Below are 72,089 nucleotides of genomic sequence, written 5' to 3' on the forward strand. Positions count from 1 at the left end.
CAACTTTACCCTTTGTATGAATCAATAACAATTTACCTTGCAGTATTATTCTAGCACAAATGTTTAATACATGGATTATGTCCTTTGACTTGCACCTTGCTGTAATAAAAATGGGTTTGGAACAGATGAAGATCAGGTTGGATAGTGCTAGTACTCTGGCACACTAGCTTATATCTATTTATAAAATGAGAAATAATGATAAAGCAAAACCTCTTCCAATAAATGTTAATTTAAATTAATACATCTGCAGATATGAAGATACAGAAACTAGAAATTCTGATTAGCTAACAAGAAGAAATGGAGTTCTCCGTTCCTTTCTTATATGCATTAATTTAAAATTAAAAATTAATTTTACTAGGAATTCTGACAACTCTAAATGTTTCACCTATAGGACTCACTAGCAAATGGAATGGTAAAGTCAAATCCATTTTACCACATATCTGTGATAGCTGTCCAAAAGCTCAGAATTTTATCCAGTGTTTGATACCACTTTGGGGACTTTTTCCTGGTCCTCCAAAAAGCTATAAACAGTTATGAATACCTAAGCTTTGCTCTTGTTTTGGAAAATGTAAATTTATGGTTTGCAAAGACAAAACAAATAGTGATATTTTAAAGAACAAGTAATAAAATAATTAACAGATGTAGATGTGAATATTTTTCTTCAAAATCACCTTCTCTATATAAAAAAATATGAATCTTTGAAAACCTGTGCATCTTCTCAATGATGAATCTCAGTCCTGTTGATTCATTTACAGTAAGGTGACAGCGTGAGACATCACAGTGCTCTTAAGTGGAACAATTTTTTTGTTTTCCATTGTTTGATAACACTTAGAAAAGATTGAATTTCTTATTGACAAACTAGAGCTTTCATTTATTCTTTTTGTCAGATTTTTTTTTCATTTTTTTTTCTTTTTAAATGAAACTGGAGATACCAGCATGTTAATTTCAGGATTCTAATCTGGAATATCCTCTTTCTCTTACAAAATTTGTTCAATTTCCCAAGTCTTGTGTAATACAAAAAAAAATACTGCTGCTTTAAAAGAACTCCTGTTGAAAAATGGCAGATTTCCTTAACATCTGGGATATGTTTGCTGTAGCAAACGTAAGGTGAGCAAAATGTTATTTTTTAAAGTAGTTAGCTAACATTTTTATTGTAGTTTGAAGGAGGAAAAGGTACATAGAGGCTTACCGTTACTTAATTTGAAATTCCTGTTGCTTTCAATGTACTAGTAGGACTCTCACCACATACAGTGTTGTGACTTTTTTTTTACTTGTGACTCATTTCATAAGAGGATAAAAAAGACCAGAAAAAACATCTGTGAACAATCTATGTCAAAGCACTGTGACCCAAACTTTTCCAAACATTGTTATTACTGCTATGAGAAGAAAACCAAATTGGAAAAACTCAAGCAAGTAAAACTCACAAAAAAACATCCAAACCAACAGCTAGAAAAGAAAGCAAAACATAAGATAGGGAGAGTGAAATGCTTTTTAAACTCTTTTGGCAATTTTTACATTTCACTTTTTTAATTTCATATTTAACCCAATGTTACTGATGTATTAGAATCCTGAAGTACCACTCAGGTCAAGCACAAATTTCTGCTGGAACAGTATTATGGCTCACATCCTCATTAGCTCACCTGCCCTGGGAAACAATAAATCTCACTTTGTCACATGCATAATGAATTCTGTATCTCTTTTTTCTGGCTTGGACCAAGACAGAGTTAACTCAGTCAACTTTGGAAGGCTTTGGTTTGAAGGCAGAATAGTTAGGCAGTAAAAGGAACAATATATATTGCACAGGCAAAGCTGACATTGTAAAAGACAGTGTAAAGGTTTTAAACGTATTATAGTGGCATCCTGTAACAAAGAATAGCAAAGAATTCTTCTATTTATCTTCTGCATTATTCCTTATCTTCTCCACCTCAACTGCATCATAATTAGGAGAGGAAAAAAATCTGTGACTATTGAAAAATATATTTTTCATATGACCTCTATTGTTTTCTCCTAATTCTAAAATTTAAATTATATTTTGGCAATAGTAAAATTTTCTGGACCATGAAGAATCCACTAGAAGTTCAGTTCTGAGAGATTTTTAAACAGTGATTGCAATCACAGAATCACACAGAATATGCTGAGTTTGAAGGGATCTACAAGGATTATCCAGTCCAACAGCTGGTCCTGCACAGGACAACCCAAGAATCACATCATGGGCCTCAGAGTGTTGTTCAAATGTTTCTTGAGCTCTGTCAGGCTGGTGCTGTGACCATTGCCCTGGGGAGCCTGTTCAGTGCCCAAACATCCTCTGGGGGAAAAACCTTTTCCTGATGTCCAACCCAAACCTCCCCCAAATGTTTTGTGTCATCTCCTTCAGTCCTGTCAATGGTCATGAGAATGAAGAGATCAGTACTTTAATAAAATATAGTCTTGTCCAATTTTATCAATAGAAATGAAAAAAGATGGGAAATAGTCTTCAGAAAGAATATTATAAAATAACACCTAATTATAATATGGGAAACAGAGTATAGGTCCTAAAACCTTTGTAGAGTAGATGACAGAATGTTTTACAGCTTCTTAAATTAAGAAATATATGTTTTTCGTGGTCTACTGCAGAGATAGAGGAGGGATATAACCCTTTGTTTAAAAGCAGATGTGAAAGAAAGCACTATCAATATCAGTCTTAAATCTGAAGTACTGACAGTGGAAACTCTGTAGGCATGTAATATAACTACTTTATTTAACACACAGAATATGTTGCAATAAAGACACTGTTAAATTGGATAAGGTTATAGAAACTAAAACTCCAAAGGTGATAAGATTAGCAAACCAGAAAACTGAAACTGAAAGAAGTAAACCCTATAAAAAGGTAAGCGCTAATAAAACAAAAAATTCCTCTTGTAATTTTGCACTTATCTTTACATTAGATACAAGTTTTCTAGTTTTCATTTATGAAAGGTAATAATTTACAATTTGTATGAAAATAAATGTTTTGGAAAAGTAGAATGTCCATCACGTGAGGAAAGACCACAATAAGTTTGTGCCAAATTTTATAAGAAAAACACATTCTTGCCACTGCATCCTATTTTGATGGTGTATAGAGGCTGTTAACAATATGCAAGTGTTTTATATCTTCAGAATAAAATGAGTGAAATGAAAGGAACACATGATAAAAGTCAGTCAAGGCAAAAGAGCTATTGATTTGTTACAGTGTCTTTGCTGGGTGGGTTGGGATGCATGCTGCCTTGAATACTTCATTCAATTTCCTGAAATCATCAATGTCTTGTATAACAACATGCTGGAAGGTAAAAAACTTATTCTATAACCTGTTCTTTAACTTATAAATGCATGCAGGGTACAAGATATCTGAAAAGACAGCAGGTACAAGAACTGTCTAGGGGACATTTAAGAGGTTTAATAATTTCTTATATGTATCTCATAGAATTATACTGATTTAGAAAAAAAATACAAAAAAATCAAATTTCAAACTTCCTGCAGGAACAATAGGATAGACAATAAGATCACCAATATTCAGCAGAAGAATATTACCCACACCCATCTTTCCAAATGTGAAATGTTCAGGTATTCCTAAAGAAACTAAAATTAAAGTAAGTGCAGAACATTACAATATTATTCTTATCACTAGAATTTATTTAAAAAAAGAAAATTACTAATGTAAATTAGTAGTAGTCCTAGTAAAGGACTGGGGACAAACATTGAAAATCGCAATTTAGGAGTTTCTACCCAACCTGCCACTGAAGCTTTAATGGTGCTTATGCTGCATCACTGTTCAGTGTCTTTGAAACTGGACTGGCATTTCTGCACCTGCCCACTTGCCATGGTTTAGGTAATTAAGTTCCTAGCCTGTCAGAGTTTGGGTTTCTTATCATGTGAAAGCTGAGGATCTATTTATTTCTGTTCTTGGTGTATAAGAGAAAGTGATGTTGCTGTTGCATTCTCTGTTTCATTTTGTTCCAACACAAATAAAAGAAAATTTTAAAACACAGGAAATGTAAAAACTGACTTGATAAAACATGCTGAAGACCTAATATGCTCACAGTTTGGAAAATACATATCTAGATCACTTTATTCAGAAGTAGGTCTTGGCCTATGGACAGAAACAGAAATCTGAACATTTACGTTATTTGAGGAAAGATGTAGAATGTCCATTCAACTGTAGATGCCTCTTGTGTTTACAGATTTTCAAAATTATTTTTCTGTAAGAATCTATTAAGTCAAATCACAGTATAATTCTAATATTTTTGTAATTCCACAAGACCTCCCTATAGCTAGAGATAAATAAATTGTAAATTGTAATTGTTTTACTACAAAAACTGCTTAAGCCTTCCTTAGATGAATTTTGCTTTTTAGCAGTCTCTGGTAACAAATAAATAAATCTTTTATTTTTCTTTTTAATCACAGTAAGAATAAGTGGTTTCAAGACAAACATTAAGCAGCTGGTGAACCCCAGTATTATTCACTATTCCATGACATATCTAATCATTAAAACATCATGCTACAGAATTATTCTTTTACTGCTTTTTATTCTCAAAAGGGATATAACTTCTTTATCTGTGTTTTCATTACATGAATTCAGTGTAGACTCTGCCACAAATAATTTTTTAAAACTTTCCGCTGCAAACACTTTCTTTTAATGTGGACAAATAAATTAAGAACCAGTCTTCCAGTAGCCCAACACTGTCAGAATAAAGTAGAAGAATAATTTCCCTCAAAACCTAAATTAATGTAGACAACCAGCATTCCTTTTGTGGCTAAAGGATTTGGAAAAAGTAGAAAGGCTTAGAGAGTGTGAGAAAACATAAATGTTTCTATAGTGCAGTATATGCATAGGAGTGAAAAACAACCAAGTCCTCCAAATTTTAGAAATTTTCAATAGTGAAATTAGAATAAGAGGGTTAAACATCCTCATGTAACTGGGAGCAAAGCCAGGGGAATGCTGTGATACAATAGAACTATAAATTAGGTGTTTGTTATAAACTTATTCTAGCACAGAAAAGGGTATATTCTGAACACTAAGTACTTACAAACTACTGCTGACTAAGATGGTTGGAAAATGTGTCAAGAAAAAAAATACAACTAGTAAGTTATATTTTCAGTTTATGTCAGATGTCCTTGATAAAGGCACATGAATCCTCTCAAGTGAGGGGCTTACTTCCCACACACATACAGAGAGAGAGAGAAAAGAGCAAAACAAAATCTCTTCATTCAAGGCAAGAAGCTGTCTCCAAAGGATAGTTACAAGAATGCAGACATGCATAAGAAAGAACCATAAATTAGCAGGTGGAAAGAATAGCACATAAAAGGGCTATTAAATGATTTTGTGATAGCTAACTTCTCAATAGAGTTGACTGAAACCAAAAGCCCTGTGGAAGCATTCATGCATGGAGAAGATGTATATTTGAGAGAGTTTTAGGCTGGGGGTGAGAGGTGAAGGGGGCATTAATTAGAGACTGTTGCCAGGCAAAGTATATGAGGTAAATTCCCTTCTGATGTGGTGTTTAAATGTAGAGACAAAAAGTCCACTCACCTCAAAGACATTGCTATAGTCCCTTCATTACTGTATAAACATGGATTAGTCATGCCACTGAAGCTGTTATATATCCTGCAGGTTTTAACAGGAGGAAAAGAAATCATTACAGAAGCAAGGAGAAAGAAGGTGAAAAAGAGATGGAAATACATTAAGATGCCAAAATGTAAATAATTTCCTCTCTCCTGAGTCTCTTACACATATATCTAAAGTAAATGTAGTTGCTCAGTGAAGCCAGTGATCTTATCTCTTGTTTTCAGCAGCCCAATGCAGCCCCAGAGGCACACAAAAAAATTAGTGCTCATTGCTGTTATCTTTTCTTACCTAAAGAAAATGCAGCATTGATGAATAAGAAGAAAAACATTGTGCCTGTCTGATAAGACAGCATGCCTTCCAGCAGTCTGTGTCTGTAAAGTGCAAATGAACACATTGGAAAAGAAAGAATTGAAAGTCTTAGTTTTGGGGTAAATTCTTTGAAATTATGAATATGAGGAATTTAAGGTAGATCAGTAAAAGCCTAAAGCTACAATCCTTTGGAAAATCATATCTAGGACATCCCAAAGATGAAGAGTCCTAAATCAGCAGTACATTCTGAAAATCTTTAGTTTGTTCATTCAATATTCACAAAGCAAAGGTAAAGACAAAGACACAGTGGGCCAGCTATTGGTTTGGAACCAGCATTTGTGTTTACTGAGAAGAGCTATATGATCTACCCCTTCAAACTGAACCTCTGCCATAAAGGATTACAGAATAGTAGCAAGAATGATTTACAAAGATGTAGCTGCATATGTTGACATGCTGTGACTCATTACAGTCAGTTACATTACTCTTATTTTTTTGTTTCCTGTACATGTAAGCTTTCATGGAGTTCAAAAGAAAATACAATCTGAAGAAGATTTTTTTTTAAAGAAAGCGGAAAAAAAAATAGTCTTGCTGAAGAAAAAGAGACACCTTTCTTTTTCTGCTTTCACTTCATCTGTATTCACATTTATTTCTCAATGAATAGGTTGCTGAAATCCTTAAATTGATCAGACATGAAGAATTGTTGTCTTATGAACCATCTAATTTTAGGTGACCATCTAAATACATCCTTTTCTTAGCCACATATAAAGTAGCTAAAAAGTCTAAATTTATATGAATGTTGAATTTTAAAAATACTCTCAAAACTCACAAAAGGCCCAATAACAACTTGATATTCTGAAGCACTGAAGGGATCAAAACACTTGTTTAAATTCTCCATGCTATTTACTTTAGATGAAGGTGGCACAGTAGGTGACTTTGCTGTCATTGTAGTTTGTGATGAGTTAGTGAAATGAATTCAGTGACCCATAAGGTCATGCTGAACTCTCAAAGCACCAGCAAAATGATTATTACACTGCACATTCTATACTGGTATGTTAGAATAAAAAAAACACTACAGCTCTGTAACCTGCATATTTACCTGCAGAAAATCAATATAATAAAATTATGCCTAGCTCTATAGAAAGGCTTTTTAAGTTCAGTTTTTAAAACTTCTTAACCAATGAACAATGAAAAAAACATTTGTGTGTTAGTTTAGACATGCACTGGAATGCCAACACCTATAATGGAAGATGATGGGAGATAACTTTTGATACATATAAACTCTGTATGTATATATATATATATATATTGGCATATATACTAAACTTTGTGTGGATATAATATAAGAATACAAGATTGCCATGATCTGGATTTTAGACCAGCTGTAGTTTAAGCCTTTTGCTTGGCACTGCAACTCAGTTATTCTTATTTACTTATACATTATGTATGTATGTATGTATGTATGTATTTAGTTATAGGGATTTTGCTGCATTAAGCACCTGAGTATTGCATTGTTCAACACTGACTCATTACTTTGCTGCCAGTGCAATGCACAACATTCTAAGGACATTAAAATTGTTCCTGAAGTGCCTTTAACAGCTGGTTCAAGAACAGAAGTAAACAATTAAATTAGATCATCCTATACACATGGAATCTGTCATGGTCTATTACTATGAACACAGGAAATTATAGTGTACCTGAGTCTGTGCAGAAAAATTAAATAGAAAATCAGGAAAGTTTCTACTGATACAAGATTCTTTGTCTTCAACTTGATCAGCTTTAATCACACTGGATCTGGAACATTATGTTATACAGAAATATACCTTTTCTCTCCTGGTGGCTACTATTGAAATAAATACTTGACAACTTAATCTTATAATAATAATAATAAAAACATCAGTAAAAATTATATTTTTCTTTCCAGTCTTTGTTCCAGAATAAGTTAGCAGAATGGACACAAAATTTTTCAAAAGCCAGTTCAGCATCTCATCTTACCACATGTATTTCTGCAAATATATAGCTGCTAGCAGAAGATCAAATAAGGCAAAAATATAGAACTGTACATTTATTTCCTTTGATCTTTAGGGGTTAGCAGGTTTAGGTACTATCCAGAATTTATCTTGATTTTTTTTATCTTGTCCACAAAGAATGGTGAAAATATTTTCTACTTCACTTCTGAATTATGGAACTTGAGATGTAACTTACAAAGAGCAGTGTTACAGAGACTCCTAATTTTAAACTTACCTATAATGCTTTTAGCTATTGCAATTATAATTTTTTACAGTGGCAAATTTATGTTCCTTTAATTTTATTTTTGGTTTTGCCAAACTCAGCTTACATTCACACATGTTCCAGTGACTGTGCTTTAAACTGCCTTCATGCATGAATGTCTCATTACTAGCCAAGATCCAGGCTGCAGCTTGGCATCTTTTAGGACAGATCAGTCAGCTTTCCAGAGCCCTCGAGACTTCTCAAAGCTGTGGAAAAGCCAGATATTGAGATGACCAAGCAACAGGTTGTTCTGTTTGAGAGTAAAAACCAAGTACTCAATGTTTGGAAATAGAAACTCTAGGTAGCTGCTCTAACATCTCTGAAAATCTGGTGCTTGCCACCCAGGTAGAAAGAATTATAGATCAGGTGGAATGTAATGTGTTCTATGATCGTGAAGTGCCATGCCCTAAACCATTAAGAGGAAAAAGGAGAGATCCATAAAGCTGGGCATGATATTCAGAGAAGCACATTTATATATTTGCATGTTTACACTGTTTTTTAATCTATCTGCATGCAATATTTTCTAGCAATGTGTTTTTACCTGTGTATAACAGGTAAAATGTGCTGATGCTTTATTTCTGCTTTTTATACAGCTATATTCCATCACAAAAGGATTGGCTAAATCTAGCACTGTAAATGTAGATAGTAACAATTTTAATGAAGAAGCAGAGATAACTAAATTCTTTGTTCCCCTCAAAAGAACATGAAATGGGAAAGTTAGATTTTATCAGACCCAAAGGACACTCCATGTCAATAGAACAACCATATCATAGAAATCTGGTTGAAGCTCTGAGAACCTCCAGTATAAAGGGTTCTCCTCCATAATACTGAGTGCTGACATCATTCCCAGGATGGCTCCTACAAACCTGAAAGAAAATTGCAGTGTACAGAGATTAAACTTGCAGAGAAAAGCCAAGTTTCAAATCAAGTCTTTGAGTTCTTTCACTGAAACCTCACAGCCAGAAATTCAATGTCTTACTAGTCAAAAATTAGAACTTCTAGCATGACAGTAAAACATTCACATTTTTGGTGTTATCCAGAATGTTTGCACTAAAAAAGAGTTATTTTTCCTTCGTGTTTCTATGGCTAAGTCTTCCCTCTTTTCCTCCTTGTTCCTTTGTAAAGATCTGAAAATAAACACTCAGAGCAATGGATTCTAGATAGAAAAACTTGCTCTGCAAATATAGTGATACAGTACCACATCAATGCTTGTTTGCAGCTCCCAGAGGGGATACTCACATTTAAAGGAAAATAAACCAAAACATGTGTATGTTCTGTGTTGCTGCTGCAACGTTTTTCATTGATAAAATACACTTCTAGAATAGCATCTCAATTTGTAATCAATGTGATGCTAATAGGGTCGAATAAAGAGCCAAAGTATTCAAGCAGATAAATGGAATGCAAACCTAAGTTTTACCATCTAAATATCACCTAGGATTCTGTCAGACACTGATTTGTTTAGGCCGTTCTGAGGACCTCTGATAAATTTTTTTGAGGTATTTTGGTGATCGAGACAGGATTATATTATCAGAAGTGATTTATACACTTAGAAACAGATTTATAAGGGTATTTTGAGCAGTTGGGTTTACAAAAATAAATGTAAACTAGAATTCAAAAAAAGTATTTATGCTTATAAAAAATGGAAATATATATCTGAGCTGAAGAAAACAACTTAAAGAAATTAAATGAAGTACATATATTTCATGTAAAGTTACTTAGGAAAATGAGTGTCCCAAGGACAACTTTAAGTCCTGAACCTGGGCAGGAGCAACTCCGGGCACCAATACATGTGGGAAGCTGACCAGCCAAAAACCAGGGGAAGAATATTTGGGAATTTCACAAGACTTATCAAATATTTAGGGGAGGAAACACCAAGGAAAAGGATGGATTCAGGTGATTTTAGAGGAAATAGGATTAAGAAAATATAAGTAAACATTGTATAAATAGTTGTCTGACTGGTACAACTATCTGGCATGAGGTTAAAATATTCTCTAACTCTTTCTTGCATGAGGAAAGAGCTGTTCTCTCTACTGTCTGTCTCTACAGGGTCCTGGGTGCCAGCAAGTGCAGTACTAGCCTAGAGAATACATAAGAAAATCCATGGGTGTTTCATTTATGAGAACAGCGTTTTAGATTCTGGAGAGTACAAGGACCAAATTATACACCGCGGATTTGGTTTATTTGCCTTCATAGAAATATTTGAAACTGATTCCCCCATCCAGCAGCTTTTGTGTTTGCCATTAATGTACAGAATGTAGAACTCCAGCTGCAAGGCAGAACACTGATAGTTGTTCTTTAAACTGTACATAGATTTTTTGGATCACTGTTAAGCAGAGAGAAACAGGCTGAAAATCAGGAGCATTTCACTGAAATTCACTGAAACATTCTGGAAAAGGGTGGACAGCCAGGAGGAAAATGCTGAGTGAAGTCTTTGATCATAAAGCCTTTCTGGTGCCAGACAATTATTTTTATAGTATTTTGGCCATGAAGAAACAAAGCATTAAGAACAACACAACACCCAACAGTAATTCAATATTAACTTTTGTTTTCTCCTCAGGTAACACACCTCACAAGGTGATCCACAGAAGCTCAGTGCATGATGACTAGAAAAGAGCTCTGCTGACACCACTGTACTACCTTCTGGCTGTTTCAGCCTTGGAAACCTAGTGTTTTCTTTTTACTTTGAGTCTTTCAGGAATCCCTTACTGACCATGGTCTGTCACTACCTTGAATTTGATGTTCTTGAACAAACCACCAGAGCAAAAAGCTCACATACTTTGCCAAAAGTGCTCACAGCCGCACACACTACCTGTGGGAGGAGAATGAAAAACTTTGTGAATTTCAAGGGAACAAGTGTTTGAAGCACAACATGAGGAGAAGGTTAGTACTTCCTTAGCAGAAATTTGTCTACCAGACTGCCCTTATTTTATGGCCATTCTGTGCTCACAGCTGTGTCAGGCTGTCCGGAAATGCCTTGGAGTATTCTGTGTTGCTTTTTTTTGGGTCTGGACACAAATTTGAATGATACAGAGCTTGCTTACTGTCATCATGAGCTGTTCTTGCTCTTCCAAATAACACAGAAAATGTTGAAGGCAAAGATATTTTCAATATTCTTAGAAGAAAGAACGAACAGAAGAGTCCTAATTCAAACAGTAACATATGTTCTCTCTTCCCTGACAAGGACTTCCCTGTGATACCACTAACCTAAATAGGCTGAAGACAGATTGTTAAGCGCAGAGAATGACAGTCACTTAATTCAATAACTCGGTCTGACAGCAGAATCTGATCCTTATATTTCAAAGTGACTGGAAAAATCACAGATTCAGGATATAGGTTCTATCAAAAGACATTATAGAAACATAAGCTTTCACAATTGTAGACATGATCTTGAAAAAATTTAAACCGCTTTCCAGAAATTGTAGTCAACTGCTCAAAGAACTTCATCAGCAATACCAATCATATTTAATTTCTGTGGTAAGTGGATAGTGATGCAGAACTTGGTATAAAGCTCATGAAAATTGTACTATAAACCAGAGGTGTAAGAGCCAAAAATGAAATGGGCTGAAGCAAACTTAAGTTTGCTTCAGTAAGACATATTATAGTTTAATATACACATTATTATGTAGACATTTTAGAGGTAATACTTTTTCTAAAGGTCTCAAAATCATAAAACCCTAAACATTTTTATTTCAAGACACAAAGACTATAAGTAGGAAGTCAAAAAGCACCAGTACCTTGTCTTCAACAAGTTGAATTTTTTGTTCAAGGAAATTTGTTTCAATTTCATAAAATTATATTGCAATAACCATTTGTTACAACAGTGAAGGACTGAAATGCTCCCTTTAATAGATACCACAGCAGTTCAAATGAAAGAGTTTAACTTTTTGAATGATTTTATATAACTATTTTTCAAGGGCAATTATCAACAACAAAAGTCCAATCTTTTATGAAAATATTGCTTTATTCAATCTATAAATCAGATGAAAACTTGCACTCATCTGTGAAAAAAGTCCACTTACGATTCTGAAAGTTTAAGACAGATAAAATCTTAGAGCCTAAAAAAGGTTAATAATGCAAATAAGGGCAGGGGATAACACCAATTCAAGCCATTTGAGTTAAATAAAGTAATAAATTTTGTAAATCCATTACAAAATCACTGATTTTTCAATGCCCAATATTCAATCCAGATCTTGCAAGAAAGACCGTGATTTGATTGAATATTTTGAGAAACATCCAAAGCCCCACCAAATAGAAGTAAAATATGTGTCCATGACATGTTTTTGTCTATAGTTCCAATTTCAGCTACAATCAACTGATTATTTGACTTCATCTGCTTCAGGCTTTCATATTACAGAAAGAGCACTGCATTCCATTCAGAAAAATCTCTATTTATTCATCCAAACTGAATGTTAGTTCTTTTTTTGAAGTGGTGAAGTTGACAGAAATTATTTTAGAGATACTGGCAGCACTATGTGAGAGATATTTCAATGCTATCTGCCATATTGAATCATGACTCTGATCCATAGTGAGATAATCCTGACTCATATGGTCTGTAATTTTATTCCTACGAAGTACTGCACTACTCTAGTCAGTAGAGATGTTGTAGAAAGGTTCACTTTTAAGCAAAAAGAAGTGAAAATTCATGTTTGGAACTTTATTGGGAGTTGTAAGACTTTTTTTTGCGTTTAAGAATCATAGTCTCACTGTACCTTGTGGGTGTTAGTTTGGCTTAGTTTCGTAATGCAACTACATTTCAAAGTGAAATAAGCAATTTTTCACCCCAGAATTTAAGGGTTTATTTTATTAGTTCTGCTGCTGCTCTGGGGTGGGAGAAGTGGAAATGATGGAAGATTGCAGGAGAAAAAAAGTAAAGGAAAAGTCTTTTGAGACTGCAGTCATCTCACTTTGAAAATTACATTTTGTGTCCTCAAAATACACTGGTCCCTGGTGGAATCTGTGTACTTTAATTAGCAATTTCTTCTCATCAATCCAACCTAAATCTGCACTGACCTGAATTAAAGGGGTACATCTCACACAATACCTCTGGGAGAATAGATGACAAATATCATTGCAAGCTCTATTTTCCTAAACATTTGCAATAACTGCATTAAAAAAATCTACCAAAAAAACCCCAAAAAACCAAAAACAAAAAAACCCCACAGAGAACCAACAAAAAATACTGTAGAGAAAACAAGTTTTTCTACTTATTTGCATATTAGTCTCAAGACCAGGCAGAGAAACCTGGAAAAAAAAACCAGTATACAGTACAAGCTGTAGTAATAAGCTATAGGGCAGTGTTACCTGCAGGAAAAAAAGAGGGGGAAAAAGAAAAAAATAAAAGGCAAGGTAGAAGCAATTCCAGTGCTGAGAGAGTTCCCCTATTATTCTTTACTTTCTGCTCCCAAATCGTGATCTTTCACATTCTGCTGCTGAAAATACATGACAGCAAACCCAGACCTATCCAACAAGCAATCCATAGTTAGAGGGAATTCTGTTTCCAAGGGCACAGCCTTACAGGAGCTGCAGAGCAAGGTGCTGGCTTTCCCACGGGCTGCAAAGGTGGCACTGCTCACCTGAGATGTGGGAAAAATCACCAGTTACAGCCTCTGTGGGGAAATGAAGATTATCAGAACTGCGGAGAGGCTGCTGAGCAAGAAGGGACTGAAACTTTGGTTCTCTTCAGTTTTGGAAATATAAAATGATTAATAAATAAATAATAAATAAAAGAGTGCATATGACAGAGGTCTGTGGAATCACAAAAAGTCATAGATAAAATGAATAGGAATAATTATTCTCTATTTCACATAGTGTAAAACCAATGAAATACTGAACTTTAATATATTATTATTGACACATAGTGTTATAGTGTTCAAAGGGGAATATAATGGGGACAATATTAATTTTACAAGAAAAAAAAATTTAAATAATGAAGATTTTTTTTTTCCAGATAAAGATTTGGATTGCCTTTCATTTCGTATTAAGAAGCTTTCAAAATGTTCTGTCATCTTTTAGATATTTAGATTTAATAGAACATTACATACACAAAGCATTTTTTCTGTAGCTGTGACATTTTTCTCTGTGTAGGTATTGACTCTGCTGTGGAAGTCTTAGACACTCATATCAAGCCCACATGCAAACAGAAAAATAATTATGCAATTCAGTCAATTCACCTGCATCAAGGAGCACACTGAGGGCGTGACACTTAGATTGAAATTCACAGTGTTCAGTCCCCTACAAGACGAGAGTATTTGGTGTCAGTTTTTATCTGTTTATGTAGGTGAAAGTCTGTTTACACAACAGAATTACAAACAGTGTGAGACTGTTTACATCTAAGGCTGTGTTTTGGAATAATTTCTACTCAAGAGCTGAATAAAGCAGAAGAGCAATATATTATGAATCTTTGGTAAGCAGTTAATGCAGCTGCTTATTTTATAATGAGAAAGAAAACTGCCAGATAAGCTGTATTTCAAGTTTTTAACTTGGGGAGGTCAATAACTGATTCTGTACTTTCAGAGAGTGATGATCTGATAAAATTTCAGCAATCTTGGCATAAATTATATTACACAAGATTCACATAAATTACTATTAATATATTTGCTGAGTTACTTGCAATTTGTCAAGCTATTTCCACTTATACTTTAAATACTCTGCAAAAGCAATATTATGAAAATAGTCATTTAGTCTCTATATGAGTGAGTAAATTTCAATTACCTTTTCTTTCTATTGGTGCATAATCAGAGACATTGCTGGTAAAAGAATGTTTCCTTTGCAGCCTCTCCTTACCTTATATGAAGAAAACTAATTTTTTTCATTCTTCATAGAATAAAGTGAACTCTTATGCATTATTTTTATGAATTTTATTATGTTAAAAATAGGATTTATTTTAAAATATAGGCTTCATCTGAAAGTTCTTTAATTGAATAATAAATTATGCAATAATTGTGCAAGCAGGAAGGAAAATTTACATCTGTAATTGAGTTATGATAAGCACATGAGAAACAGAGCTATTAAAGGTAGTAGATACATAGAGGAGAAGAATGATACAGGTAAGAAAAGGAATATAAAAGTAGAAAAGAAGAAATTATACTAGAAATACTTATACATATTTTATAGAAAAGAATAAGATATGCTTTTCAGTAATTCCAGAGATGCATTTGAGATGTTACAGGACAGAATTAATCAACCTGGCTTCCATGAATACAGAAGAGCTGTGTAGTAGGTCTTAGGAAAAGGTTTAATACTGCTCTTATACTGGTTTATATAAAGATGCAAGAATATTAATGTTCTCTAGCTACATGTTCTTACTATTGGACTAGGTCTGCCAGTCTGAATAATAGTGGCTAGAAATCAAAATCTGTTAAACCAGTGCCATTAGCTCCACCAGCCTCAGTATCTCAGGGCACCTGAGTTTCAGCAAATATGCCAGGACACAAAATACACTGCTACAGCACTGGAAACAAAGTCTCTAGATACCAGGATTTTTCATTACCTTTTGAAGAAGGGTCAGGGACAAACTAGTATGTAAATTTGTAAGATTAGATACAAAATATTGCACTTTTCCCTTAAATGTATGTATGTTATAGCTGATGTGTAGGAATATTCTATCTCTATAATCCTGCACATGACCTCTGAATTAAGTGATGAATATCATGCTATGTTCAAAACTATTTTTGTCTTTTTCTGTTCTGTATAGTGGAAGTAGAAAGGTGAGATGCACATGATTTCATTCTGAAACGCACTACTCTCACAGTGGTTTATGCTACTTCTTGTTCTTTTTCCTTATCTAATATAAACAAGAATATTGGCTCCATTAAATGGAGGATTTTATTATCTCTTTTGACCAATATTGGCCATCATCATTATGCATAAAATCTAATTAGTTTGTTGATTTCATTCACTATTTTTGGAAAGAATGTTGCATTGCTATGCTAATAGAAATAGCTCTTGTTTCCACACTGTCCTGATAGACTGTAATACGAAGACACTAAAAGTCTAATTCCTTCCAAATTTATAGCCTGTGCCATAAAATGCTGGCTAAAGGCTAAAAAGCTGCATTATCCAAGTCTCTGAACTACAGAATCTGCCTATTGGTGGTTCTGTAGTGGTTTAAAACTCAGTTCTCTACACTAGCATAAAACAGTATATCATGTAAAAAACTCATTTTTATTCATTAGATTCCGGAAAATAAATTATGCTTTGAAACAATATATTATAGGTGACTGGTAAATAAAGAATGTGTTTTTTAAATCTCAACAATTTCTAAGAATTAGTGCAGATGAGTCAGTACAATTTGCATAAAATCGTGCCATTGTTTCATTTAGACTGTATCTTACATCAAAAAGTGTCTAAATGGACAAACATAACACCTGAGAATTATTTGGTGTGGTTCCAGGAAAGCAAAATACCATTTGTCTTTCATACACAGGGTAAAAAAGTGCGGTGAAAAAGATCCATGAGCTGGTGTATGCAGATTTCATAGTCATGCACATTACAATGCCAACAGCTAAAGGCACAGCCTCTACTTGATTTTGCCATCTCACTGCTGTGAGCCCTTCAGCAATAATCTTTCCACCTAACAAAACTTGTTTTTCTTCAGTTATCATCAACCAACCCAGCCATCATCCATAACCTTTCTGTTAATCTATGCTGCTTTAATACCCTAGGATTCGATTTTTAATGGTTGAAAAGTTGCTGGTTGAAATTCAGACCATACAACCAGTAAATAGATCTGTGTTACTGAGTGAAATTAAAAACTTAGTAACCTGAAGTTCAAATATCTTTCTGATATAGCTTGATTAACAAAAAAAAAATAAATACTTTTAGGCATGTTTGAAGTATGATTATTCAGCGCTGTTCAAGAAACAAACAATACAAACTCAGCACACTTAACTGCATTCATCACAATCCTGTGATCAACTCATTGTTATGTTTAAGCTGAGCTATTTCATTTCCTGAGGCCTTCTCCCCAGGGATCCTCCTTCCCAAGCCATTTTCTCAGAGCTATGCATGTATTTTGAAAAGAAATCTGCTGGGATAAGAGCTGAGAAGATTAAATACAAGGCAGGGGATCAGAAAGTGTGAGTACGCAGAAGAAAATAAAAGACAGGAGCAAAAGGGGATAAATAAAACTGTTGGATGAAAGAAAACAAGAAAGCACATGGCTACAGGCTAAAAGAGAAATTTCTTCGTTAACTCAAAACCCTGAGGCTTATTGCTACAGGATACAAATATATTTCTCTTGGAATGGAAAAGATAATTTATTAAAATATTCCAATACATCATTTATTTCATTCTTTATTACTTAAACTTTCATACCATGTGCAAGTGGAATTTTCACCTGTTAGTTTCATCTAAGATGAGCATCATTTTATTTCTTCTGAAAAGACAGATGTTATTTTTTGAAGTTATAGAAAGGAAATGCACTTAAACCAGATGTTCATCGATACACTTAAACTTGCTGGTTTTGAGAGCCTCGATGACAATGAATTATATCTCTTTCAAAACTAATATATCACATATGACAAATGCCAAACCTACTGGAAACTGCAATGGAAGTACCAAATTATTTCTTTTTCAGAATACAAGCCTAAAGATTTCAGCCAGCATTCTCTGTTCTGTACTCACAGTAACAAACTGATCTAACCTAAAAACATGTTTAGATTTTGGATCATCAATTATAAAAAGTTCCTTACCACTTGATGAGGGATGAATAGTGATAGACTGATCTTACAACACATTCTGATAAAAAGGACATTGTAAAAGTGTGCATATGCCTGAGTTCTAATGAGCAGCTACCATGTTACACCTACATTTCCTGCCCCTGGAATGGGTTTTGTTGCTAGGTATGAAAAGCTGGTTTATGAGGCTGAGACTATTCCACCTAAGGCAAAATGAGAACAGAGAGATCTATACACACTATGCAATGTCTCCTGTAAAGGAACATTATTTGCATTGCCCTAACTCTAAAAGATTTTTTAAGGCTGTCCTTGGGTTTGCACCAGAGGAAATATAATTTTCACTCCAAACCCATCATAATTTTTTCTTAATATTGTGTGTATTGATCAATCACATTTAGACCACCTTTGGGGAAATAATTGGAATGGTTTGAGATGGAAATTGTTAGTATTATAAAGAATCACAAAATAGCAAAGCATCTTGTGCTAATCTCAAGGCAGATACTGCAGCATAGCCTTGACTAATTGAATGAAACTATCCCTCTGTCAGAAAATTCTTGTTTGACAAATAGATCATCATCAGCCTGCAAAGGGGCCAGGGGATGTCCTACCTGGACTCCAGCTGCCACTGCTGGAGTGCAAGGGCATCCAACAAGCTCTGTGTCCCAGCTGCCAGTCCCCTACCTGAGGTGTCCCAGGGAACATCAAAAATCACCTGTCTTCAGGCAGCTAAATCATGCCACACTCTTCTTCATCTACCACAGGGAAAAAATAGGACATGAAGCCAAACATCTGATTGTGGATGAAATGAGAATGTGACAGAGCCAACTTGGGACTGCACTGAAGTGAAATATGCCACCAAGAGGGATAGGTCTTCACATCAGAGGACCTAAATCCTCCTAAAAGCTACTTTTCTATTTGCCACTGATAGAAAAATGGAAACAATAATTTATTTCTATCAGCCCACTGGACCCAGTGAGCAAAATAAATAATAAATGGCAAAAAAAGAGTAGTCTTGTATGGACAATGCCTCCAGCATGAAGGCAGGAGTGGTGCATAAGGGGCCTCCCCCAGAAACTTTCCCAGGCATCTCTCTGCGTACAGAAAGTGGACAAACTGACACCTTTGCTAATCACCTCACCTCAGATAAACCAGTCTAGCACAGATACAGCATGTACAGAGCAATAAACCTCTCAAAGGAAAATATCATCTCATAACAGTAGAGAACTGTCATCCTCCAGAAAATAAGTCCTGTACAGCATTGGATAAATGTATAAGAATCCATTATATATTTTGGGTTTTTTTTCTTGGAAAATTCATTTGTTGCTGGTGTTTAAGATAAAAGACAAAGAGAGCAAACATATTTCTCTTCTGTATATTTTTCACTTGCTGTTTAGGCTGAGGCAGAAAGTGAAAAATTTCAAAGGATTTCTTGAAATATATATAAGTTGACCTGGACTAAAAGTATTGAACATATCCAAGTTAGTACTTTTCCTGGAAGAAATTCTAAACCAATTTTCTGTTTTATATCCACCATTTCAGCAAGACAATTCCTGACAAGCAATTCATTTTTATTTTATTGTTTGCCTAAGAGTAGCATCATAAACTAGGTATATAGTAGAAGTAACATTATTTCTTTTAGTTACAGGCTTTTTTAACAGTCTGTAGAATACAGACCCAGTCTTGAAGTAAATATGAATTAATTTTTTTTTTAAAATCTGTAAACTCCCATTTACATCTAGAAATGTAGTTAATACCAAAATGCAATTAAAAAAAAAAAATTGGATACTTATCAGAGACAAATTTTGATACATTTATATATCATATATATATGTATATGTATTATAAATTATATATTATAAATACCTCACATATAATATATGTGAGATATTTAGAGAGGCTAATGCTTCCCCAATTTCCCTTTGAGAAATGTTTCCCATGACAATGTAAAATTGCCCACATAGCCAGGATTAGCTTTAAACTTAAATGGCTCAGAGATGACAGTCACCTTTTTTTAACAAGAGGAACTCAAAGCCAAGATTTAGACATTATAAAAACATATTATATTTTACTGAAACTAAGAGCTATGCATCAAAGATAGATGCATTGATACATTACATTTACACAGGGCAACTACCATGGTCAGAAGCATTAAGATGACATTCTGCAATACACAATTTTATTGATGAGGTAATTTCTATGTGAGGAATTCCTGGGGTTTGATGAAAATTATAGCAACCAAGTGGATTTGAATATGAAATAGCTATTTACCACCCTTGTAGATTTGACTTTTTGGATAAGATTTTTACTCTAAAGAAATATGTGAGGTCAATGACATCCCAATAATCTCTGTCAACAAAATGGAATAAAGACATTATTTTTTATTTAAAAGGCAGAGAGATCCTTTTGAAAAATAGATTTTATTTTTCTAATTTCAGTATTCAAAGAAATGTCCAAGACAATTCTAGTATTTTAAGAATGTCATTAATTCACCTCAACAGAGGCTTAAATATATAGCCTGTACTGCAGCATGTCAGGGCTGAGAGGAGAAGTTTTAATGTCAAAGATCTGGGCCTTAGTATTTCCTATTTTTAGAGATTTTATTGAATATATTCATTTTTCTGGAATAACACTTTCCTTCAAGCCTCAATCTTGATGTTATTTCAAGCTTAGCATGCCCAAAAAAGGGTGACAAAGGTGTTGAATGGTATAGAAAACATACCTTATGAGGAATGGCTGAGGCAACTGTGATTGTTTAGCCTGGAGAAAAGGAGGCTCAAGGGTGATCACCTTGTTCTCTGAGGAAAGGAGAAATTCCTGAAAGGAAATTGTAGTGAGGTGAGGATTGTTCTCTTCTGCCATGTCTCAAGTGAAATGATGAGATGGGCAGTCACTGTCTCTGGAAGTGTTTAAGAGGTGCCTGGATGTGGCACTTGGGGATAGGGTTTAGGGGTAATTTGAGTTGTGCTAAGGTGACAATTGGACTAGATGATCTTGAAGGTCTCTCCCTGCCTTGATGATTCTGTAGTTCAAAAAGTCCAGCAATCCAGCCCTAAGGTGCATGAGAATTGACTGAAGGTTCAAAGATAGAAGACAAAGACAGAAGGTGATTTTCTGTACCTTTTGTTCACAAAATGAATCACACTCTCACTCAAAATCTTGTTCTCACTTTATATTAATTTAATGATACTTTAACACACCTTCATCTTGGTGACTGTGGAGTGAACCCTCATAATCCATCAAGACAGACTAATATTTTAAGATTATGTACTGTTATCTACTGCCGAATACAAATGGCATATAAGTGAAGAATGACACATTTTCTTTTAGAAAAGAAAATATGACACTAAAACAAGCATTGAAGGTGTCAAATCAGCATTGCAAATGTTGGAAAAATAAAATGACTAGTCTGTGAAACTTCATTAAAAATAAAAGGAGATTTTCAACTATCAATTTCCTCTTTAAAATTTTATCGCTACTGTCTAAAATTCAATTTGAAGTTTAATTTTATTTTCAAGTTGAGGATAATTTAGTCTATTGAGAATGTATCTTTGGGGCACAGGTTTTCCTCAGCATCTCATTCCTGCAGGTTTCTAGCAAAGAGCAAAAGGGGAGGAGAAAAAATAAATTACCATTGGAACTCCATCTGATGACAGGTGATATTATAAACACTATTAAAGATTTAGCAGTAGGACACTGGTATTGTCAAAAGGCTTTTTCAGGTACCAATTAATGTACTGGAGCATTACTGTTGTAATTAGGACAGAAATAATTCAATTGCTTGGGAAGCAAACAAGACTTTAAAGCCTCTCAGTATAAAATAGATTATTTTCCTGTTTCAGTGAACACCAGACACACCACCCCACCTTACCAGAAACAGTGACACACATGACCATGACCTACTTTAGGACAAAAAAAAAAGGCACCTCGAGTGCATTCAAGTGTCTGAGCCCCTGACTCACTCCCCTAGTGGAATGGGGCAGAAAAAGTATGAAAAATCTTGGGTTGAGATAAAGAAGGCTTAACAGGTAAAGCAAAAATCATGCATGCAAACAAAGTTAAACAAGGAATTCATTCACCACTTGACTCAAACCCCCAGAGTGACCCGGCTAGCTCAGTGATGAGGTTTCTCTTCACTCTGGGTTCGAGCCAGCAAATGTTTGTGGGGTTCACTGATTTTCTTCAGGAATTCAAGTCTATAGAGCGAGTAAAGAAATCAGGGGGGGACTCTCTCCCTGGTTTGCATTCCACAGTTTACTTCTGTGAAGGGGAATCCAAAGGGAAAAATACAAAGGATTTGGGGTCTGGGGGGTCTCTTTTTAACAGGGTTTCTCGGAGGGAGGGAACATCAGAGAAAGAACCAATTATTTTTCTCAGTTAGTACATCTTACAAACTTTCTACAAATCAAGGTTACACACACCAAGATAAGAAATAACAGACACCAACTTCTTCAAATGCCCACAAAGGTGTAGGAGTATTCTCCACAGAGGGGCAGAGAGGGGAGGTTTCCTGGCAAGGCAGGAGGGAAAGAAAGGGAAGGTAAGCATGCCCTCTCAGCTTGCATAGCTCAGAGGCACTCTGGGACAGGAAAAAGAGAGTTACAAACTTCCATGTTAGAAAGAAGGGTCTCCCTACCCCATGCTTTCCTGGGCTAAAGAGATTTCAAGCAGCTGGAAATGCCAGCAGGGTCCTCTCTCCACTCCATCCGGCCTCTCGCAGTGGAGCTGAGGAGAAAGAACTTCGTTAACCATGGTAACTTGACTCCAGGTAAGCAGTAGGAGAAAAAGAAGTGTGTGGGGGGCGGGGGGAAATCACAACTAGAAGAGAAAAGATACATTTGAAGCTATCAACTACAACAACCACTTCCCATGGGCAGGCAGGTGTTCAGCCATCCCCGGTAAAGTAGGGCTTCAACATGGCAAACAATGACTTGGGAAAACAAACACTGTCACACTCCAAACATGCATCCCTTCCTACTCCTTCCCCCAGCTTTCAATGCTGTTACACTGCATTGTACAGAATATATCTTTCATCAGTTGGGGTCAGCTGTCCCAGGTGTGTCCCCTCCCAACTTCTTTTTCACTCCCTGAGTCCTTGCTGATAGGGTGGTGCAAGGAGTAAAAAGGTCTTTGTGTAAGCCCTGCGCAGCAGGAACGGAAACATCATTGAGTTATCAACACACTTCTCAGCACAAATGTAAAATGTGGCCTCACACTGCCCACTGTGAAGAAAATGAACCCTATCCACCAGTACACAAATGAACTCAACTCTAACAAGAGCACTTGCTGATGACAGCTTCATGATGCTTATTGATGAAACTTTGGTGATCCTAATGTGTCTCCCTTCCAACTCAGGATCTTACATGATCTTATGACAGTCTCAAGTGTAGCTCCAGAACACATCAACTTTGGTAACAATGCAATCTCTAAGGAAGATTAGAAAAGAAGTTGGGTAGAGTGGCATCCTTAGTGCTAAATTAATAAAGTAAAAGTCAAGGAAATCCCAAAAATGAATGCAAAGTTCTTAACTAAGAAATGAGTGAGTCATTTAGTTCTATTCAAGAAAGAGATAACATATGAAAACTTTTACAGCAACAATTCCTTAAATGTTTCAGTATTGCTGACATAGAGACACACATGATCAGAATAAAACAGATTTTGACCTATCTCATTAGTTTTGGTTTACAAAAGTCTGATATTTCACCAGAATAAATTATTATTTTTTAATTGAGTCTCATCAGTATGCAGCTACAGTATGCAGTAACAGTTTTGAGCTGTTATTCAAGAAAAATAAATTTTTTTGTTATTCCACTAATCTTAAAAAAAATAAGTCAAGAAATTATAAGATATTCAGACATTATAGTCAAAGGAAAACTGGAGTACATGATTTTATATTAGAATCTGGAAAAAAAACAATTTAAGCAAAAAAAAAAAAAAGAAGGAATTTCTTAATTGCTGTTTTCTTAAAGTCTTACATGGCCTTATTAAATCTGGAACCAGTGAAGAAGAATGAAGCAGCTGTTAGGTGCCTGAACAAAAACCAAATAGCCACTTAAGAGGTTTATTGTTTTCTTTTTGTTCTTAGAGATTTATTTTATTTTATCCCATGGCAGTTTATGAAAGAACAAGAGGAAAACATTTGCTTATGAGAATGAAAACAAGCATCAAAATTGAAACAACTGAAATGAAAACATTGTTATTGTTTCATTTCTCTAGGATACATCTTCATGCAGAACGCCAAACATCTGTCAAAGAGTAAGAAGATAGATACTTATGAGGTTCCGAGCCAGATTTTCAAATAAGTAGATCCATGAGCCAATGAAGCTTGATTTTTAGAATTTAAGCTGTGCACGAATTCTCACTTAGTAAAGGCATTAATAAAGTCTCTTTCACATATCTGGCTTCCTATTTCCATAAAAGTTATAGGAAATATTACAGAGACTGTAAAACCTTTTTGCCAAATTAGTGAATGGATTCAAAAATTACTGACTTGAGAGAAGTTCTCTCTCACAGGCAGAATTTGATCATGTATGCCTGTGCAAAAAACCTGGGTCCTTGCATTAGCATGAAACTAAAGTACTGTAAATTGCAACATAATCAGTGAGACAAACAGAAGGCATTTTGAGGGGGATCCTGGAGAGCAAGCATGTTCAGAAAAACCCAGTCACAGACATAAGTTTGTCTGTCTTCCCATACTTATTATGACATTTGCAGACCAGCTTCTGAGCCCACAGCCCTGAGCCCAGTAGCAGTTTCTTTAAAATACTCATATTAGTTTTAAAGGAAGGTTGGCACTTTGGAAAAACCACAGCTTGCATAGTTGCTTGCATCATTTCTCTCACTAACCTCAGGAAAGATTGGATCTTCAGGGCTCACTGATGGGGAGTGGGTGACTTCTACTGTGCTTGTGAGCTGCAGACTGGGGAGTGGCTGCTTGGAAGCTCACAGTTCTTTTTAGCTGTAATTTTTTTTTAATGTAATTAAGAATTCTGTTAAAACACAGTTTGCATAGTATTACTAATTATTTTTAACTCATATGCTAACAAATACAGTGATGCTACTTGTGCATATGAATGACAGAGGAAGTAACAACAGAGGCAGAAGGTCTTGCAATGCAAAGGAAGACATCCTGCTTAAAATAACCTTCCTTATATGAATCTACATGCATTAAATCTATCATGTTTTCAAGAAAGGGTCAAAAATATTTACCAAATAAGCACTGGGAGCCTTGAACACATTTATTTTTCCTGATTCTACCATATTTTTTTATATTTTGGGACAGTAGAAGTTGTATCAAGGAAAAGGAAAGCAATATGCTTAGAGCTGCAGTAAAGTAAATATTCTAAAAGCAGGCTAAGTTTTATAGCTGCAGAGTAGAGCTGGGATTTGCTGCTCTTATTTACACTTTTTACATGTAAATAATGGTCAAATATCTTAGTTCCTGATGACTGTCATTGACTGTGGGCTGACTCAGCCTTCATCATTAAAAAAAGGGGGCCACAAAAGACAGCAGATGCCATCTTGCACTGCAATAATTCCTAACTAACAAATGTAATCAATACTGAATGGATTAAAGGCATTTTATAAACCGATACAAATTTAGAGAAGCTATAAAAAATAAGATTAGTAATGAAGTCAGAAACTGAGAAGTGCTTCTTCTTTACAGCACAGAAGTGTATAGGATACAAAATACATCCACAGTGCAGGAATGAAAAACAACAAATAAAGATTATCAAGGGATACATCAGGTTTACCTTAATAGAGCAGGATATTCTTTCTCCAGCAGAGTGGCTAATGTTGGCAGTACTACAGTAAGGCTGGAAACTTAGGCTTGTTCATTTTGCTTGTATACCTTTTGGGAATGTACGTACTGTATCTTGCCTAATTTTCTTTGCATTGATATAGCACAAAGATACAAAGCATGAAAATGGATCCAAGCAACAACCAGATACAGCATATATTAATGGGCTTAGCCTGAAGGGAGACTAGACCAGAGATGATATGTATGGAAAACTGACATGGAGAAACTCACTAAATAAGAATGTCAAGCTATTTAAGTAACATTAATCCACTGGCATAAGAACATGAAAGTTCCTGGGAGACCACAGTTTGTTCTAATAAATTTTACTCCAGCTGCTTGGTTAATATGAAGCACAAAGTTATTAGGAGGAAATATATGCATATGGAAATATCTGCTTCTGCCTCAGGTAATTTAAAGCTTATTCACATCCTCTTTATTCTTGCTTATAGAAAAAGGATAATCTACTTCATGAATCAACCCCAGTGTTTTGAGGGCTGTTATCTCTCCCATTATTTAAAGGACAAACTAAGATATGAGGTGTATAAGACCATATTTAACATTCTCCTAAATAGATAATAACTGACTTAGAGATCATGACAGGAAGCACAGTTTACTCCAGATTGTGATGCTTCAGTGTGAAAGTGTCATCTTATAGATCTCCTTTTGCATTGATTTTAGATTTTTTTATCAGAATTTTCTTCTTGCAAACTGAAAGGTGGTAATCAGGAATATACTTCCATCCTTCTCAACTATATGAGCAACACTGCAAAGGATTAAAATCAAAATTTTACTGAATTCTACATACTGGACAAATTGATTGTTTAGTCACAGAAAGACAGTTGTAACTTTCAAATTATAAATGATACACGGGACTTGGAATATTTTGGTTGTTTTAATTATTATATAGAAAAATAATTTAGAAAATGCATATTTGGAAGCCTGATGAAGATTATGCAATCTTCATAGAAAATGAATAATTTAAAGTCAGTTCTGAAAATGAAAAAAACCAATATTATAGTGAGAATAAAATGGAGAAGATTACCTGAAAACTAGACCAACTCAAGAGCAATTGACATAATAATAAGAAATAATAACAAGTACTTTCTGGTGTGCTCTGAACTTGATATTTCTTTAAAAGTTTCCCTTGGTATAAGCACATACAGGAAAAGAAAGAGGAAGAGGGAAGGGAAAATGAGAAGGAGAAGGAGAAGGAGAAGGAGAAGGAGAAGGAGAAGGAGAAGGAGAAGGAGAAGGAGAAGGAGAAGGAGAAGGAGAAGGAGAAGGAGAAGGAGAAGGAGAAGGAGAAGGAGAAGGAGAAGGAGAAGGAGAAGGAGAAGGAGAAGGAGAAGGAGAAGGAGAAGGAGAAGGAGAAGGAGAAGGAGAAGGAGAAGGAGAAGGAGAAAGAAGGAGAAGGAGAAGGAGAAGGAGAAGGAGAAGGAGAAGGAGAAGGAGAAGGAGAAGGAGAAGGAGAAGGAGAAGGAGAAGGAGAAGGAGAAGGAGAAGGAGAAGGAGAAGGAGAAGGAGAAGGAGAAGGAGAAGGAGAAAGAAGGAGAAGGAGAAGGAGAAGGAGAAGGAGAAGGAGAAGGAGAAGGAGAAGGAGAAGGAGAAGGAGAAGGAGAAGGAGAAGGAGAAGGAGAAGGAGAAGGAGAAGGAGAAGGAGAAGGAGAAAGAAGGAGAAGGAGAAGGAGAAGGAGAAGGAGAAGGAGAAGGAGAAGGAGAAGGAGAAGGAGAAGGAGAAGGAGAAGGAGAAGGAGAAGGAGAAGGAGAAGGAGAAGGAGAAGGAGAAGGAGAAGGAGAAGGAGAAGGAGAAGGAGAAGGAGAAGGAGAAGGAGAAGGAGAAGGAAAAAGAAAAGGAGAAGGAGAAGGAGAAGGAGAAGGAGAAGGAGAAGGAGAAGGAGAAGGAGAAGGAGAAGGAGAAGGAGAAGGAGAAGGAAAAGGAAAAGGAGAAGGAAAAGGAAAAGGAAAAGGAAAAGGAAAAGGAAAAGGAAAAGGAAAAGGAAAAGGAAAAGGAAAAGGAAAAGGAAAAGGAAAAGGAAAAGGAAAAGGAAAAGGAAAAGGAAAAGGAAAAGGAAAAGGAAAAGGAAAAGGAAAAGGAAAAGGAAAAGGAAAAGGAAAAGATTACTTGGTTTATTTTGGTTTGTTTTTTTTTTTCTCATATGAAGTAGAAAAAGACCAAAACACAAATCTTTTTCTACTCAGAATTCAGGACATTTTTCAGTTTGGATTTGAAAGACCTACCCTCTCTGTGGGACCACTTGAAGTCATGGACTTATGCCACAACTGGATAAACATCTCAGCCTTGAATGACATCATTTTATTGAAAAACTTCAGTGTGCAGTCTTGGATAGAAAATACTCCAAACATCCTAAAGCTGATATTTTTCCAATCCATTCTTTCCTACAATAAATCTGATCACTCCCTATCAAACTTGCATGTTTCTCAGCAGTGAAGACAAATCCTAGCCTTCTTTTACTCTTGAACCTTTTTGTAACTATTCTACCTTGACAAACTTGCAGTCCAGAAAAGACACAAAAAGCACTAGGGACATTATAATGTTAAAGGCAGCCCTCTGGCAGAAAGAATTGCCCTAGCATGAGAAAGGTAAAATTAACTTGACAGAATTACAATGCAAATATAAGACACCCTAAGCTCATAGAACACCAATAAATTCCACAAGAATAAATTCTTGTTAAAACTAACAAGCAAACAACCCTCCCATCAAACCAAATCAAAAACCTGGGGGTTGCTGTACTTTCAATTCACAGGTTGATGTATTGAAATTTTCCTCTTTCTAGAAATCACTAGCACTTCATTTTGACAGACTTGGCTGAGAACCTGGCCTCAGATTTCTTCTTTTTCCAGTCATTTGTTTTCTATTGTTGAAAAATGAATTATTTTACTTCCTACCAAGAAAAGGCCAGAAATTCATGTATGAATGACATGTCTCTTTTATAATTTATAATAAATATGTCGTATTTTCAGTGAAGGACACCTGTTACACTTATAGCTAACTTTGACAGAGAAAATAAGATTGATATCAAATCTCACTTCTTTTTCATTATATGTTGCATTGCAACCTGTGATTATTTGGTTTCACTTCCACAGTTTTAAAACAGAGACTTTAGGAGCTCTGGAAATAAAATACTGAAGAAGTTTCAAAGTGATCTTATATTACAAAAATGCCCTAGAATTCTTAGGTACACTTTCTGTCAATATTGGAATCTAATTGCATGATGTCTATTAATACGTTCATTGTGTTTGTTGGTGGGCTGACTAAGAAAACCAAGGCTCAAAAATTAAAGCATAGAAGGTAATTTATTCACAGGGTAATGTTTTTAAGAAGTCTACACAGATCTGACTCCCTTCCAAAGCTTTGTTCCCTTATATCTTCTCCATACTCTGTAACAAACTCTTCTCTGCAATCTCCAATTTAGCATTTTCCCTCTATCCAGCTGTTCAATAGGAAGCAGGTAATGGAGGCTAACCTGCCAGTCACTGTCTTTATTGTACCTTCAAAACTATAAATAAAATGTGTTCAAGAGAAATGTGTATCAGTTTTCCTCCTGTATTATAATGTTTTGGGTTTTCTTGTATTTTCCAACTCTGCTATATAACTTCAGTTGACGAATGCAAGAGTTCAATATTGGGTTACTGGTCACATTTAAAGCTCAAAATTCTCAAGACAATATCCACAATGTCCTTCAGATGTGGCTCTTGCTTCCTTTGCCTTTGAGCAAAGGAATAGCTTTTGAGCAATATGCATGCAATTATAACCTACACTTATATTTCTGACAAGATTTTTATATTGTTTGCAAATGTTATAACAAGTTCTACTGTAATGCAGTTGAAATGACTGACAAAAATGCCTCATTTGTGTTAAAGGGAAGCTGACAGAAAAGGATGATTTTTTGACATCTAAGATTAAACATTATGGTGCAGGTATAGAAACCTAACTCCAGGTATAGTTGCAGGAAAATAAAGAGCAATTTCAGGGAAATGTTCACTGGAAATAATTTCTTTTTTTACATTAGAATCATTCACTCCAAATGGTTGGCTTTTTCTCCAGTTTTTTTTTTTTAAATTAAGTCTGGACAGATACTCTAGTGCAGGTCTTTTTATTACAGATGTCTATGTTAAAAGAAAATCTGAACAAAAACCTCCCCTTTAATATGTTGTTTCAACTTAATCAAAATAAACAATAGTTTTGTCTTTGTCTTCCTTGGATCTACTTTTCAAAGAGAATGGGATGCCTGTAAATGAACAGAAAATAATATTAGATGGGGAAAAAAGGTCTGTATTTTCAGAAAACTGAAAAAAATAAGACTTTCATTGAGACATAATCAGAAGTTCTTTGATTTACTAGAAGTTAAAAAATTTCTTCCAGAAAATCACCCAATGGAAAAAAATAGAAAAAAAAAATTAGTTGAATTCAAAGATGTATAACATGCTTATACATTTTCTAATATATGTTAATATTTTCTTTTCTTCCCACAACTCCTGAAAAAATTTATATCCCAGTGACTAATTTTAGACAATTCTAAGCTGCAAGGAATGCTGTTAGCAGCAAGTGGAGCTAGCAATCCCTCTAAAAATTTGGTACCTTAATTGCCCAAGTTCAGTGCTTTGAATATTGAATTACATGCTGTAGTGTGTAAAGTTTTGGCCCATTCAACCCAAATTCTTAAATGGCAGGGTCAGTGCCACATGGAGTGGTTAGGGTAAAAAAATGAAAACCCACAAAATTATTATAGAACTCTAGCGTTATGCACAGTTTTATTATGGCAAAATGCCCAGGGCTCATAAAAGATAAATGAGGTTTGAAGTGGGGGGAGAGGAGAAGAGTGTTGTTAAATTTAATAGAAGTTCTTTTATCTTTTTTTTTTCTTCTTTTTTTTTTCTTTAAATTGGCAAGGGAATGCGAAAGACATCAAAGCAATTTTCAGTTTTCCTATAAATCTATAAGAAAATGAATTTCAGCAACAACTCTCCTTTTATTGCTAAAGTTCTTTTGGAACCTGAAATGGAGTATAATTCAGTGCTTTTCAAATTGCTTTGGAGAAATATGATAAATCCAATATATATGAGAAAAGTTTATGAGCTTTTTTTGTATAGATAAAACATACACAGTTACAGGATCCTTTTTCTGGTTTATTAATATGCCTTAAAAACATAGCCTATCAGATCTGTCAGTGAGCATTTCCCTTTGAGAAGTACTCATTAATTTCTAGACCAGAAGTCCAACACATGATATAGCAAGTTAGTTAAATAACACTATTGCTTTACCTAAAACCATGAGCAGAAGTATGAATTTGTGATCAAAACTCAGTGGAAAAATGCACATCTCCAGAATTCTGTCCTTGTCATGACAGCCACAGGATGAAGATATTATTGGCTGGCTACCCGTAAGTTAATTTACTTTTTCTTTTTTTTGTGCTTGCAGGAAGAAAAGCCTGTCTGCTAAAGTTCACCATGATGTATGTGGACATAATACACTTCATATTTCCACATGTTCTCTTTTAAGTCTTTTCTTGCAAAAAACATGTACACAAAAATATTGCATAAATCCTTTTATGTTTGCACTCTGGTGTGATGTTTGAAAGTTTTGCACATAGTCCACCAGTAGAATATGTGCAAATGAAACAGGATAATTAATATCTACATTGGATAATAACACATACATTCTCATTTCCCTCTGAACTACTTGGGCAATATTAGGATTCAGGAATAATATGGATATGACAACATGGTTCTTCTAAGGATAGGTTATTGTCTGCATAGCCAACTGGTCTAAGTGTTAAGATATCTCTGCACTTTCTTTGGCGTGGCTTAACAGTTTGCCTTAGTATTACCTCTTATATGGGAAAAAACACAAGAATTTTTACAGAGTGCAAATATGATTTATGTGGTGTTTTGCATGAGGCTATCCAGTGTCATTGCTTCATACGTTCCTTTAAAAAAAAATTCAAGATTATTTTCCACTTACACATATTTGTGTATCCAATGATAGAGTCATTGAAGATTAAAGGTTGGAAGTGACCTTAAGGATCATCTAGTCCCAGCCTCCCCAGCCATGGGCAGGGACACCTCCCTCTAGGCCAGGTTGCTCAAGGCCTTCTCCAACCTGGCCTTGAACACTGCCAGGCTTGGAGCACCCACAGCCTCCCTGGGCATCATGTTCCAGTATCTCACCACCCTCACAAAAAAGAATTTCTTCCCAATGTAAGCCTAATTTTCTCCTCTTTCAATTTGTACACATTACTCCCTGTCCTATTACTAAAGCTCCTGAAGAAGAATCCCTCCCATGCTCCACCCCTTGTTCTGGAGGACTGATATATGTGTATATATATATATGTAGTGTATTGACTGTGTTGAAATTAGTATACTGGTAGTCTTAACCTGGAGGTCATGAAAAAGCTAAGAGTGACTGAACCACCCTCTTCTTTGTCTCACAAGATGGGATTGCTCATATTGCAGTAGATTTATTCATAGCTTAAACTGTAGATTAAAGAAAAAAGACAAGATTCCAGATGTCTTTGCCAGTATATATTTTCTTGTAAAGAAACAACCACCCTTATTCTTCGACTCCTGAACAACTATGGCTAAATTACTTGAAAAATATACAGCAAATCTGGCCTAGAAAGAGACATAAAAAAGAAATGTACCACAATTACATATTTCTTCTTATGCAGTGATTATCTCAATGCAATCTAATGCTCAGTGTGCATCTTGAAATCTCTCCAAAGAATCACAGTTTGGGGATTTTTTACAAAATGTAAAATAAATTACTTCATTGTTAGGATTCTAACATGGAGCTAACATAAATTGAGAAACTGCTCTAAGTCTGTGGAAATTTCAGATGAATTGAAATTCTAATTCATAGGTCAAAAATCAATATGACATCTTGCCCTTGCATATCTGGTAATTTCTTTCAGGAAACAGAGGATGTTTCTTCATACACCAGTTTCATTTCCTATGTGGCTTTCCTTTCCATATTCCTTATTTTTAACATTATTTTACCTTCAAAGGATGGAATTCTTCATTTTGTATCACTTTAAATAATTCTGTGTTTCTCATACCACATAAATTCAACATGTACACAAAAAGTACAGTATGTCAGTCCTTTTTCTTACACAAGGAACCTACATCTAGTTGTGATGACTTATGTGGCATGTTGATGTTATCCACTTACCTATACAATAATTTTGGACTATAATTTAGGGTTTTTACCTTAAACAGAATATATTTTGATTTTGAATATTGCTAGAGAAATATTAATAAATACACTATCTACATTTAAGTACATTGTAAATGAACAAAAGAATATTATTAGAATGTAAGGAATATTCCATTTCATTCTCTTTGATTTTCCTATTTGTGTTTTTCAAATTAATTATAAATGAAAATTTCGAAAATAAATTCTTTTATCATGATTTGCAGTTTAGCTTTATAAAATACAAGGTATGCTTTCTGATTTAAGCCAAGGTCACTATCCCTAATTAAATGAAAATTTGCATGAAAGGTAATTTTGAATTCTTTAGAGAACAGCCTGCTCAAATATTTTTGTTGCTAACTTTGCCCAACTTCAGTGCCTTAAGCATTACGTAACTCTAGGAATAATTAAATTAAAATAAGTAAAATTTTCAGTTTTAAAATGGATAGGTCACCAACTTCTCTTTGAACATCTAAGCTATTCTCTTCCAGCATGGGGGAAAACTTATTTATAATTCAGTTTTCAACAAGCTTGTCTTAGATCAGTGTGCAACCCTAAGGGCTTAAATCAATATTTTAAAAGTCAACTAATTTAGCACTCTGAGGAAAAAACCCAAACCAACGTCTAAGTAACAACTGAAGAACTGTGGAACGTTTCTGATTTAATGGGCATTATAGAAAACCATGAGGTAGTTGTGACAACATTTCAAATGCACTGTGCACACAGATAGCATTAAAACTGCAAAGGAGATTTGTAACAGTGCAATGACTATCAGGGGCTTTTCAAGTTTCAGCTCTGAAAGATCATGGGAAGACTTTGCACTGCTCCAGTTATCAAAAAAACTACTTTAAATGCAGAGCACCTATGGAAGTACACTTATAAAAGAGCGTTGCTTCATCTTCCAAATATATCTTGATTCTGAAAATGTGTTTGTCTTTAATTCCACCATGCTTGGTATCATTGCCATTGTAAAATAATTTTAAACCAAAAGGTGGTTATTATGCATGCAAAGAAAGTTAAACACTAAATCATATTTTACATATGTTTTACATATGGACTCAAATTGTTTACTGTTAATCTATTTAGTAGGAATAGAAACTACTTCAGAGACTGACAGGAATGTTTTAAACACAGAAGAATCCTTGCACTATATTAGTGGCTATATCCATCTTGAAGTGGAAGTGTATTCTTTATTTGACAAACATTTTCATTAAGATTTTGTAGCTTTAGTTTTCTCCCTCCATCAATATAAGACAGTGAGATGATAAGACACAAGGTAACCTACACAAAATAGTAAACGCTGGCCACAGATAAAGAAGCATTTGACTCGACTCTTCAAGGCTTGGCTACAAAAAAGTAAAATAAAGTAACAAAGTGACAGTCAACAATCCTATTTGACTAATTTTTTCAGATAGAAGGAAGAACCTGACGTCCTGAGGAACAATCTAAAGAACTGCATAAATATATATATAAAACCAGAAATGTTAACGCAACAAGGCAGGCATTAAAGGATGCATCCACTGTTACAAACATTTGCTACTAAACAGAAGCAGAATGACCTCTCAGAAACAGCAGTGTCAGGGGCTATGACAAGTGATCTGTCTAGTTTTGGGGACCTCTGCTGTGATTTGTTATCCTAGGCAGCTGGCTGTCCCTCTACAGTAACTTCTTTTACAGCTGAGAGATACTCACAAGAGTAAAGGGCACTGATGGATTTGGTGTTAGAAACTATATGAAAGAGGGAATGATTTCTTGAAAGAAGGGCAGACCCTGTTCTGGACCAACAACTCTCACTCTTTCCCTCTGAAAGAGAGCTATTGTCTAAGGCCTCTTGAGAAATAAATCAGTAAATCTTGTCACTAGTTTTCCACAGATGATCCAAGTCACACCTTGCCCAGCACCCTCAGCCTTGTCCTTTTCCTCCTGGACTCTGCAGGAAAAAGATATTTTTCTTCCATACATAAATAATTAATGAAATTATTATGATATGGAGTGAATTCAATATCCTGGGTTATGATATTCTCTATTAATATAGATAAAGCTTGGTATAATGAAAATCATATCAAAGGAATCACTGTCCACTGGTTAGGGAGGTGATTGGTACACATCATTTCTTGCTCACTCTCAATCATCTTTGAAAGGTCATGGCAGTCAGGAGAGGCGCCTGAGGGCTGGAAGAAAGCAAATGTCACTCCAATCCTCAGAAAAGGCAAGAAGGAGAACCTAGGGAACTAAAGGCATATCAGCCTGTAAAGGTGATGGAAAGGGCTCACCTGGAGACTACCTCTAAGCTTATGGAAGACAAGATGATCAAGTGGAGTCAACATGGATTGACTAAGGGAAAATCAGGCTTGACCAACCTGATTGCCTTTTGCAATGGGATGACTGGCTGAACAGATGAGGGGAGAGCAATGGATGCTGTTTACCTAGACTGCAGCAAGGCTTTTGACATTACCTCTCCTCAATACAATTATGAGTGTAATCCCCAGTTCAGGGTAGTTGGCAACTATAAATATTCACACACAGAGGAACTTAACCCATAAGGACAGTAATCTGAGAGCAGTATTAGTAACCTAACACTGCAGAAGTCACTCAGGCAGTCTTGTAAAAGTTCCAATAATATGTTTCAAAAGAGGGAAATCATAGGATGACTTGTGTTGAAAGGGACCTTAAAGATAATCTAGTTCCAACCCCTCTGCTCTGGACAGGGACACCTTCCACCAGAGCAGGTTGCTCAAACAAGGCCCCATCCAATGTGGCACATGAAGATTTTAGATGTTAGTCACAAATGAGCAAGTATTGCACATGATACTCTAAATAAATTAAAATGTCAGCTCTATTCACTGTTACACAAGTAGTTTGAATATATTTATAAAGCAGACTTCACGAGAATTCATTCTTAGCAAGCAATTTGTAGACATGAGAAAATTGATGGTCTCACTTTCTCCCCTTGTCAGATGGCTCAGCTCTACCATTTCTGATGCTTTCAGAAGGTCGGTGAGCAAATTTGCATAGATTAAAAGAATAATTATATTTTCCTGGAACTTGCTGTTAATGAAATTTCTGGTTTAAAAAGCTACGTTGCTTCCCTGAATACAAGGATCTTCACTTATCTGCAAAGTCACTTAAATAGTTTGTGGTGTTTGTTTCTTCCTTTACACTTTCTAAATCTGGCTGGTTTGAGAAGGGCTGATTCCTTCACAGTCTTTGAGAAGGAAAGGGAAATACCTACGGATTAGCTGACACAAATTGCAGGGATTAAGACAAAAATGAAATCAGATGATGCATAAGGCTCAACTAAACTTTATGTGCTCAGAAGTCCTAAGAATTTATAGTCGATACAATTCAGAAAAGTTTTTTCAAGTGATATACAGAGACAAACCTGAGATATCTGTCATATAATACCCAAACTTTCTGAAAAGTCCATCTTTCTATGCAGGCATTTGAATTTCACTGTTTAAAATGTTGTAGAGTCACAAAAATCAAGGAGGATAACACAACTGAGAAAACACCATTTTGAAAGAGATAATAGGACTATGACCAACTTTAAACTTTGTATTTTTTGAAGAAGGCAGATAGAAAATCCAAGCACTTTTAGAGGACATGGAGATGAATTGGAGGAGGACATGTGAGAGAGAGAATGTGTTTTGACACTCATAACACCACATTTCCAAAATGCCATTGTTTGGGAACTTTCGTCCTGTCTCCAGTCAGCTAAATACTCCTTTGGTGTCAGGAGACAGAGTTTAGATACCCTTACTGCTGGATGCATATGTTTCTTGTAAAAATTGGAGTCCACGTGTCACATAAAATGAAAGTCAGCTTACTAAAATGTGTTGCAGTCCACTCTCAAGTCAGAGAAGCTAAGGAAATCATCCCAACATGGATACAAGGGCTGATAGGAAAGTAATCTCAGAATAACAGTTCTGAATATGAAGGAACATGAAAACTCCTTAAAAGGTAAAACTAAAATAGTCTCAGTCCAAACAGCAGCACTAAATCTTGCAAAGACATTTTACCACTGACGTTCTCCAGTTTGAAATGGATTTGAAATCCAGTTTCAAATGCTTTAAAATTTATTTTTCTAAGAAGAAAGGAGGCTTTCTCAGCTTAACAGTTAAACAAAGTATATTCAATTGATTCAAAAGAGATACTTGTTTTAAATATTCTTGCCTTGTTAACAACCCCAAATTTATAAAATTTTGTAATGATTATTCCTATGCAAAAAAGACTACTGTATTTTTCAGAGAGTTTCTGGGGGACCAAAGAGATATTTACAAAATATTTTCAATTTATTTCCTGTTAAAATAATGTTGCCCAAGAAAGCCATTTAATAAGTATTTTTATTTTCTTATTTTAGGTTATAGGATTTTAATTTCAATTTTAACTTTATTAGGTAACTAACAGGTTTGTGAAGTCAGAATATCCTTAGTCTGTATTTTGAAGGCACAAGATTAGCCATAGTATTAAGGGCTTTTAAAAACATAGTAATTAATCCTTATTTTCTTAATGGTCTGCTTTAGTTTTGCAATTAAAATTTAGTTTTATTTTAAAAGCTGCTAAGAGTAATTAAGAAAAATGTCGATATGCATCATTGCTCACGCTGCAAAGTCAAGAGGAAAGTATGATTTACGTGAAACAATTAAAATTTGAGACATAATTCTGCTAATTTTCAGGTGATGATTGTCTTTGTGGAACTTACCTTTTTGTCTCATTTCTTGCTCTTGAAAACTCACCCTGCTCCAGGCAGCCCAGAGCTGAAATTTAAGAATTATCATCATAAATTGTTCCTTCTGGCTGTACAGGAAGTTCTTTTCCCATCACATGGAGACCTGCCCCAGGCCAGAGGTCCTGACTGCCACTCTCTGACAGCCCTGATCCTGGAGGAAACCAGGGAACACTTTTCTTCATTGAAAGCTTGAAATGGGAAAATGTGAAATGACACCCTTTGGGCATTGTAGCAACAGTCAGAGGAGAAGATACTGATTGAGCTAGATGCAAATGAGAAAACAACAAATTTCAGATGGTTTATGAAGCACTAGATGCATTAAATGGGTTCAGGTCTGGGTGCTACTGACAATGATGTCTAGAAACAATGGTGCCTAATGATGGCATCTCTTTCCAATAAAAAATGAGTAGGATTTTCTTCCAAAAGAAGTAGCACTGTTTGCCATAAGCCATACCCACTTGCCTAACAAAGATATTTTTTTTATGAAACTGGGACTGAAAACAGAAAGAAAGGCAAAGATAATCTTTTTTCTTGAGCAGTTTTTTAAGATTTCTCAAAGGGACTAGTGGACACTTGTACAAGACCTTTTAAAAGTTGCATCTCTGTTTTACTCTCTGCAGACACTGTGTATGTTCCCTCTTCATCTGCAATTTCTCTCAAGTGTGCAGCCATAGCAGTGCTATTTTTTCTTTGATTCAAAAAATGCTCTGGGAAAACACATCTCTCTGTGCAAATATTTGACGTGTAATAGAGTTAACATCAGATTCAACAACTTTTTTTTTCACTTTTTTCCTTCAATTTTTCCCCCAAATCAAGCATGCAGACTCTAAGTGATTTTATAGAGAGAGTGTGTGTGCATTTGGGGCTGCCCTGATTTCACTGTTTATTAAAAATAAATTTCTTAAATTTCTAAATTTCAGTCTTCCAGAGAGGATGTGTGTATGACATATGAAAGAAAAAGAAAGGATGTTTGATACATTTATTTAGGTAACTATTTGAAATGTTGACAATTGCTTGAAAAATGCTGACAAATGTTTCAAAATAAAATAAAATATTGGGCTTTGAAAAGTGTAGGACTTGTTTGTTTGCTGTTTTACCTTTATCATTTTAGACCTGCCTACAAGAATATTACTAGAAAAACTTGATGTTAATGTACAAGAAAAGGTGGTTGTTTCACCTCAGAATTCACTTTTAGTTCTCTTTCCTAATTATTGCAAATGCTTTTTATAAAAAAATAAAATTCTCACCTTAGCCAAATCAAAAATTAATAATTTTAGCTTATTGAATATCCAAGTTAAAGAATTAAGTTTATATAAATTGTTCTGTAGACCTCAAAATTCTGGAATTTCACCCTTTCTGTCTTAGCAATTTGATAGGATAGAGGAAGACTGCATAGATTTTCAAGGTCTGCATTCTCTCAGCTTGCTATCCAGAAACTACATGGGATATGAAGCTGCAGCCTTCTATAAAGTGTATGTACTAATCATTAATAACAATAAATATAAATTATTAATTTCTTATAATTTTCTTTTTGTGTTCCCAGAATACAGGATTGTTCAGGAATAGTATTTGTATGGTCATAAGACACAACAAAATACATAATACTTTTCCATATAAGGGGATCCAATAATCCTCTGCTGGACAGGAGGAAGACCCTCAGCCTCCTCATCATGCTGTCATGTGAAATTCAGATGATGGTGTGTCCTCTGCAATTTAAAAACCACAAAATATCACACTCCTATACTATCTGTCCTTCTCATATCTTTTAAAAAGGACAATTCTTTTGCTTACCACCTGAAATTTTTACAGTGTAACTTCCATTTGATTCTCCTGCAGCTGGAGCACCCATTTCCACTAGAATCTCCATGCATCCTGAGACCCCACAGCAGGGAACACCTTCAGATATTTCTAAGTATATTGGAACCTTAGTTTAAAGGTCATCATTTCCTCTTTCTGTGGCAGTCTTCAGACATTTGCTTTTGTTGTCAAGCATGATTATTGTTGTCAGGCAGCACAGTGTCTTTGCTATTGTGTATAGACAGAATTTGATCTATACACTAACCTGTGAACAAATGAATGTATAGATCAAATGCTAAAAGTCCAGCAAAGAAGAGTAGCTTATTTTGTGAAAAGTATTATTTTTTTAGGATTGTTTAGTGCTGTGCTGTGTTTACCATAACACTAGTGACTTGGTTTGCAAATATTAATTTCTTTTTCTCTGTAGCAGCTACCAAAGAGTAAATAAATTACTGCTCAACTTTTTAACAGATGTGAAGAAAACCTAACAAACATTCATGGAAATAGGAAACACACACTAGCAATTTTGTTAAAGAGAAATTTTTGGATAAGAGCATAAATTAATTTGTGTAATAAAATTTTGTATTCTAAAGTGGAATATTATATGGAATCATATTCTGTGTATTTACATTTAAGATATTGATTTCTCAGAATGTGAATCAGGATATTTTGATTAATCACATATTGTAGCAAGAAGAAAGGAAGTGCCAAATTCAGCCTCAATATTTTCAGGAGACAGGATGCTCACAACAGACAACAAAAATTCTCAAAGTATTATAGGATTCTCAAAATTCTCAGCATGTCTGAGCTCTGAATGAACAATTTGTTTTCTTGTCAGTGATTCAGAATATCCACAGCTACTTTCCAGTGACAAGGAAAATGTCATGCCAACTGGGATCAAGTTTTATTTTAAAGTTGAAGGCATGAAATAAGCACTAAGAAGACAATTGTACACCTGTTTTCAAAAGTAAAAAGGCATCTCAGATCTACTTTGCTTTTGAGAATTTGGCTGAGGAACATATTTCAGAAGCCCAATAGCTCATAACATTATTACAAATGTTCTACTCTGTATGCCTAATTAGGCTGCTGCGCATTTGCATAAGCATGATGCTTCATGATTAATGTATAAGACACAGCATGGAGCCCTGCATAAATTCATCCACTGATCCTTCTCTCCATTTCTACTGCAAATAACCAGCCTGCCTGAGCTGCAGTCTATCATACCTGTAGGAACAGCTATGTATCATATATAAAACTGTATTAAATTCATTAAGAAGTCATACTGATCTGTAAACTTTTTTTAACTAGAAATGTTAGTAACAATAACGTGTTAGCTCTTATAAAGCTACTGGCATTTGTTCTTTCTGTGATTTATAAGAGGTTTGTTGGTGGGTTTTTTCCCATGGTAAAATTAAGTGTGAGCTCTATAGCTTTATTCTCAAAATTGAACTTGATTATATTTTTAAAAAAGACTTGTTAAATTAATAACCTAATAATTACTTTTGCACTATTACTCTTGGGGTAATGTTAACCTAAAGCAAACAAGAACTTGCTCTTCAAAAAAGAGCAGCATTTTAATAATTCAATAATGCATCCACTCACAGTCAAAATAAATAGGAAAACTCCTGAAACTGTTAACAAAGGTCTGATGAATAAAAGCCAGAGGATGCCACAGTAAGAGAGCCTGGAAAATGCGAGGCATTTAACCTTTGATGGTTAAGCAGTGGAAATATCTGGAGAAACTCCAACTGATACATATTCTTTTTACAGCAATTCTTTGCACTAACATGAAGATTAATCTTAAGGGTTCTTGCACTCAAGCCTAGTTTTTTTTTTAAAAAGAGTAAAAAATATCTACTATTATTATTTCAAGACTTTTCCCTATGCTACAAATAGCATACACTGACCAGGATTTCTTTCCATATATCAACATGACCATTGTCATTGTCTTGGCCTAGCAGAGAAAGCAAAAAATATTCAAAGATTTGAAGTTTTGGGGTTCTTTAATTTTTATTTTTTTGTAGCAGCTGACACCTAAATACTACCATCTCACTAGTGAGCAGTCATTGGTGCCAATGATGAGTGGGATTCAAAAAAGTTTTGATTATTTACCTGCATTTTGATATCAGGAATAAAATCATGGACATTTTAAGTATTCTACTTAAAGAGAACTAATGTTAAAATCCACTAAACCTTATGTTTACATTATTCTGAATTTAATACAAATATATAGCACTGTATATATGTTTAATCCTTTCTACAAAAATAAGTTTATGCTTTGAACTGAATGCAGTGTGCCACAAGCAAGGAACCTCATTCAGGTGAAGGGACTTTGGAAGGGATGTGATAAGCACAAAAAGAGCAGAAGTCAAGATGTAAAGCTCTAAATGAAATGATTCCCCATCCCAAGTAACAAAGCAGTCATAAAACAATTCTATTCTATGAATCTTAAGCAACTTAAAGGATCACCTTTGTTGTGTAAACTCCCTGATTTCCATATATCCATAAGTAATAAATAAACCTTCAACATGGCAGAAACATATTGCCAAAAGCTGGTATATTTGTATTTGAAAGTAAGGGAATTTTCCTTTTCACCAACATTTTCTTTTCTCTTTGAAATTTATATCTTTCTATCTGTTGAGTGCACTCATTAAAAGAATTAAAGTAAAGAAGTCTGCAGAAATTAAGTTTTCTCTCCAAGTATATGATAGCATTGCTTTAGGGTTTAAAAACATTCCAATCCAGTCTGTAGCAGACCCTATGAGATCATTCCTGGGCTCTTGTGTCCCCCTTTATACAAGTTTTATGGGGTTAAATCCACTTCACCAATGGCACACAGGCTTTCTGCATTATGATGTCTTAAGAGGAGTTCATTTTGTAGCAAACATTGTCTGATTATTCTATAGAAAACATATGGAAAGAAGCTTATTTTTTAAATATTCTCATAAAATAAGACAAAAAGTGGGACAAAGTGTTACATTATAACACATTTATTATTACAATAAAAGATTTTGACAACATTGACAATGATAGGTATAAACATATGGAGTATTCAAAGGTAGGCTTATTAATACTAGATATATATTAAAATATTTTATTCAATATTATATAATTTTAAAATGTTTCTATACATTTCAAACAATGTAAATATATTTAGTACTTAGTTGAGGCTTTGGTATGGAAACATAAACATTTGATAAATATTCCAGGTTGTATTTGTATACAGCCAAGATAGTTTCAGAAGCAAAAGCTCTCACCATTTTCATAGTATTACATACAAATAATAAAACATCAAAAGAACAAAACAACAACAACAATTAAAAAAAAACCTTCCTCAAAACATTCAGTGGAAGTTGAATTGTGAGTTGCTTATCTGTGCACTTATTCTCCTTATTTCACTAATATTTTGTACAAAAATGCTTGAAATAACTGGCACCTATCCAGAATTATAGGCACATGTAACCCCATATATAAGAAAAAAGAGCAAAGAAATTGTATTATATATGTGTTCTAACATGATTTTATAATTATTCTCTCAGTACAAAAAAAAATAATAAAAAAATTGTACCTTAGATGTCAGGATAATAGAAGGTTCAATCATGACTTTGACAACTTATAGGATATTGTATCACAGGGCTCTGCTGCTCTGGTTAAAAACCAGTCTTGTTTCTGGTTCTTTCACTTGCTTTCTCAACTGGAAGTCTTCTGCTGCTTATTGGCCAGCTGTGTAGCCAAAGTCTACAGATCTCTCATGTGCAGGAGTTTCATCATTTAGTAGGACATTGGGAGTATCATCCATACATCAGTCACTCTGCTATATGCAATGTCTGTAACATGATATAGGCAAATAAAATATTTTTCTGTGGACAAAGGAAGGGAGGACTGCTCCAAGCTCTGAATCTTGGGAATTAGTCAGGTTCTAGGGTCACTAATTTCAGTCAAATGCTCACTGTTCACAGCGAGATGGATAAGCAATAATTTAGCCTCATTCCTTCTCTAAATAAGTGAGGTACCATTTGAATGGCACTCAGTACTGCTTACTTAAATATCTGTAAGGGAATCAAATTTTTTTTTTTCCTAAGCAATTTAATTCAGGCATTGACATCTAGTCAGAGAGATTTTCTTTGTCTTTCCCATGCCTCTCCCACATGACCTAATTGGTTTGTAAGTATGCATCCATTTCTCACAATGGTTAAAGGAAACAAAGTCAAGTAAAGTCAAAGAAAGAGTTGATTTTATCTACAACATATAAGGTTCTATACAGAACAGTTTTTGGCACTACATGCGGTCCACTATGGCTTAAAATTATACTTTGACAATACCATAGAGTCATGGTCAATCTAGTTCTCACCATTGGAACTCAGATTCTCTCCCTCAAATTCAAGAATGTGTTTTTTTTCAGTATCCTGTTCTTGGATAGATGGTACACTGGGTTAGCATGCCTGAAGTCTACTGGATGCAGTCATGAGTCATTTGAGCAGTAAAACAACTGCAGCCCACATATTTTAGAAGCAAAATATTGTCATAAACAAAATGTTTTAGATTACTTATTATTTAGGATAATTTTATTTTTCAATTTTTGATTCTCTCTAAGATGTAAACCTAAGGAAAATGAAACTATTCTGTTTAATGCACAAATTAATCAGCTCTGTTCTCTATGCTTCTATTAGATGTAATACCAGTGTACTCATGCACACATGCACATTTTCTTTTCTGAGTTAGAAATTGGTGATCCACATGGTCTTATGCATATATTTGATACTCCAGAACAAGTGGTTTTCTTTAAAAGGAGAAATATTCTGGTGATCTTTTGGCCTTCTGTCTTCTTTTCAGAACAGTGTGTAAGCCAGTGAGAAACAAAATGCTCTCCTAGAATATAAAGGAAACAGAAATATCAGTAAAAATCATATTATGCAAGAAAGGTTTTTTTATATGATTTTCTGAAACTGAAGTTCCTAGGAACTTTTGGTGATCCCATTCTTTCTTTCAGCTTGATGAAGAACCACCCCCTCCTCCACCATGAAACCTCATGAAGCTGAGGCAGGGGAAAAAGATTGTATTAACTACTTTAAATGAAGATGCACTGGCTGTCTACAGTTCTTTGCTTTGATGTCTTCTGAGCCTAGCATGGGAAGGAAGCAATAAAAGGCTTGTTTCTCACTTTCCCATGATTCCTCTGCTTTCCAAGATGTTTCCAAATGACATATAACTATGTTATATCTAAGTGCATGATATGTAGCTCGCTTTTCTTTCTGAGAGAGATTCTGGTTACATGTGTATAAATCAGACCAAACAAATATTTTTCTCTTATGTCATTATATATTGAATATTCAACATCAATATTTTCAGTACAGAGCAAGTCATCATGTTTATTTAGTGATGTCTGAATTCTTTCCTACATGACTTGCTGATTGATAGACTCAGAGAAAGCTTTCTTTTGAATACATATGGGATTTATTCCTGAAGCAGATGAAATTTCTTTCCCATTTGAATGTACCTGTTATCAGCAGTCAGGATTTCACAAGAAGAGATAATCCCAAAGACAAATGAGAGCACAGAGAGGTCTGAAAGTGCAGTTCTAATACCTGAAAAATCTCCCAAGGTGACTACGAAATGAGAAGGAATGTGATTCCAGACTTCATTGTTAAGGCAGACTGTCATGCCTGGAACAAATTGTTTTGCTTTGCCAAAACTGCTTTCATGCCTTCATAAAGTAATCTATAACAATATGCCTAATTATTAATTAATGAGCAATACAATACCACAACACATGAAGTCAGGGAAAGGGGTGCAGCCTTCTCACCTAGTAACAGCAGAGATTTCCATGTACAGCCATGCTTCATGGTATTCAAAACAAGAGCTGTGAGGCAACCTGGTGCTGAGATTTTGGGGGAGAAAACTCTCAAGGAAATTGTTCAGTTATGAAGAAAGGAAATGTCTCAACATCTTCCCAAAAGGGTCAGTCTTATAAAGGACCACACAAAAATAACAGCAAACAAAACTTTGTTCTTATTTGTATCACTTCATACCTGAACATTCAGATTAGTCTACGAGCAGCATGGATTTCAACTGAAAAGAATTAAGGAGAAAAACTACTAAGAAAGCATTTAGTGTAAATAGGAACATCCTCTGCTTTATATTACTAAAATATTGGAGGCCTAAGAAAACTCTGCTTTTTTCTGTTGACATATATCTGACAGTTTTCAGTGATAAAAGATGGAGACAAACCCTTTTCTTTTTGCAGGCAAAATTGGTCAAGTTTTTAAGATGATAGAAAACAGTTTTAAAACCTCTGAGTTCTTGGTCACATCTTACCTTTTTAAGTTGTCTTGGCACTATAATGGGTTCTTCTTTGCTGCACTCTACTTAAACTTAAGCACCTTCTCGTGGGAAAGGAATGCGAAAACAGGTTAACAACAGCTTAGAACATAAATTATTTATGGTTGAAGATAAAACCTTTAAAGAAACTTCCTGTCTGACCATCCAGGAGCCCTCTGGCATGGTCACTCTTGCATCACCTGAGCTGGAACCAAGTCCCCTCCTACTCTCACAGTCACACCAGCTTTCCTCACTGGCTCAACTTCAGGTTTCCCACTGCAGCCTCAGACATCCGGATCCTTCAAATAATTTAATCATGGTGCAATAACCAAATAACAAAGCTAAGCTTGAGCTGGTGCTTCCAAGGAGGGCCCCAGAACAAAGGAACCCTTGGGCTTTTATGCCATCCCAGTCTGAGTGAGAGAGAGAGAATCTGAGGGGCAAGGGCTCCTGCCATGTCTGGTCCCCCAGCTGGGCCACAGGTCCCTGTGCTCTTTGCTCTGCTAAGGGTTGGCAGGTCATGACCTCTTGTCAGCCGGACCTCAACCTGCAGCTCACATTGCAGCTTTCAAACCAAGCTACCTACACTGGATGTATTCATCAATGAAACTAGATAAAAGTTAACCTCTACTAATCTCTGTTAACCTCTACTGGGTCAAAAAAATGGAGTTTCAGCAACATCTGTAAAAATCAAGCATTAGTTTTATCTGTTTATTGTGAAGGTAGCTGGGCCTTTGTAAGTAGGGATATTTGGTACAATGGATGTTGCCTTGTAACACCCGGATGGGCACATACACTTGTGTTCATAACACGAGGTATGAACACATATTAGAGATCTGCTTACAGTTCCAGGGCTATGATCCTGTTGGGATCACAAAGACATGGTGCCATGGATCCCTTCACTGGTTACCATGGAGAGATACAGGTTCTTTAGGAGGGACAGGCTGGGAAGACAAGGTGGAGCCACTCTTGATACAGGACACAATATTTGTCTGGGGATGATGATGAGCCAGCTAAGAACTGATGAGTAAACATCATAGTAGGTGTCTCATACAGGCTGCCTGACCAGAAGGATTAAGTGGATATCTACATCCCATACATAGGAGATAGGAGCACTCTCGCATTGCAGGCCCCTGTAGGAGTTTACAACCAACCTGTTATTTGCTAAAGTGAAACACAAGGTGTGAGAGACCTGACTGTTATAGGTTAATGACTCAAAACATTTCCCACTTGTGGAGGTGCTAGAGTGTTTTGTTGAAGACATATTTGAAGGTGGAAGAGGGGAGCTTTTGGGTGTGTAATGGTTAACCTGTGATCTGCTAAGACATAGTGATGGATATGAGTGAGATAAGAGACAAATCCTATGGGGATAGGATGGTGCTTTTTGTTAGGCTAAATCGTCCTCCCTTATACAAACCACTGGGTTTTAAAACTCACTGTCCGCCCATCCTCCAAGGAAGGTCTGATGGGGCATTCCTAGCCCTACTGTGCTGACGTGAGAGGAAAACTACCATGTCTCCGAAGGTCTCATAAGCCACCAAAGATCCCTGAAGTGCCTCCCGACTCAGATATGAGTCCTTCCACCAGCGAACCTAAAGCTGCTCCACAGGGGAGATACCTGGGCACTCCCACCTAACCTGAGTGTATCACAACCCATCAGAGTTCATGTTTTGTGGCCACTCTGTGGTTTCTCCCACCTCTGACAAATTGAGACCAAGGGACACAGGTTGACCAGGTGGTGAGATTTTCACTAGGAAAGCCAGATCCCAACTGGAATTTAATCTGACTAGAGATGTCAAAGAAAACAAGGGTTTCTATATGACCTTAAGTAGCAATAAGAAGGCTAGGAAAAAGGTATGCCTGGTGCTAAATGAGTCAGGAGACTCAATTATACAGAATATGGAAAAAGCTGAAACAGAGTGCTTTCTATATCTCAGTCTTTCCTAACAAGACCATCCTTCTGGAATTTCAGGTCGCAGAAATCTGTGGGAAAGGCAGAAGCAAGAACGATATAGCAGTGGTGAAAATCATTGGTGGACAACCTCCTCCTAGGTCATGGAATACTTAAGCAACCTGGACATTCCATCAGCCCTAAGGGAATATGCCTACCACTGGCAACTGTCATTGTAAGGCCCTTCTTGAAAATATTTGATTGAAATAATGGTGACTGGGAGAACTGATGGAAAAGAAATGGCACTCCTACTTTCAAGGTCAAGGAGAACAGGCAGACCAGCTTCACCTCAATCCCTGGGAAACTGAGGGAACAGCTAATCCTGAAAACCATATCCAGACGTATGAATGACAAGAAAATCAGCAGGAGTCTTCATCATGGATTCACTGAGGGAATGTCATGCTTGACCAATTTGATAACCTTCTACGACTGAATTGCTGGCTTGGAAAGTGAGGAGAGTAGACTTCAATAAGGTTTTCAAGACTGTTTCTCCTAAGATCCTTGTGAAGTAGCTAATTTAGTGAAGTTTAGTTTGGATGGGCAGACAGTGAGCTGGATTGAAAGCTGGCTGAATGGCCAGGCTCAGAGTGTAGTGAGCAGTGTCTTGAAATCTTATTGGAGGTCAGTAACTTGCTGTTTACCTCAAGGGTCAATTCTGAGTCAAATCCTGGTTAATATTTTCCTTAACAATCTGAATAATGGGGCAGCATGTACCCTCAGCGAGTTTGCCAATGACAGAAAACGAGGAGGAGTGGCTGAGACCTCAGAGTGTCATGCTGTCATCCAGAAGAACTTTCAAAGGCTGGAAAAATGGGCTGAGGAGCCTTTGAAGTTCAACAAGGGGCAAGTGCACAGTTCTGCACAAACAATTGCATCAAGTTTCCCTGGATCTGAACCACCAAGGAGTTTTGTTTACTCTGCTTCTGAAGTCTAAACTTTCTTTGAATCAAATAGAAACACTACACACGTGAAAAAAATTGCATTTAATTATGTATTTGAATGAATGTTAAGATTTAATGATACAGATATTAAGTGCAAAATTATGTGTGGTAAAAGAGTGCTGTGTCAGTGTACTGAAATGATAAGGTTTTTATAGGACAGCAACAACAACAGTTCTTTCCAGTCTTATAATATTCTTGTTATATTTAAAGGAGTTATCTGAAACTGATAGACATCTGGCTTTTCAAAAGCAAAATACTCCATATGAAAAACAACTGTGCCTGAAACTTCAGTAGAATGCAGATTTTAATATTAGGAGTAAATGAGGTAATAGTGCAACCTGAGAATGCTAGGATTACTCAAATGACATAAGCCGCACCAAAATCCATTCTGTTCGGCATCATCATTAAGAGATCACACACATTAGAAAGCGGAAAAATTGATTCTGCACACCAGTTTGTGAGCATGGGACATGTCATAGGAATGACCATGACGATGTAAAAAATGTTGTTAGCCCTCTCTCCTGACCCCAAAATGCCTAGTAGTAGACATTTCATGGAGGTGGTTTCTTCAAGGGCAAGTTTGCTTTAAAATATCCAGGATTATGTGTAAGCCAGTTTCTACTGGAATTAATGACTTTTGGATCCCTATGATACATCATTTACAACAATCTGTACTTACGATTTCTACAGTTTAGTTAAGCATTATATGAAATGTACCTTTCATTTTTCGTGGGCTGATGCCTGATGATTTTGTCCAATGCCCTTAGTGTGCTCAGCAAGATGCGTTGAGTAATCATACGCAGCTCCCATCTGGCTAAAGATCAGTGACATTCCATCACAGAGGGATCACTGAGTAATTCAGGGACAAACTAAATGCTTCTCCCTTACTTATGTTGCTGAGAAACATAAAAATCTTGAAGGCCATCAGTTTATAAGTTAGAAAAGCAAAGAACCATCATCATATCCTGCAGTTTAACTTGGTTGATCTTGGTATTATTACTTGTGAAGGAAAGCTGAGGACAGAGATATCTATGCTTATCTCTGTCCATGTGTTTTAAGTGCCACTTCATTACAGCACTAATTAACATATGGTGTGGAGGCTACTAAAAGGAAACAGCTATATGTGAGTACACATATTCTTGTAACCAGCTCTCTCTGTTGAAAAAGAATGAATTAAAATAAACTATTTTCAAAAAGACAATGATACTACCAGATGTTTCATAAAGATCAAAAAGTGATCTAGAAATAGAACTCTAGGGCAGATGGTACAAGAGTTTTAAAGAATTCTGCATGAAAAATCATTTCTGTAGTGTATACCTCAAACAGCCAAAGACTCATAGAAATTAGTTCATTATCTTTCTGACTCTGGGTCCTCATCTATATATTTCTTTCAAGTGTTTTCTTGCTGTAAAAAAACCCCATATTATTTTTTTATAAATCAAGTCAGACCCTTATCATAATCCTGACACAATTATATCTTATGTACTGTGCAACAAACAGTAGAGCCTGTTGCTTTTTTAAAGGATAAAAATGCCTTGTTATTCAGAATATGAGCAGCAATATGAAAGGAATTGAAAGCAGGTGTAGGATTTAGAAAATGAGGAAAACCATAAAGTTTGTGAAATTAAATATTCTTGAATTGCAAGGAATTAAATGATTCTGTCTTCTGCAGCCATCTCTTCATTAACTATTTTTTCCTCAATGAAAAACCAACTTCTTACTTCAAAATTTACTGTTAACTTTCTTCTAACACAAGTCTCACCTATTTCAACAGTCATACCTCCCTCCTCTTTGCCCCTTTGCTTTCTAATTCAATTCTCTTCTTTAACTGCCTGACTCTGAATGCTTGGAGACACTGCTGGGACAGACTTGTGTTTTGTTGCATACGAATAAATTCCACTGTCACCGTGTCCATTAATTGCTAAAGCACTTTACCACCATTTCCAGTTGTAGTCCTTTTTCAATGATTCTCATAAGGCAGTCCCTCTTCTTGAATTTCAAGCACAATTACTTTACTTTTCAGCAATTACTACTTTTATATTGTAAAATTATAATATGGCAGTTGCAGAATGGCAATGGCAATAGAGACCATATGGATATAATTTCAGAGAAATAATAGGAATACCATGACATAGTGTAAGGAACCATTCCTTACTCACAGTATCCACATGCAAATAACTTACTACATCATAATACAGTGGAATTCTAAGGACAGATGATTTCATGGTGTTCCTATCAACTCTGACTACTTTGTAGCCAAAGATTTGGGTATTTAATAGTAATGTTTTTAAGTCATGCTGCTACCTCTACAGCCAGTTTATATCACCAGAGATACAATATGAGAAATGTCTTTACTTTCTCTAAGCTGAGCCACTTTAAGGAACAGTGTTAATTGTAAAAACTGGAGAAAATCATTAGTAACACCTCATTAATTTAATGAAGAACAGAAGGAGACCTAGGAATAGTTTATCTATTAATATACTCTTTTTGACCTTGCTACTACCAGAGTAGTTCACTAAAAGCATTGATAGCTTGCAGTGATTTGAAATGTCAGAACAAACTTGTGGAATTTTTTGGACTGTTTCTGCTCTAAATATTTATAATAAAAATTTTGTCGGTTAAAATTTCAATTTCACCGCGACATTCAAATTTATTTCAGGTAGTTTTAAATATAATATTTCTTGGGGCAAATAGATCTGATTCTTGACATTTTCATTTGCAAAATAAAGTCAAAAACTCTTTCAAGATTTGTTTGCCCCTGTGTTAGTCCTTAAGGAAGCATGTAACAGTATTTGTTAGGATGGTTCATAGAGGTTTTCTACAGAGTGGGATCACTGATTTAATTATATCTCCCATAGAATAATTCACTTTCCTTTCTGAATGCATGACTAAAGCTCCTAGGGCAGATTATACTATGATTTAGCTTACCCCACATTTGGAGTTCAGAGTGCATATGGAATTATAATAAATCCCCGTGGTATTCAGCTTTGTATCAAACTGAGAAAAAAGCAAGCTTGGATAAGAGTAGTCTGATGAATTAAAAGAAGACTCTGTAACAGCAACAGTCATATCCATGAATCCTCCTTCCTACCCAACCACCCCCAAGCAGATCCCTGGTGGAATGGTGACAGTAACTAAGACTGAGCTGCTGGAGAGCTGGATATCCCAGACAGGCAGTGATTAGTCCTGTGCACCTCAGAGTATGTGCACACAGCATCCTTCTGCCCAGGGTATCCCAGACGGTTGGCCCACAATTATTTAATTGCAATACACTAGCAGGCATGATTAAAAAACCTAAAATTAGAATGTTGCTTAAATAAAAGCTTTTTGAGCTTCCAGTGTAGGAATGATTTGATGCTTTGCCATGTCATTCTAATTCAGGATGATAAAAGAGTTGGAATAATTAATTTCCTTTGGGAAAAAAACCCACCTCTGCCCCCTATTACCTGTATTATATGTTATTTAAGGGTCATGAAAAAAAATCATATATCAAATGTCCTTAATTATGAAAAATCCCCAAAGCCTGTGTTTCTAGGAAAGTAGAATTTTTGCAGTTTTTGCAGAATTGAGTAAGCAATTACGGAGTAGGACAGAAAACTTCCAGTTTTGTATCACGTTTAGATACAGTGAAAATAAGTTACAAAGGGGAGATGAAGGAAAATTATCCAACTGATCTACTTAAAACAGAGCAGGGATTTAAAAGCAGATTTCTAACATAAGGAAAAATAAAACTGACAGGCTGCAGTGAGGATTACGCATTGGCTTCCCCTCTGCCACCAATTTGTCCCCTATCTGTGAGTGCTCCTTTAAGAACCAGGATCAGGTTTACCATGGTGTAGCAGCTCCAAGAACATCACTTCTGATGATCCTCCTTGGGCAACTGGCAAGTCTCACAAGCAGTCTAAAGGTATGAACCCTGGCACCCAGCCAGTCTTCACCACCAGCAAACTCAGATACCACCATGAAGATGTCAGGATCATCTTAGTTTAGTAATGGGGGCACCCACATAATACAGAAAACCTTCTATCTTTACTCTTTTTTAATTTTTTTTAAATTTGTATTGCTGAAGATTACAGAATCACAGAATATTCTGGGTTGGAAGTATCCCACAAGGATCATTAAGTCCAACCCTTAATGGAATTGAACTCAGAACTTTGATGTTAGTACCATGCTCTAACCAGCTGAACTAATCTCAGGGTAAGATAAGGTCATATAAAATGTTTATAACTAAGAGTTAATGGACGCTGACTTTTAAAAATCTTGGATTAGTATTTTAACACGTGGTTCTTTACTTGTTCTGTATTATATAGAATTTTCTAACTGTTGTATAAAAATATTTTGGCAATAGCCTGAGAGAACAATAAACAGAACAATCTGAAATGAGCTATGTGTTCAATCAAAAAGAAAACAAAGGACCGCAAATCACACAGATCTAGAAAACAATAACTAAAATAGAAAGAAGAAATGTTAAAATAAAGACCATGATTATGTTTTTTAAAATCCTCTCAAGACATATCTCTGAAAAAGTAGATTACTTGAATTACTCCTAAACAGCAAAATCTAAAAAATCACCAGAATAGTATTTAAGAGTTAAGCAGAGAAATGTTTAGTAGGGAAAATAGAGTTAAGAAGCCCATAATATATTTGTGTAAGTTTATGCTGCCAAAAAGAAAAAAACACCTATCATAACAGCCCAGTAAATAACCTAGTTAGAACTTTCTTACCCTTCACTCAGGTTCAGCGAGTACCTTCCCTGATAAAGGGGAGAGAGATCTGAAAATGGGAAACATCTGAAGTAAGCATAACTTGTAATGTGCTTCCCAGAGCCAGCAGGAAGAGACAGAAAAGATAAAAACTTCTACAAGTTTTGCTAGTTTGCTCCTTTTTTCCGGTGCCCGTTCTTAGAACACATTTAGTCATCGTCAGCTGTGGAGATTTCACTGAGTTTGATTGGATATTTTCATACATTTTGAATACCATCCCAAGGCCAGATTTGCAATCTTCATTCAATTAACTGTCACGTACAGTCCAGGTCCTGTTCCTGTGCACCATGTGTGTCTTTATTTTGCCTGGTGCCTTAATCTGCAAGGTGTCACAGATGTACCCATGTGGTCATTTGGCATCTGGGTCATGAAGCCTTTTGTGACCAGCTATTTTCAATGTTTGTATCAACTGCAAAGCAGAAATAAATAGTGATTACAAAAGGCAAATAATACTCATTTTATTGCCCAGTGAAGGCAAAGTTGGGACAATAGCAGAGCAGCTGTTTGGCATACTTTCTGGGATTTAGAATCCCTAACTGAGACCTAAGCACTTGTGTGTCCATTTGTGAGAATCAGCTTGGATGTTTGTGCCAGAGCTCTATAGCTGCCAGCATTTCTATGCTCTTTATGCTGGGAAAAGTGTCAACTTGCCTATACAGCTAGATAAGCAAAAGCTGTGAGCACATTTAGGGGAATGACCAGGGAAAAAGCATTTTCATTTATTCACTGTTAGCACTGAAAAGCAACAAGGAATGAGATATAACAGTGCCACAAGCATGAGAAGGATGACACCCTGGGAATGGCATTAGTCAACCAGCAAAAAACCAATTTCCAGTCTAATGCCTCTTATGAGATACTTTTCTGGGAAAACCTACCAAAAAAAAAAAAAAAAATTAAGTTTCATTCTTGGTTATCTGTAATTAGCTCCTAAAATCTCTCTCTCCACCCAATTAATGGATATACTAAAAATATAATATACAAAATAGATTATGATATATATAAAATATATATTAGCTATATACTTTAACAACTCCTTTTTAGAAGAGGTTAAATCTGATTGCAGATGGGTGACGCTTATGTTAAGATACTTGTGAATATTCCATAATTAAAGTGTTTTATTTTTAGAATGAAGTCCCTGATATGACTCCTATAGTTCTGTTTTCATTATGACATGCAAAAGAAATAGGAATCTGTCTACTTTAAAGTGGATCCTTCTCTGTGGCTGCTTTTGGATTCCTTCTTATCTGATAGTATTGATGAGTATATTGACTACTGTCGCTTCTCTTCCAACTTATTTCAGTGCCTGGCCTATATGCATTATTCTCTTACAATTTCAATTGTGGAGAGGTACTATGTCTTTAGACCGGTAGAAAAAGCTTTGAATTTCATATTTGAATTGAATATATATAGTACATATGTATGTTAAATGAATGTTAAAGAGACTTATATAGATATTTGTGTCAACAGACAAAAAAAAAAAAAAAAAAAAAAAAAGAGAGATAAATGATACCAAGACTTCAACTCAAATAGATTAATTGAATATAAAGAACATATTATTTCAAAATTAATGGGCTGTGCCACAAATTAGGAAGAATCAAATATAAGTTTTAAATGTAAAAACATGCATATTCTCATGTGGCAAAAGAGGTACAAAAGAGGTGAGTGGAGGGTTTTAAGTGCATTTCTCACAAGAATGCCAAAACACATGGTGGTACGGGATACCACCTAAAAGTGATGGTTAATCATTTTCTGACTGTTTGAGGGTGTTTTATTCTCTTTTGATAGGAAATGCAAACTGTCATCTTTGTCTCAATGATAAGTGGACTAATTAATTGCAGGAGCAATTAAGTAGTATTTTTTTCTGTGTTTTTTAAGCAGTGAATAACTCTAAATTCTAGGCTTAAGCTAACAAGTCAGCTTCAATTGTGTCATGAATTAATTATGATCTGCATAATATCCATCAAAGAGAAATGTCTGACCTAATGAAAGGAAAATCCTAAAGCATACTTTGAGTCTCTCTTTCTCACTTTATCTGTTTCTTTCCCTTTGTCTCTCTGCTGCTTACTCACAAATTTCATTCCTTTCTACTTAATTAACCTATTTGTCCCCTACCTGGGCTCCTACCTCCACCAAAGACCTGGAAAGACATTTGCTGATAGCACAATTCAGTTGGCTTGATTGTCTCTATTCTTGTGGACTCTGCTTGTTTATGCTGCATTTCTTCAAGGTACCACTACTCCATGACTGCCAGGCAAACCCGGAGTTACTTTTTATTTCCTAGTCATAGTAATAATCAACATAATTAATAATAAGAGGCATCATATGTATTTAAGCAGACTTCATTACTATTTCTTGACTTCTCACTAAATTTTCGTTACTCACGTATGAAAACTCTTTTTCTGGCGAAATCACTTGAATGAGTTTGACAGTGATACAGTGGACAGAGGAGTGGATATCCTTGAGAGCAGAGGAGCCCTAAAGAGACATCTGGATATCATCAACAGTATGAAATTTAGCATGAGCAGGCACCATGGGATGGGATAATCCAGGTTGTACATACAAACTAGAGAATAAAAGGCTGGAGAGCAGCCCTGCAGAAATTGGTCTATGGGTTTGATTTGGTGATAAATTTAATATGAGCCAGCAGTGCCCTGGTGGCCAGCATGGCCAGCCCTGTCCTGGGTTGCATCAGGCACTGCATCACCAGCCAGGCAAGGGAGGGGATTGTTCTCATCTGCTCTGCTCTGATGTGGCACCACCTCAAGTGCTGGGGGCAGTTTTGGGTGCCTCAAAATAAGAAGAAAATCAAATGTGTACAGAATGAATGAATGAATCAACCAATCAATCAATCAATCAATCAATATATACAGAAAAGAGCAACCAAGATGGTGAAAGGTCTCAAAGGCAAGACTTTCAAGGGGTGGCTGAGGTCACTTGGTTTGCTGAGCTTGGAGAAAAGAAGGCTGAGGGGTGACTTCATCACAGTCTACAACTTCCTCAAGGTGGGCAGCAGTGGAGGTGATGTTTATCTCCTCTCTCTGGAGACCAATGATAGGACACAAGGAAGTAGAATGAAGTTGTGTCAGTAGAAGTTCAGATTAAATGTTAGTAAAAGGCTCTTCACTGAGAGAATGGTCAGTCACTGGCTCCACAAGGGACAGGCTCCCCAGGGAAGGGGTCATGGCACAAATCCTGTAAGAGTTCAAGAAGCATCTGGAGGATGCTCTTAGTCATGTGGTCCCTTCCAACAAGAGATATTCTATGAGTCCATGATGCTGTGAGTTAAGGAAAGGGAATTGATAAAACAAAAAATTAGAAGGCAGTCATATTTTTCTTATGAAATTTGCTTATTAGATTGAAAAATTTATTTTGATTTGAGGCCAAAGTCCTTCATAGAACATGTATTTGGACAATTTGTGGTTTGATTGCCCATAAGATTTAAATTCATTTAACATCATTAACTGATTAAACCAGTGATTAGATCTGTTTTCAAACTACAAATAATAAATGAGTGAAGAATTGCTTTGTTTCACTGCATGTTTTTAGGAACATTATAAACATCTTCAGAACTCAGATATCTTCTAAAAGTAAGATTATATATGTATTATATCAATAATACAACATATAGGGGCATGCGTAATATCTCCCTCAATAAAAAATATACCAACCACTTGCCTTAAAAGCTCTTTTGTTGGTTTCAGGCTATTGTTCCACCCAAAGCTAGAAGCTGTGTCCAGCATCTGGGTTAGAGGTTGGCCCTATCCTGTGTCTTCTTGCAATGCTTTTAGAAGTCATTCAGCCACTGTTGTCTGTCTTCCAGTCCACCACTTCCACAGCATCTTCCTGTTTTAATTTCCAGCAATCTCATGGCCTATTCCTTCTCTCTACTGTGTGTGAATAGAAACAAAGCAGATTCCCTGAAGACTGTACTGGACATTAAGGAGACACAATATAAACAAAGTAACAGGGATTCAGGAGCTGTGGCATAAGTACTAAGTAGCCTGGGCCTTAAGAGCTCCCAACACCTACTTGTCTCTATCATAGAGGCCTATGACCTGCTTCCATGTCTGAAAGACAATTGAGATGCAGTCCTTGATGTGCCATTTTAAAGAGAAATGCAGTCATGCACTCCTTCTCACCATACAGAAATTTAAACTTGCTGGATAGCTGGAAAATACGGTGTGCTCTGGGCAGGTGACTGCTACTGATTGTGATCCTAGACTGTGTGGTCAATGTGGATTTATGACACAGAACCCATTCTGTTGACTTTCACTAAGGTTGCATTGGATTACATGAAAAATCCAACAAAAGGACCCACTATTAGGTTAGATACTACTAAACATTTTAAACATCTTAGTCAGGTGTATATATATATATATGTATATATATATTAGGAATATATATATTAGTATATCTATTAGGTATATATATATTAGTGAATCTATTAGATATCTATATAGGTGTATATATATTTGGTGTATATATATATTAGTGTCTGTATATGGTATATATATATATATATAAAAATATATATGTATATATATTTCTTAAAAAGTCCAGATGATAATGCAGAAAGGAAGAAATAAGTGAAAATCAAAATTAATATCATGAAAGATTTATTATCCGATTCGTCTTACTTTCCATGACGAATTTCAATAAATGAGGTAAAACAAGCGGGAGAAGCAAGAAAAAACATGAGTAAGCAAGAGTAGGTCAAGAAAAATGTCAAAGATTCCAATTATTGTTATTAATAGTGTCAATAATAACTCACTGCAGCCTTGGAATCTTAATATGTTCCCTTATCCTACAACAAGTAATTGTCTCCACCCAGAAAAACTGGTTTTGTTTTCTAAATTATGTAACCAAAATTTTTTAATTTTTTTCTTTCTGCAAAGATATATAGGCAATCTGTAAAACAATTCACACTTTACAAATTGCATTATATTACCTCAGATTCAATTTTAAAGCACAATTAGAGGTTTCTTATATAATATGTTATTTTAAGGAACTTCAAAGAACATGATTACAGGACAGGCTATGCTATAACACTTGGTAACAATTTAGCATTTATTCTGAATGGTAATTTCTTTCTATTCAGTGATCAGTTATACAGGACTGTGCAGTTTCCACAAGAATACCAAAATTAAAGGAACATAAAAGCAAATATACCAATGAGGAATTTTTTAGATCCAAAAAGTTATAGCTCTAAATTTTAAAAAGATTTATGACTTAAGCAAGGCTTTGGAATACTTTGTGGGCGTTTTTTTTCATGTCACAATAAAAGCAGGGATAGAACTGAGACATTTGAATGTATTTTGAGCTTTGAGTATTTAGAAAAATAAACACCCTTACTAGCATAGCATTAGTTATCCCATTCAATAACTACAGACATTTTTCTTTAAAAAAAAAGCACAGTAGCATTTACAAAGAAAATAATCAAAATCAAAGGTGACATTTTGCACTTTGTTCTCTCACTGAGTTGTTATACGACCTCTGGAGAGGAACATACTTATATTTCCTGCACCTCTGCTTACTTTTCATCCCACTGAAAAATATAATAATATATAATAAAAATAATTATATTAAAAACTCTGCAACAACTGGACTTAATCCAGTGAAATCAATTTGATGAAATTACTCTCCTGCTTGAAGATAAACATACACCAAAAGCATGTGAGGATTGAGGCATATAAAAATTGTCATGCTATGAAGAAATGTGACTATTCTATAGAAAATTTGTACAAATAGGTGTTTGTAGTAATCAGTCTGAAGTAGAAACAAATTTGACATCCATCATAAATTAATATTTCAGAAAGAACAACTCTGAGTGAATTCAGCTCAATATTGATAGGCAAAACACCTTGAGCATTTAGGCACCACTGAACTTTCATATGCCATGTGCATAACTCTAAGCTTCCCTAGAAATAATTACCTAAAAATATATCACTGAATGTTTTACAACATTAATCACTCATGCATCTGTCTATGCATATCACTTAATTGCAACTTATTGTTGGCATCATTTTCCTGTTCTGAAATCAAGGGACTGTACATATCTCCAAGTAGAGGGAAAAAAAAAAAGTCTGTTTGATTCAACACTCCTACCCAAGCTTTGACAATTTTTGACAATTGTACTTTAATCACACTTTGTCAAAGCAGGTTGGTTATTCAAAAGTTTCAACTCACTAAAATTTTTTTTTCTAGTTGTTGTGTCAAAATAACCATGGCAAATTTCAAAACTTTGATGTTTCAATTTAAACTTTTTTGCTGAATTGGGCTATAAATAACAGGCTTTTTAAAAATGTTTTTTGCATTCATTACAAGACTCAGTTTCTAACGTTTCTGGGATTTTCAAACCCTTGCTGTCTCAGAAAAAAATAGTTAAGATGTGAAAAATATTTTTCACATGTGAATATCCATCATAAATGCCACATAGTGTTGTTTGCAAAGATGTAGAAACATAAAAACTTAGCAACTCATAGGGTACCATAATTATTGCTAACAATTTTTTTGTTCTGATCCTGTAAGTTTCCTTTAATGATTTTTAAATGAATCTAACAACATATAGATGGCTCAGGTATTATACTGAATTTATTATTATTTATTATACTGAAATTATTATCCTTCAAAATAATCAGCTTGGCTCTTTCTTTCTTTCTTTCTTTCTCTCTTTCTTTCTTTCTTTCTTTCTTTCTTTCTTTCTTTCTTTCTTTCTTTCTTTTTCTTTCTTTCTTTCTTTCTTTCTTTCTTTCTTTCTTTCTTTCTTTCTTTCTTTCTTTCTTTCTTTCTTTCTTTCTTTCTTTCTTTCTTTCTTTCTTTCTTTCTTTCTTTCTTTCTTTCTTTCTTTCTTTCTTTCTTTCTCTCTTTCTCTCTTTCTCTCTTTCTCTCTTTCTCTCTTTCTCTCTTTCTCTCTTTCTTTCTCTCTTTCTTTCTCTCTTTCTTTCTCTCTTTCTTTCTCTCTTTCTCTCTTTCTTTCTCTCTTTCTTTCTCTCTTTCTTTCTCTCTTTCTCTCTTTCTTTCTCTCTTTCTTTCGCTCTTTCTTTCTCTCTTTCTTTCTTTCTTTCTCTCTTTCTCTCTTTCTCTCTTTCTCCCTTTCTCTCTTTCTCCCTTTCTCTCTCTCTTTCTCTCTCTCTTTCTCTCTCTCTTTCTCTCTTTCTCTCTTTCTCTCTCTCTTTCTCTCTCTCTCTCTTTCTCTCTCTCTCTCTCTTTCTCTCTCTCTCTCTTTCTCTCTCTCTCTCTCTTTCTCTCTCTTTCTCTCTTTCTCTCTTTCTCTCTTTCTCTCTCTCTTCCTCTCTCTCTTTCTCTCTCTCTCTCTTTCTTTCTCTCTTTCTCTCTCTCTTTCATTCTCTCTCTTTCTCTCTTTCTCTCTCTCTCCCTCTTTCCCTCTTTCCCTCTTTCCCTCTTTCCCTCTTTCTCCTTTTGGAAAAGGAGCACACAAGTAGAAAATGAAGTGTTTATCTAGCTGGATGGACAGACTTAGAATTACAGTAATTTACAGACATGTTTAGTTAATTTAACTAACTTAGCTAACCTTATTACTGATTTAACATCTTTTGTAAATCAGAACCTTCTTTTACTTGGCAAGGAGAACATATAGTTAAAATATAGTTCCAAAGCAGGGAGTTTAACTACATTTTAATGGGATTATTCTCTGCTTCTTGCCAATATGAGTAAGATTTTCACAAACTGATCCAATGCAAATAAAATGTGGCTGGGAACTCGGTGGAAAAAATGTGTTCACAGATAATCTCATCAACCATATGCACATTCATGGAAATAACATGGGGTTTAGAAGGGGGGTTTTACCTTTTTTTTTTTCGGGAATGCAATGAGTCACTAGGTAGCAAAAGCCACTAGGTGGCATTTGTGATTTATTAGGCTGGAAGCACTGTTAAAATATTATATCTAATCCTTGGTTTCAAGAGAACAAGACATTTAACTTTCCAAAGCATTTAATTCAAGGACCTCCCTCCATAATTAGATAAATGCATAGAATTTGCAAGTCTGCTACATCATTTGAAAACTCACTTTCTGAAGTTTCCTTTCAACCCCTAGATGTTCTCAGGCATGTATTCCCTGACCCCACAGCACCAGCTTACGTAAGTAATTACTTGTCTACAATTAAGCTGTAAATAATGCAATCACTCTGTTCTTGTCCTGTCACTCCAGTCCCAACCACAACAAATAGGGCTAATCACATACTTACTCAAGTGTGTAATTATTTACAGTTAAACTTCTGTCACTTTCACCCTGTTTGGAAACAGTAGAACACAACCTGTAATTAGCAAATGTTGCTGCAGGCATTTTCACTTGGAAATAAGCCATGGATTCAGCACCTATGTGAGCAAAGAGGTAAACCCTTTGATCCAGGATTCTGGCATGGATCCTTCCCCTTGGGCTATTCTATTATCAGCCCCCAATAAGGCAGAGAGATCAATAAATTATTATGATGTCAAATAAGTTTCTAGAAAATCATTTCTCTCCTTTCTGCCAGAGAATTTATATGCAATTACATCATGGTTATATGCATGAATATATATATATATATACACCAATGTTATACCAATGTATATGTATTAATGTGTATCTGAAGATGCAAGAATTTAACAGATATACACCGCATTTTGATTTTCTTTGAAATGACAATAAAATCTTGGAACTCACAAATTAGATTGATGGATATAGGCCCTGACTTGTCAGTTTTTTATGTGGTTACTGGTCACTTCTTTCCTTGGTTAGAACCTGACACTGTGATAAAAGAAATTGTTCTTTCGTGAAATTCTTTCTAAGAATTATATTCAGCAGCAAACAATTGAATTAACCGGTGCAGAAACAACTGTATGTAAACATGTCACTAAAAAGAGTAGTCGTAAAGTAAATGCCTTTATGTCATGCCTTGGTTTATTGTCCTGAAACCTTCCAACTCAGGAATCATTGTCTCATAATAAATTGTGCACATCACACATGTAACATTAAACCATATGTGCCCTCATTTCATACTGATGCAGGTTCTGTCACATGTACTCAGTTTGAGCTGTTCCTTACTCTATCCCAAGGGCTGGTAAAGAACTACTCAGCCTGAACAAGCAAGCAGAATTCGTCCCATGGAGAAGATTGGAAAATTAGAAAGAACTCATTTGCCACCTGCCTTTAGCAGTAATTCCAGAAGCAGATGGAATATAAGATTAAGAGCAGGACCTGATTTTTGCTTACTGGCACATAAGCATATCATTTAGAAAAAAGGTTAGGTAAGAACAGGCACAGAAAATAATTGCCCTAACACTTGTTATCAGTTTATCAATGACAGTGGACAGTTCATTTCTTCCTTCCCTTGTTCTGTTCCCTGTTTCATCTTCAATGTGACAATGTCTTATTTTGCTCTCATAGACAAAAATTGTTTTACACCCAGAAATCAGGGTGAGTTGACAAAAGATAACACAGATTTTAAATAAGCCTTTTTGTGGGAAGACACTGGATTTTAAATTCTTCATTAAATTATGAATCAGAGGTGGAATAACTCCCTGTATGAGACCCTGCTTGTTTTGAGTCAAACAGGTATTTTTTACTGGTGTAGGTCAGCACAAGGAGGTGAGGGATTTAGCTTAGAATATCTCTGGATGAAAGGAACAAAGGGAGTCAGAATACAAGTTATCAATGCACTTTTGTGATGTGAATAGTCAGAGCTGTATAATATGAAACTGGAAATAATGAAAATTAGTTATTCAGTGTGCCTACCAGTCAGTTTGTAGAAAGGGAAAGTCTGAGGATTTCCTTCCTATTCCTTAGTGATGTCTGGCAAACAGGTTTCGATAAAATGCCCGGGTATCCAATTACCATGGAAACAGTCATACTGGATGGAGTCTGTGGCACTTAGCTAGTTAGTAGTCAGTTGCTGTTGAATTACAGTGATATGAAATTGCTGTAGTCTCAAGATACTTTTTGAAATGGCAGTAGCTGCCTCCCAGTATAATGACTTACTTGAACAGTCTGTATCAGCCAGAACAAAATGCTCAGTAAATGTTTCCAGGTTGACAGATATTCTGTCAGGGAGCTATTATTTGCTGTCAATATAATGCAGGAAGAATGCAGGCATGCTGGCCTTTGTTTATTTTTTAGCTGCCTGCTAAGACCATGACCTTTAGCTGAGGATGGTGTATGTATGTTGAACATTTGTTTAAACTCTCTTCCCAGCACTGACAAACATAACCCTCCAGATTACATTATGCAAATGAGTTGCAAGGGACATAAAATAGAATTTTATATTTTTCTACCTAGTAATGCTTCCGACATCTTTGTAATTAGGACACTTTTAAAAATTTGTAATCCTCGGAGGAAAGTGAGCAATTCATATAGTTATTGCATATAATTCTTCGACAACACCCTAAAGTCTGTCAAACTGTCATTGCAAGCTGCCATCTGAGAAACTGCCCTTCAGAGTCTTAATTTCCCTTTCCTTCCCCCTCACATCCCACTAAGATTATTTACAGGACTCTGGTAACCATGTCTGAAATCAGCCATTATCAGATTTTTTAAGATTTGTCCACTGCATGAGAGAGTAAACTACAAGATGTGCTGATAAGGAGTTGGGTGTATCAGTAATGAACATTGCCAGTTTCTTGTTATCATTTGTGGGTAGCATATGCTTCAAGGATTTACCTGCACACTAAGCTTTTTTCCCAGGTAAACCAGGTGCTAATTCTATTCTCTTTCCACAGTATATTAAACAGATCCTTCTGTCACCAGAAAGAACAGGAATTAAAGTGCATTGGGATTTTTTTTTTTTACTATTCAGTATTCTGAATATAAAAAAAAAAAAATCAGCACTAAAATATATGCAATAAAATGCATTGTATTACACAGCTTTTGTCTCTCCTAAGGTATGTGCTTCATAGAGAAGGTCAAGCTTTCTGTTCACAGTTCATTAAAAAAAATTTCTCCATTTTTGTTCACTAAAATGTGAGATTTTGTCCCCTTAAATTCAAAGTGATATTTAATTTTCTTAAAACCCATATGATTTTTTTTTGTCTAAACACATGCAAAACTGAACTCATGACATCTTTAAGCTTTCAACCCATCACACTGAAAGCTAGGTCTAAGAAATTGATACATGCAGTACGATGAAGGGTTCAACAATGTAAATGTTACACTTCCAAATCTGCACAGATTTGGAGTGACTTGTTAGAAGCTGTCATGAATTACAAAACTTCTTTTTACATCCAGAAGGTTGTCACAATATTTGAGTTTTTTAAACTTTCCTATGTTAAAAACTACAGAAACATAGATACAATATATGCCTCATGATAAGTCTTAATCTGACTGCTGTTTTCTTAGCCCTGAATTTATTGAAAGAATTTACAGCATCCAGAATATGGATGATATGGATGGTCCTCCATAGCTGAAGGAAAAAAAAATAAAAAATTGAATACACTTTAAATTCTTACAGTATTAAGAGAATAAATCTTAAAATATGATTAGGATGAAAATTTGGAAATCCCTAACATGGTAGCAATTATTGAATAATAATCCATGTGAAGTTAAAAAGTTAGTGCACATGAAATATTTTTGTCTTTTTGTCAGTAGAGGGAAAAATGTATCCTACATGTTATCTGTTGCTTATCATTTCTAGGGAAGATATGGAATTTGATCATAAGTCACTTGTAACTAGGTGAGGTAAATCCACTCATTTTATATTTTTTGCAAGGTAAAAAATTCCATATCAAAATACATTTTATTCTTTATCATTAGTTTTAGGGACTAGATTTCCTAATAATTTATTCCCGTTACAGATGTGAGTCTGCTTCTGCACAATAATGATCTCATAGATAAATCCACAGATAAAGAACTCAGCATTTGGTAAAATCTGAGTTTTTGGCATAAACTTTCTGGAGCTGTAGTTTGAAACTTTAGGGAGCTGGTTAATCTGTGGCTGAGTCATTGACCCCCAGGTAATATTAAACATCCACATCAGGATGTGGTTTACAAACGTTTGAGTCTCATAACTTTACTGCTCCAGCTATCAGTTTAAAAAGTAGTCCAAGTTACCTCAGGAGGGTCTACTTTAAAAATAAGGTGCTTTTGCCTGGAAGTAAACAGCTACAGAATCTCAGAAGCTGGTCAGCCTTAGGTGATCTCACAAAGTCTGTGTGGGGAAAGAAATATGGACAAAGAAGGCAGCAATTCCTAAAAATTGAATAGAAATGAAGAACTCTGACTGAAGAACTCTATCATTAAAGGCTATAAAAACCTTTTTTTTTTTAATACTTTTTTCTTTTATGTAAGATTTTCTTACATAACTGTTGCTGCATGATTGTGGAAAAATGGTAACTCTTCATTTAAAGAAATAAAAGGCTGATTCAATAAGCTTTTTTGAGATGTTTGTTGAAGTTCTTGCTGATGGTCACTGCTGAAATAATATAACCAAATGTGTCAAGATATAAACTGACTTCATGTTGTATCTTCCCCATGGCACAGGACTATTTATTTCCTATACCATATGTACATAAAGTGACTATGACTCATTAAAGGTGAAAAAGTATATACTCATGGACTTACGTTATTTATTTTATGATTTATGTCTGGCATGGAAACTTTCAGTTCCTTTCTCTCTGCTATTCATTTTTGTACAATTATTTATTTAAATAGTTCCTCCTGAAAATGCAGCAGAAATTAAATGTCTATCCAGATTCATGCTAAATGAATTAATTCTGTTTAATGTTACTCAAATTACTACAAAAGGAATTAATCATCATTAGAAGGATACTGGAATACTTTACCCTTTAAACTTTAATATGCTGCTAGGTTGTATGACATTAGATATGAAGCCATAGTTAAGCCCCTTGATGTAAGGATTTGGGAAGTATTGGGAGGTTATTTGGAGGCTAAATTCTTAGCCAAGGTACCTTTGCCTAAAAGAGGATAGCAACATGGAAGTTTCTAACAATTTAAATGTCTGGAGAATTGGTTTCCTAATAAATTGTTCATAGATCTCTATTTATTTCCCTCTAATTTTTTATCATTGCCACCTCCCTGCTATTCTCTGACATGGCAGTACTAGATAATATTTCGACCCACTGAAAAATAGAATCAGAATAACGCAGAATAAGACAACCTGGGAGGGACCTTAAGTAGGTGCTGCCAAAGTTAAAGCATGCACAGGGTTGGACAAAGTTTCTCAGCACTTGAAACATCACGTCTTGAAAACCTTCAAGACTAGACACTTCACAACTGCTATGGGCAATCTGCTACACTGCTTGACAGTCCTGATGAAGAAATAATTCCCTTAAATCTACACGTGCTCCTGCCATAAACTGATGTGAAGAGACTGAGCCAGGTTTTGAGATAACCACCTCACACATATCACCAGGATGTTATGTGCCACCTGGCACCTTCCCTTCCCTGGGCTGGACAAACCTGATTCCTTCTGTACTTTGTCATCATTCTTTAAGCAGTTTATTCATCCTCAGTTACTGCTTTTGGCAGTTTAGATTACTGGCTTCAGGAAAATGGATGAATGTCTCCCAGCATGGATTCCTTTCTGGAGAACAGTGTGAGGCTGGGTACAAACCTGTGCAGTAATTTGCCGTCCTGTTCTGCCAGTACTCTCATGTAGAATGAGCTACTTCTAAACATCAAAGTACAGACATTTAGAAGTAAGCAAAAGGGAAGTCAGTGCTAATGCATGGCCATGTTTTTGAATACAAAAAATTGTTTCTTCTTTCAGAAGCGCTTGAAAGAAAAAATAATAGCCATGGGTAGACACATACGGTCAGTGACTGCACTAAATATTGCAACAGATGTATGACAGGGAAAGGCCATGTCAGATGAAGGACTGTTTGGCTATTTGTCTTCTGAATGTAATTTTTCTGTCTATTTTTATCTAGCTCAAATTTCCTGGAAGGAAATGTACAAATCTGCCCTACTGGAAAAGATCCATCTTTGAATTACAAACTTCAGTGAAATAGTTAATGCCTTGGCCACAGATTCAGACTTTTGTTCTAACTATTCTCAACTTAATGCTTCTGCTTGGAAACAAGAATTTTATTGTGAATTTCCCAATAAAATTATAATGTAAGCTTACACAGCAAGGTAAAATTTTCACTTCAAAATGTATAAGGTGAATAACTGAAAAGAATGGCTGTTACATGATCACAAGAAAACTGAGGAAGATTCATCACTGTCAGTAAACTTCTGCTTATTTTGAGAGCAAGATGAAGAGGAGAGAGCTAATAACAGCAAAACTGAAATTTCTGTGATCTGATGTGTGATGATTTTTCGTCAAGTGAATAATCACAATAGTGACATCACACTAAGTTTGTCCTTTGCATACATAGTTTAAAAAAAGACCTCTGAACCACTAGGCCTTTCTTGCCACCAAATAGGTGAGGTCCTGCATTGAAGGTCAGGTCCAGGATCTGCATAAGCATTCTAGCATGTAAAAACCTCCTAACAGACAGATGATGATTTCAACGTGTGACCTGCTCTGTATAACACTGTCATCATGAGAAACACTTGAATAGCAATTTGTCTGCAGCTTTGCTGAAAGGTTTATAGCACAGTGAGTAGTAATCACATTAGCTGCCTTTATCACTTGGACTGTACATTACATTAACATAATACAGTTTTATAGCTTTAAGAAATATTAAACTGAAATGAAGGCAAGCAGCGCTTCACTAATGGATTTACAACATCTCTTATCCCTACTCAGCTACAATGTCTATAATCAGAGAGAATAATATTTGCACTTCTTTAGAAAGAACTGTTAGTTTCAAACATTGTGTTATTCTGCTAAAGAGTTGCAATCTGTTTTGCTGAGAGATACAGAGACTGCTTTTGTCCTTAATCCTAATTTTAAATTTCTCTAAATTTTTATTCTTGCATATATCCATAACAGAGAGATGTGCATATGCATATACTTCTGTAAGAGATTTTGAGACAAAAAACCTCTTCACTACTAACACGCCACTGAAATTTGGTTAAGATGAATAAGTAATTTGCCTCGAGTCTTCTAAAAACCTCAGATTTTCCTCTAGGTATCTCAAGTAGCTTTGTTTCCTCTGGCAAGGAACATTGATAAGTTAAATAAACAGCAGAAGAAGTCGAATTAATCTTCTTCTCACCCAAATCATCTCCCTGAATTAAGGGAAAAGAACACAGCAAATAAAAACTGTTCCTGTTCTAAAGAGAGTTTGAATGAGTTATAGTAGAAGCATATTTTCCTTCTTTTCACAGTTTCACAGAAGCATAAAACTTGAAAATAAGAACCAAAGGCATTACTGAGTTAATCCTCATATACTTAATCCCTTATATGATTTTTTTTTTCCAATCCCAGTAAAAATAATTACTAACAATAGCCAGACACTGAAATTGCTCTGCAAATAGTTTGCAAGAATACTTGTATCTCCTGTCACTGTTCAATAGTCCACTGTTTTTTTCAGGACTATCAGTGCTCCTAAGCCTTCATTTAAAGTTATATATTCAGCCTTCTCACGTGGTAAAGTTCTGACCCACAACTCATTAGCTCTTGTGAAAATACAAAAGGAATCTAGAGCCTGTTCTAAGTCTCTTGCATTCTTTTATTGTCCTCAGCATATTGTTTGGTTCTTTGGGAGCACAGGAGGCATTTGCAGCCACAAGCCCTGATGATTCAGGACAAACATTTCCATATTGACTTAAGACTTGGGACCAGAGTCTCACACTAAAGGAGTTGCCCACACTGAATCTTTATGCCAGATATCCTTAGAAGTCACAGTATGCTGCTTGTGAGATTTATGTGTAGGTGTAGCCTTGAAGTCCTTGTGTAATTCAGGTGAAGTTTTATTTTTTTTTTTCTCCATTAGTAACTGTTACATTTTTCTGTAACTGCCTTCCAGGAGAAAAAAAAGAAAAAAAAAAAAGAAAAAAAAAGAAAGCACTAGAATTTTAAAGTATGATATATGTAATTTTTTTCCTGTGTAAGCCACTGGTCCATCATCCTTTTTTGTAAACTCTTTGCACTTACAACTGATTTGCATTTTCCCAAGTCTAAAAATATGTATAGTGGAATTATACTAAGAAAGGAAGAAAGGAGAAGATATTTTCTGATTTGTTTGCCTATTCATGACCTGTTTAAGCTGCTCATGACTGTGACATTGCTTGCTCATGCAATTTGCAACAGGGATCCACCACACAAATGTTTATTTTTTGACAGGCTGATAATCCTGCTAAGCTCGTGTCTCTCCCAAACACCCCACCTCAATTTCCAAAAATCTAGAGTTGCACTAAGAGTCAGAGAAGAATTGACAACTCCAGTTGAATGAACAAGTTTACTTATTTGTTCAGGATATATTATTTACTTACTTTTAACAGAAAAATGGGAACCACAGGATTTGTGGCTTCCTTATTTATATGATTGTCCCATGGCATTCAAAGGTGTTCTTTGGGAATTCTTGTGTTGAATCTTTTCCTACTGAAGTAAAAATTGTTAAACTTCTGTCAAGCATACACCTATGTTTATTATTTTATCCCATCTGTGGTTGGCTGGGATTTTTCATTCAGCCACTGTCTCTTCCCAATATCCTTCCAATGTTAGAGTTTATTTATTATGGTGAGAGAAAAGTAAATGTCTTGAAAAAGCTTCATAAGAGTGGGGCATGGTTATATAAAATTATCATGATCTTCCCTGTAGATGAACCTGGGGAGCACGTATATTTACTTGAATTTCAAATTGTTTCATATATATATATATATATATATATATATATATATGTACATACATACACACACACACACACATATATATATATATATATACACACACACACACCCTGATATATATTGCATTTCCCTTACATATTCCATGTTATTATGTGCTTCTCTCCTTTTTGTGCATAAAGAAAACACATAGACTTGTGTCTAAAATTTAACCTAAAAATAATTTTATTGCTAGTTCCAGTTCAGATACTGACTGCAGAAAGTGTGTTGCAGTTTTTTTTTGTATCTCAGATTATCTAGATAGGAAATAGAGATGAAATGTCGTTAAAACTGTCTTTTGGGGCTGTACAGAGACTTGTTAACTTCAGGAGATAGGCAAGAGATGCATGTCTTATCATCAACATTGGAATAAATCCACTAGCTTCTTAGATGCAAAGTATATTGGGATATCTCCAATTCAGTGAATCTGGTAAAAAAGGGCACGTTTCTTGAATAATCTCTGTCTGGACTTTGTGTGGTAAAATGTTACAACATTTATCATTTCCTAGTGCCAGAAGTCAGCAGCTGAAAGCTGTGATTCACAGAAAAAAATGCCTCTGACCTCCTGTAATGGATGGCCACATCCCCTTTGGTCTCTGGGAGGGAAACGTGGTGGGGCACTGAATATTTTGATAGTTAATATATTTGCTATTTAAAAACCAATTTGAACATTAAAAGAAGTCTTTATGTAACAGATTTCATTCATCTGCCTAACACAGTAAGCTTTGATTTAGGCAATCAAGATTTTCTTTTTATTTAATTGTGTACACTGTTTTTCATTCAGTCAATGAGTTGTCAGCTTTTCATGTATTTTTAAAGCCTCACGAGTAGATGAACTGAAGTGCTGTTAATTATCAATTAAATTTTCTCAGAGTAGATTGTAAAAAGTTCAGATGAACCCAATTAGAAAGAATGCAGCTGCCTTCTGCACCTCTAGGCTCAATTATTTTAAAGTATATGATAGCACAGGAAAATAGTCAAACTTTTCCTATCAATTATAAATGTGCTTCTTAAATGAGATGCTAAAAAGTCAGAAATGCATAATTAAAAAGTGAAACTAATAGAAATACATTACTCTTTGTTTGTCTTTTCAGTACCTGCATGGTTAAGTGCAAATTTTTTGCAAAAAATACGATCTTGTGGATTTGTAGATCTTTTTTAACTGTGATATTTCTGGTTTAGAAATGTTTCTACTCCTGGATGCTTGCTACAGAAATTCTACTACTGGATGCTTTGTATAAGTGTTGCACTTCTGGTAGGCAGTTATAATCATGGTAGTATAAGTTTGGATGCTTATTTTGGTATTTGAATACTCAGCTCTCTGAGTTACATAGGAACCTGCAAAGTTTCCACTGTTCCTTTTGATTTGCCTCACTTGATCAATAACTTTCCCCAGCATCATAAATATACTTGATGTTTCAGAAGACCATGCTGACCCAAGTTTGTTATCTCAGCACATTAAGCTACTGAAATCAGATGGTGGAAGTAATTTCAAAAGAAGCTTAGCAAGGAGTGTGTAAATATTCTGGCCTAAAAAAGAGAAGGATTTTCTGAAAAGAGGTGTTCAAAGCAATGAAGGCTGTGTGCTGATCAGGATCTTTGCTAAGAGACACGAGACAGAAATCTATTCAAAACTGAATTAGAATGCTATTTTGTCTTAAGGTTGAAGAAATGGATAACTTTGAATAGGACTGAGTCTCCCCAATCACTTTTACTGGTCTTGACTGAAATAACAACCATCTTATAGCTGGGTGTTGTCTCTGCTAGCTGCAATGAAATACCATTCAAATACCACACTGACAGGTGAAAGCATTTCAGTGGTAGGATTCAGTATATTCATGAGCAGTTTGAAATCCTTTATTTTTTATTCCAATATTTTTTATTTCAATATTTTTTATCTCTTCCCCCTTTCTGTTTAACTTACTTCTGTATTTATAATTAACATCCTTCTCTTAAGACTTTCTACTCCTTTGCAGTAGCACTCACCTTTACCCACGCAGATTTAAGTTTTGTTCATTT

At 35.3% G+C, this 72,089-nt stretch overlaps 1 long non-coding RNA gene across 1 annotated transcript; it reads right to left on the reverse strand.

Annotated features, from left to right (window-relative positions):
* Positions 1-43,916: 43,916 nt before the first annotated feature.
* Positions 43,917-49,475, reverse strand: LOC147652618 (uncharacterized). The gene is made up of 4 exons (XR_015288067.1): positions 45,685-49,475; positions 45,173-45,438; positions 44,955-45,087; positions 43,917-44,238 (listed from the first exon to the last, which is right to left on the reverse strand). It is a non-coding gene; the product is annotated as an uncharacterized LOC147652618 (long non-coding RNA).
* Positions 49,476-72,089: the final 22,614 nt, after the last annotated feature.

Source organism: Cyanistes caeruleus, chromosome 6 (genome assembly GCF_971803275.1).
Source record: "Cyanistes caeruleus chromosome 6, bCyaCae1.hap1.1, whole genome shotgun sequence".
Lineage (NCBI taxonomy): Eukaryota > Metazoa > Chordata > Aves > Passeriformes > Paridae > Cyanistes > Cyanistes caeruleus.